At 42.0% G+C, this 51981-nt stretch overlaps 2 protein-coding genes across 5 annotated transcripts; one reads left to right on the top strand and one right to left on the bottom strand.

Annotated features, from left to right (window-relative positions):
• Positions 1-529: 529 nt before the first annotated feature.
• LOC5505808 lies at positions 530-36239 on the bottom strand. Its single transcript, XM_048734412.1, has 4 exons — positions 35714-36239; positions 10756-10864; positions 4700-4822; positions 530-3946 (listed from the first exon to the last, which is right to left on the bottom strand). Exons 1-4 carry the CDS (start codon positions 36101-36103, stop codon positions 3324-3326), a joined length of 1245 nt encoding a protein of 414 aa, XP_048590369.1. The 5' UTR covers positions 36104-36239; the 3' UTR covers positions 530-3323.
• LOC5505807 (sushi, von Willebrand factor type A, EGF and pentraxin domain-containing protein 1) lies at positions 33656-49209 on the top strand. 4 transcript variants are annotated; one of them, XM_032374154.2, is made up of 8 exons: positions 33656-34026; positions 34412-34558; positions 45081-45325; positions 45426-45507; positions 46105-46233; positions 47313-47432; positions 47785-48049; positions 48216-49209. In XM_032374154.2, the coding sequence occupies exons 2-8, from the start codon at positions 34516-34518 to the stop codon at positions 48592-48594; spliced, it is 1263 nt and encodes a 420-aa protein (XP_032230045.2). In that variant the 5' UTR covers positions 33656-34026; positions 34412-34515; the 3' UTR covers positions 48595-49209. The 4 variants fall into 4 exon arrangements, with proteins under 4 accessions (XP_032230045.2, XP_032230043.2, XP_032230044.2 ...); XM_032374152.2 differs by lacking the exons at positions 33656-34026; positions 34412-34558 and adding exons at positions 42702-42864; positions 44042-44083; XM_032374155.2 differs by lacking the exons at positions 33656-34026; positions 34412-34558 and adding exons at positions 43808-43956; positions 44042-44083.
• Positions 49210-51981: the final 2772 nt, after the last annotated feature.

Raw genomic sequence — 51981 nt, 5'->3', positions numbered from 1 at the left:
ACTCGGGTTATCTAAAATATAGACGTTTATAGGGGTTTTCCTGCGACTTGGGAAATAAAACACAGTAACCTAACATGATGGAAACGTGTCTTGTTGTCCAAGCTTGGTGAAAAACCATGTAGAGAAGCATAGAAATAGATAACTACGAGTTTGGTTGTTGAATGGAAACGGCACAAATCCAGCTTAAAATACGAAAACTTGGAAATAATAAGATGAAGCGGTGCTCTCTTCGGTGAGGACTATGTGCTTATGTGTTTTCAAAGCTATCTTTGTCAACTTGCAGTGATTAAAGTGCGGGGAAAAGGCGAAGAGAAAGCCGAATTCGCTGTTTACGCCTTACTTCTAACTTCAATTTTTATCGGCAAACGTCAAGATTTACAGCAAAAATACAAACGACAGTCTCATTCTTATATGTAATTGAAGTAACCTAGCTAATATCAAACACAAGTTTAATGGTAGGACTTGTAAGTGGTTTGTTTGCTTCTTGTTTTTCGTTTCTACGTAGTCAATTTTACGTGTTTTTCTACAATTTGAGTCACAACTCTACACTAAAAGCGGCCGGGCAAAGAAATCAGGGCTAGCACTTTCTGCGCTGAAAATGCTTATTTGCTTGTCCAGATTCGCAGAAAAATATCTCAAACCAATCTTTTTTGGCGTCGATTGCCGACTTTATGTGGGACAGCATGGCTGTTATTGCACCATCTTTTACCTGGTTGGTTATTCGTGCGCGCGTGATTGACATGTCGGATCTATGAATGAAGTCTAGTTGTGAATGACGATGACTTGCGCGAGAGCTTGCGAAAAGGGGGCTGAGCTATCACTTTGATAGCGCGCGTTCGTGTTTAAAGACGAGTGTGTGCATTTTTCTTGTTTAATTCAATATTGAAGACACAACGGTACCCTGAAGTACAAGTCTATGAAGTACTCTATACGCGAGGACCAGACAGCGATCCTTGAGGTATCCAACACATGAAAGGAAATCAATATAAAAAAAATTAAAAGGAACGGGAAGACATAGGATACGTTCAAAAAAATAAACCAACCAAAAGAGCGGGGATTTGGGAAATCACCGAGCTGGTCTCGTCCCAGTTACAAAATAGACAATGACGTCAAGGCACCTCTAAGAAATTAATGATTGAGCAGCTTGGAAACTAGCTACGCATGCGCAACATGCACAAAATGCAGGCTACTTAAACAAATGTCTCTATAAAATGCACAAATTTCTCTATAAAATACACGCTATTTCAACAAATGTCTCTATGAAATGCACGCTACTTCAACAAATGTATTAACAAAATGCACGCTGCTTCAACAAATGTCTCTATAAAATGCACGCTACTTTAACAAATGTCTCTATAAAATGCACGCTAATTCAACAAATGTCTCTATAAAATGCACGCTTCTTCAACAAATGTCTTTATAAAATGCACGCTACTCAAAGAAATGTCTGTATAAAATGCATGCTAATTCAACAAATGTCTCTATAAAATGCACGCTACTTCAACAAATGTCTGTATAAAATGCATGCTAATTCAACAAATGTCTCTATAAAATGCACGCTACTTCAACAAATGTCTCTATAAAATGCACGCTAATTCAACAAATGTCTCTATAAATTGAAAAAAAAAACAACACAAAGCAAATTTTTTAGCGCTTATGAAAAAGGATTATTTGCATAGCAGGACGGCCGCTGCCATTTCTGTGTTTGTCTTAGCGTAAGTTTCTACTCAAAAGGTCAGGTGGTTTGTATTGCAATTCGCCTAGGAGGTCAACAAAGCGTGCAACAAACTCGCCTACTGAAAATCAATTAAAAACAAAAGCTGAATTATTCTTATATATACAACCTGCACAAAAACAATTTCAACCTGTCTTGTAACATTATGTCAGCTACGGGATCCCCGCATTCTAATGCATGCATAAAGCATAGGGGTGTCTAACCAGGACGGGGAGACATCCACAAAAACGGGGTAGATCGTCAGTAAAATATATTTAAGCCCTAAGGGATAAGAATCTGCGTGTGGTCAACAGCAATTCTTACCCCTAAGTGATAGCATATTGGGGTGTACAAGCAATTTTTAGCCCTAAGAGATAGCACTGTCGTTAATTGTGGACAATCTTAAATGACAATATTTTATAGGGAGTCGACCCGGAGGGCGTCTATAATGACAATCTTTTATAGGAAGTCGATCCGGTGGGTCGTCTATACTGACAATCTTTTATAGGAAGTCGACCCGGGGGGCGTCTATTTGTCCCCTTCAAGTGAAAGGATTTGTTAATCTGAAGCCTTATCTGCACTGCTTAATAAGACGTACTGTGCTGTGATCCCACGCAGTCTACTAAAAGTAAAAGCTAAGAGACACTAAAAGTAGACAAGTTTCTTCTCCCTAATACAGGTCGCTTCACTAGTTTTGTGAGACGGGCCGCCATTTAACGAACCCCGTATGATCTACAGTTCTCAATGAATAAATGTATAACCTTTGATACAAGTAGTTCAAATGCCTAGTTTGCCATGGTTACAAATGGCCTGGCGGTTTGGCTTCCCATAAGAATTTTTTGCCCGGATATGTTGTCATGGTCACCATTGCTCAAGGAAGCTAGGTTGCCATAGTTACCATTGGTCAGGAAACCTAGGTTGCCATAGTTACCGTTGGTAAGGGAGCCTTGGTTAAATAGGGGATGGAAATAGTTGAACATGACCGATGCACACCATGAAGTTGCAAGATGATTTCACGCCCTGCGGTAGCTCAAAGCTTGACAAGAAACGCCCCTTACATCGCAATAGAAGATTGCAAACCCACCAGTAAAGGATGGAGGTGATGGTTGTAGAACCGACCAGACAACGGAAATCTCACCTGCCACAGGTCGGACTGTAGATATGTCTGCAATCTCTGGTGATCATCATCATAATACTGATAGTGGTCAGAGAAATACATGATGATGTTGGTCTCAGTGATGATAATGATGATGATGATGATGATGATTATGGTGATGAATGTTTCGATTAGGAAATGATATGATGGCATTGCTGCAATTGTGATGATGGTGATGATGATGATGTCAGTGGTAATGATGATGATGATAAAGATAATGATGATGATGATGCTGATAATGATGATTATGATGCTGATAATAATGATGATGGTGATCATGATTATGATTATGATGATGGAAACTACGAAGATGAGGACCACGATTATGGTGGTGATGATTGTGGCGACGGTTACGATTTTACAATGACATTATGATGAAGATTGAGTGTTGATGCTGATGGTGATAAACATTATGATAATTATAGTGATTGGTCTTAAAAATGAAAAGTATCACTAAAGCACCCACAAATTGAGAGAATAGTTTGTAGCCGTACCAACAGAGTTCGACCCAAAGTCAGCTTCAGGATCAAAGATAAAGCTTCCATAATTATCTTCTGTAAACCCGATCCCATGATCCGCCCGGTCGCACGCACTTCCCCCTCCTCCTCCGATCATCATCACAGCTGCATCTCCACTGTCATACTGACACCAGAACCCGATCTTGTTTCTAGACTGGACAGTTCCGTCACAGGAGGCCTGCTCGAAGCCATTAGTGCTCGCGTACAGGCCCCCATACGTCACGGTGCAGCTGTGTCTGCACTGGTCACTCACCCAGGAGTCGGTGCCGTCGCGTCGTGTGTTGCCGAAGCTCATCAGTAGCCCCCTCATCGTCTTCCCGCCCAGACAGTCCCCGATGGTGACCAGTAGGGGGGTATGGGTGGGGTCATCACTTCGAGTCACCTTGACCTTGGTACCAGGCATCGTCCAGAATAGCGGGGAGATCATGTCGCTGTTGGCTGCTGGGTTCTGCTCATCGCCGATTGCAGAAAGCTGATCGAACCACAACATGCCATCGTCACGCATCCAGTTTTTGGAGTCAGCATTGGAGAAGCGAGCAACAAGGGACCATGTTCTTACTACATATGAGAAAAAAATGTTGTTATGTGATTGAATAATTAAAAGATATAAAGCGATAGGAATAAATGAAAATGAAGATGATGATGATGGTAATGATGATGATGATGCTGATGGAAGTAATAACGATGATTATTTACATTGTGCTTACATACTATGTCGATTCTGATTGGCTATGGGCGCGCTTTCAATTTGAGAATAACGCAATTTGAGGATCTTCATTAATCAGCTAGCTGAGAAGTGAACTATCAGCCAGCAGATTAGCAATCTATCTTTGCCCTAGGGCGCGAAGATTCAATTGTTGGAAGTGGCGGCCTTTGTGCAAATCGGTAATAGATTTTGTTTTCGGGAAAGTGTGTTTAACTGAGTCCCATCAGCTAATTCATTAGGTGTTTATGATGATGATGATTTTGATTGTGACGATATTGATGATGGTGGTGATTGTGATGATGATAACGATTATTATGATGCGAAAAAATGATTGAAGCGGTCTTTATGGTATGTAATGTCATAATAAGAATTTGCCAAGCTAGAAAAACGATGGTTGTGGTGATTTTGATAGTGATGGTGATGGAGATGTTTATGTTGATAGTGATGTTGGTAGTGATGATGATGATGATGGTGACGGTAGGTGGTGATGGTGGTGATGATGATGTTGATAGTGATTGTGGTGATGATGATGATGATGATGATGTTGATAGTGATTGTGGTGGTGATGATGATGATTATTATTATTATGTTGTTTTCTCACTTACCACAAGTCTTTCCGTCGCCAATGAAACCGTTAGCGCATGTGCAGATGTACGATCCAGCTACATTGGTACAGTAGGCATTGCTATGGCAACCATGATACATCGTGCTGCACTCATCAATATCAACTGCAATATTTACATATTTCATTATTACAGGCAACCTTAAAAGTGCAAAATCCGCTAAAACTGAATGTGGAGAAAATTTCACGCTTGCTAGATTAAGAAATAAAAATAAACAGCATCAGTATAAAAATGGTGGTAACTTTATAAGAACGCGTGCTCTGATTGGTTTGCTATCTCGCTGTTGGACAACGCAAAAACTAAATGATGAGAAAATTGAACGTTTAGTGGAATTTTCTACTGTCTGGAGCGACATGCACCAACATGCAGCTGATTACAGTACATGTAGTGAATAACATCCGCACACCTCAGAAAGCAGCGCCACAAGATATATTCACTGAATATCAGGATTTTTTCCAAGGTCTCGGATGTTTGCCAGGCGAATACAATCTAGAGGTTGATAAAGAGGTCTAGCCTGTAAAGCATACGCCACGACGAGTAGCAATACCCTTGAAAGCAGAGCTGAAAGCACACATTGAAGATCTCGAGAATGTGGAAGTCTTAAAGAAAGTCACAGAACCAACGGATTGGATAAGCAGTCAAGTTGTCGTACGGAAGGGTTCGAAGCTTCGCCTGTGTATTTATCCCAAGGACTTAAACAAAGCTATGAAGCGATCACACTAACTGATGCCGACCAATAAAGATATCTTACCTGAATTAGCGAAGGCAAAAGTGTTGCAGATGCTAAGAATGGTTTTTGGCAAGTAAAACTGGACGAAGACAGCATCTTGACGACCTTCTGGACACCATTCGGGAGATACCGATGGTTGCAAGAGGACATCCTCATCACAAGACGAGGGAAGACAGAAGAACAAGCACTTCGAGATCATGACACCAATTCATAGATCCGACATGTCAATCACGCGCGCACGAATAGCCAATCAGGAAAGAGATGATGCAATAACAGCCATGTGGTCCCACAAATGTCCCACAAACAGTCGGCAATCGACGGCAAAAAGATTGGTTTGAGATATGTTTCTGCTAATCTGGACAAGCAAAATAAGCATCTTCCGGTCAGCGTAGAAAGTTCTAGTCCTGTTTTCTTTGACCGGCCACTTTTAGTGTAGAGTTGGGACTCAAATTGCAGAAAAACACGTAAAACTTCTGGGAAGAAACGAAAAACAAAAAGCAAACAAACCTACAAGAACAGTGTAAGTCCTACCATTAAACATGTGTTTGATATTATCCTAGATTACTTCAATTACATATAAGAATGATGAGACTGTCGTTTGTATTATTGCTGTAAACCTTGACATTTATCGATAAAACTTGTAGTTTAAAGTCAGGCGTAAACTGCGAATTCGGCATTCTCTTCTACTTTTCCCTGCACTTAAATCAAGAATCGCACTTAAAAAAAGTTGAAAAAATTGCTTTGAAAGCAGATAAACACATAATACCTACCGAAGAAAGCACCGCTTTATCTTATCATTTCCAAGTTTTCGTATTTCTAGCTGGATTCGGGTCGTTTCCATTCAACAACCAAACTTATAGTTATCTATTTCTATGCTTCTATACAAGTTTTTCACCAAGCTTGGACAACAAATCAATTTCTATCATGTTAGGTGACCGTCTTTTATTTCCCAAGTCGAAGGACAACCCCTATAAACGTCTATATTTAAGATAAACCGGAGCAGGATTCACAGACCTCATCCGACATGTTGTACAATTTGTGGGACTATTGTGGGACATTTGGGTTGCACTTCGCTGGCTTCTATTTGCTGCTTTCTGATTGGTTATTCGTGCGCTCGTCGGATCTATGAATCTAGTTGCTTTACTGGAGAGGGCAAGACAGTAAACCTGAAGCTTAATTAAAAAAAGCTCAAGCTCAGACTGCCAGAGGTCCCCTACATAGGTCACCTCCTCACCCCCGGAGGCGTAAAACCAGATCCCGAGAAAGTCCGTGCAGTACAGGAAATGCCACGTCCAGATGGGAAAAGCAAAGCTGAGAAAATAAAGGCTGTCCAACGGTTCCTCGGGATTGTAAACTACTTAGCAAAGTTTGTACAGCATCTCGCACACGAGAGTGAGCAACTAAGACGTCTCACAGACAAGGAAGCAGAGTGGGCGTGGGAACATCACCACCAAGACGCGTTTGAGAGGATCAAGAATCTAGTAGCAAATCACCCGGTCTTACGATACTACTAGTAAGCCAGTCACTATTCAGTGTGACAGCAGCGAAACTGGTCTTGGAGCCGCCTGCAGGATTATCAGCCTGTGGAATTCGCATCGAGAACACTGACTCCAACAGAGCGCCGCTATGCTCAGATCGAAAAAGAGTGCCTGGCGATAGTTTTCGCGTGTGAAAGGTTTAACCAGTACATCTATGGAAGAGAATCGGTGCAGGTAGAGAGTGACCACAAACTTCTGGAAGCAATCTTCCCCAAGCCGTTGACTTCAGCTCCAAAGCGTTTAGAGGGCATGCTGCTGCGTCTGCAGAAGTTCAACTTAGATGTACGTTATAAGAAAGGTGTAGAGATGTACCTAGCAGACACATTTGCACCATTGCCGGAGGTCGGTCCAACCAAGAACAGTCTAAGACCAGAACACGAAGACGTCTGCCGGCTAGACCTAGAGCAAGTTGATCCAACCGAATTTCTCAGAGTATCAGACGACGGGCTCAAGAGGATTAAGAAGGAAACGGAGTGTGATTAGAAGTTGCAACATCTAAAAGAAACAGTGCTGCAGGGTTGGCCTGAGACAAAACAATAAGCAGATCCGAGAGTTGCTGAATATTGGACAAACCCTGATGAAATAAGCGTCTATAATGGAGTGCTGTACAAGGGAGAGAGAGCTATTGTCCCGTCTTCCCTACAGAAAACACTCATGTCTCGCGTCCATGCAAGTCATCAAGGGGAGCAAGCATGTCTCCGAAGAGTGAGGGATGCTTTGTTTTGGCCTGGGATGAGCCAACAGATCAGAGATCTCGTAAGCAGCTGTAGCCTCTGCGCAGATCACGCGCCAGCTCAAGCCAAGGAACCATTGATGACACCAGAGCTTCCCAAACGCCCCTGGAGTATCATTGCGCAAGCCCTCTACACTCTCAACGGAATGGATTTTCTAATAACAGTGGATTCTTACAGTGGATTCTGGGAAGTTGACGAGCTAACCCAAGCTACAGCTGCCAATGTCATACACAAGACTAAACAGCACTTCGCACGTTACGGAATTCCAGACAGGGTCTACAGCGATAATGGTCCACAGTTTGCTAATGCAGAGTACACCCCGTTTGCCTCCAATTGGAAGTTCTAACACCAAACATCGTCACCATACCACAGCCAGTCCAACGGGCTGATAGAAGCAGCTGTTAAATCCGCAAAAAATATGCAAAAGAAGGCGAATAAATCGGATCGAGACGTTTGGATAAGTTTTCTGGACCACAGGAATACGCCAACCGAAGGTATGGATAGCAGCCCAGTCCAAAGATTGATGTCAAAGAGAACGAAGACAACTCTGCCGCTAGCACAACATCTACTCGAACCGGAGCTTCAACAAGATGTAACAGAAAAGGCGAAGAAACATTTTGACCGGGGTTCAAAAGAACTACCCGAGCTAAACATCGGCGAACCTGTCAGAATGACCAGTCTCCCAAAAGAAACCAAGAAATGGAAGAAAGGGGTTTGCTTTGGCAAAGTGGCCCCCAGATCATACCTAGTCGATATTGATGGCTCCATATATCGTAGGAACAGGAAGTTTATACGCAATGCGAAGGATCATGCAGAGGAGTTAGTAAAGGAGAGCCTGCCGATGCAGCCAGTGACCCAGCTTTCGTTGAGAACGACAAGGAGCGGAAGGATCGTTAAGCCTCCAGTCAGGCTAGACTTGTAGAACACGGACCCTGTCCAAAACGTTGAATACTTAGTTAAAACCAGTTAAATCAAAGAGACTCCAGATAATGTTATAAACTGGAACGTTACGCTTGTTGTTAGGTACAATTGTAGTCATGTTTAGTTATGTTTTTTTTTTCTAAAAAAAGTCTGGTTTGCCTGTGGTTTGACCTCTGTTACCAGACGCTCTAGTCTCCTCGTCACCGTTTCGGCACAGATCGCTCGTCCCGGCGTGTATATCACAGTATCCGTTTTGTCGCTGCCCCTTTCCGCTATCCAGGCCCGTAATGTCGACTGAACTTGATTGAACCTGGCTCAACTGAGCGATTTGATTTCTACATTTGCACCGCCACTCGCTTTTTCGATTTTCTTTGCATCGATGTTTTTGACAATCGAATCGCCGAAAATCAGAACTCTCTTCTTTGCTTTGATTTCATTTGCGGCTTGAAATCGTTTTCTCTGGTTTTCTTTAGAGTCCATTAGTTGTCTGTCTATCTGCGGAGAGCCTGCATGATCTCGCACGATTTCTGTCTGTGTCGGAGTTCCTGGAGTTTCTTGATCGCGGTGATCACTACCATTTTCGGTCATTTCTGCCTGTTTGTGTTGAAATATCATGGTTGTTGTGTGACGCTTCTTCGACAGTGATTTGCATATTTTGCTGACTTTTGGCGGAAAACTTAAAAATATATCTTAAGTCATTTATGTCTGCTTTATGCTTCTCATTCTCTTCGTCGTAGCATCTAGAGCAACTGCCTCTTTGACTATCCAGCGAAGTTTCAGACAAAATTGGGGGTTTCACGATCGTTTGAACTTGAATTTTTTTTTGTTCGGCTCTGGACTCGTGAACATCGCTTAACTCTATTATTTCTTGCTCTAGAACGGGATCCTTGGATACAAGCGCTAATCCACTTTGATCTTGAGACTTTGCTCTTGTTATGATAGGCATTCCTCTAAGCTTAATAACCCATTTGGATTAAAAATTATAGCGAATATACGGAGCGGAGTTTGACACGTGAGACCGCTCTACTGTTTTAACAGGTATTTTAACAGGTATTAAAATACCTTATATAATGCCTCATGTTCGTTAGTCTGCTATCGTTTTACTGTTGTACCCAAATATTTCCCAGGAAACTAGTTTCCATTCCCTCCCCAGATTTTTGTATCGCTAAGTATAAAGCCTTTATCACGTGTCCAAAGAAGGACATCCGATTTATCAACATGCCTATTGAATATTGATGGGTGTTTTAAAGCGAAAGAAGATGTCTCAACGATGAAATTCTGTAAGATAACGACATGTCAATATACGAAATTACTATAGTCTTCAAACATAAATGTTGGTCAAAATTCTATTATTTTTTTGTAATGGTTATAAGCATTGTGTGGAAATACGAGCGAACATAAAACATTCAAAAAGACAGAATATTCAAAATTGTCAGAAGTGCTTCGCGCTTCAGTCAGATCCTTCTAAGGGCAACACATACAACAGTGAGATCCTTATGAGGATAACACATACCACAGTGAGATCCTCATAAGGGCAACACATACCACAGAGAGATCCTTATAAGGGCAACACACCACAGAGAGATCCTTATAAGGGCAACACATACCACAGGGAGATCCTCATGAGGGCAACACATACCACAGGGAGATTCTTAAAAGGGCAACACATACCACAGTGAGATCCTCATAAGGGCAACACACCACAGAGAGATCCTTATAAGGGCAACACATACCACAGGGAGATCCTTAAAAGGGCAACACATACCACAGTGAGATCCTCATAAGGGCAACACATACCACAGTGAGATCCTCATAAGGGCAACACATACCACAGAGAGGTCCTCATAAGGGCAACACATACAACAGAGAGATCCTTATAAGGGCAACACATACCACAGAGAGATCCTTATAAGGGCAACACATACAACAGAGAGATCCTTATAAGGGCAACACATACCACAGAGAGATCCTTATAAGGACAACACATACCACAGAAATCCTCATAAGGACAACACATACCACAGAGAGATCCTTATAAGGGCAACACATACCACAGAGAGATCCTTATAAGGACAACAGATACCACAGGGAGATCCTCATAAGGGCAACACATACCACAGAGAGATCCGTTAAACCCTGGACCGCATGTGCAGGAGAAGTCCCCCGATTCGTAGTTTGGGATGCAAGTACCGTTGATACCACAGGGAACCCGTTCGCATTCCGTCTGAAAAACAAGGTATGACGTTTTACATTTCTGTGACTACGACTAACACTATGGCCAAGTAGCGAGATTTGTACAGACTCTTTTTGTTTGCTTGCTGATTGGCTATTCGTGCGTCTTTGTAAACTTTCTTGTGAGGTTCTCTTCAGCTGAACAATTAAATTACACGCCCTCAATGAGGGGAATTCTTCCTAGTCATCATTTTGAAAAAGAATTTATTCGTAACTTTTAGTATTTTGTTTGGGGAAATGCGAGTATTACTTTAGCACTCGCCTTTCTCGATTAATTAGTTACAACTGACAAGTAAGCAGAATCTGAAAGATAGGAAGATTCTGCAAAGTAGGGAGAATACTGCATGTTTTTATATATTGGTTTTTTACTTGACTTTAGCCGAAGAGCTTACTACGTTTGAAGAAAATATTTTTTAGCGGAGCCAGCGCAGTCGTAGGCAGCACAATTTGCAATAACTTCGTAAAAAGACTCACCAGTATAAAAAAAAAACCACATTAAAAAACTTTAGCGCTATACGATAATTCTACCTAGTTTTATAAAACCCAAACAAATACAGTAAAATCTAGAATAATTAAGCTTCTTGTGTTTTTTTTATTTTTCCCTCACGGGAAGCATGCGTCCGTTACATTTCGCGCGCTTTTCCAAACTCGCGGTCCCTCGTACACACATAGAAATATTCGCTCGCCAAAGATACCGTCAAACCTTCAAACATTCAAAATATTTTAGGTGGGTAAATGGAAGACTAGAATGAAAAAGAACGGACAAAGGAGAACACTACATTTTCTCTAAACCTTGTCGAACTGGTATAAAATCCGACGAGCTGTTGCCCATCATTCGGAAATGAACGGCACATTGAATCCTCAGAGCCGTAGCAGGCCACGTAAGATGGGAGGGGGGGGGGGGGCACAATACAGAAACATTAAGAAAATATTAGGGGGCACAGCCACGCCCCTATTGGTCATTTCCTTATAGAGTCCTTATAATTTTGGACAATGTTGGGGGGAAGGGGGGGCACATGTCCCCAGTGTCATGTTGATGCCACATTTGTAATAACGGCCACATTTGTAATAAGGTAGGCCACATTTGTAATAACAGCCACATTTGTAATAACCTGCCACATTTGTAATAACCTGCCACATTTGTAATAAGGTAGGCCACATTTGTAATAACCTGACACATTTAGGCCACATTTGTAATAACCTGCCACATTTGTAATAACCTGCCACATTTGTAATAACCTGCCACATTTGTTATTACGGCCACATTTGTAATATATAGATTTAGGCACTGCCTAAAAGCGGAGCCAGTTTTATTACCCTTTTTTAATATTGGGAATCTTTGGGCAGTTTAGGGGTATGACCACCTGAAGAATAGAGCTTCTAGACAAGAATTTCTTTTAAGAATAAAAAAGAGATCCATAATAATAACATTCACCTCAGTCTATATGCTTTAAAAAGACTAAAGTGCTGTATGCTTAATCCACCCTCCCCACTTTTTCATACATGTAACTTGTTTGAAATGCACGGTCCAAGCTTGATTTTTTTTATCTCATCTATTTCTCCCACCGTAATGAAATGCTGGACCTCCTCCCAATCAACACTTCTTTTGCAGCTTAACAAAAAAAATATTGCTGATATTTTACTTTTGTTTGTTAACAGTGCTCTGTGTAGCTTCATTTGATAGACAACTGATACTGAACAGATATTTCCTATTTTACATTTCTATAATCAAATAATCTAACATATATGTGCCTTGCCATGTACAGCATTACTCGTTTTTTTTTTGTTGAGTACAGCTTTGAAGATCAAGAGACTTCAGCAGATGTTTGCGGCAAGAGAGCCCAACATTTTGCACCCAAAAATACCTATGATGAAAATTTTCAGCCATTTTTTAAACACAGTACAGGTACCAAATTGCTGGAAGATGCAACTACAAATCTTTGTGAATACAAATATTTCAATTCACTATTCTTTTCCTACTCCAGTCTAACAGCACAGTTATATCATTCTTAAATGTTAACCTCCCAGTTATCCGATTTGACAGCATCCATTAAGAGGTGGGTTGGCTCCTCTTAAAATAGTCAGATGGGGTTGTTTGTCCTATCTTAAGGGTATGAAATTATGCTAACTGCTTTTCCTTAGGGAGTATTCAAAATGCTTAGAGACAGAAATTGCCTGACCACACCTAATGTGCTACCTTATGGGGGTAGGAATTACCGACCAAACCCAAAGTGTTATCCCTTAGGGTTGAGATCGATCATCCCCTTCTGTTTTTATGGGATTCTTTTTAGGTAAATGGGAATGGTAAACAGCAATTTTACTCAATAGCAGATATGGCGAAGACGCAGAAATGCAGGTTCTGAATAAACTTGAATGTATCTAATTAATAATATCTTAAATGCACAAAAGGTGCTGAATGGCGAATCAAATTATTGCTACTCATAAGTAACTTGAATCCCACAAAAGAATGAAAAGAGCATAGCACTTGGGACAACCCCCACCCCTTTAAAAGGAAAAAGAAATCACAGTTTTGTTTATTTTAAATTCTAAAATTTTAGGGCAATATCAACCAAACATATTTTTCCCAGGGGAAGAATGCAGATTGATTGAAAAGAAAAAAACATATTTTAAAGGGAAGAAAGGAAAGCTAAATATTTTGCTAAAATATGCTGCTCATCATCCATGTCTTCTTACAGTCTCACATCATGGCTTTTGGGTATTAACAGTTCACCTGAATCAGAAAAAAATCGTTCGTCGTTATTTCAATTTTCTAATTTTCTTAAAACATGAGAACAAACGTAGAGAAAAACAAATAATTAGATTAGTATCCTTACCAAACAGACAACAGATCAATATTGGCTTTAAGTATATGAGAAAGAAAGAGAAAAATTCATTTTGACTTTTTTGTGTATTTAACATGAAATTTAGGACAAAAACAGCATAGACAGGAGATGAATTCTCAATTTAAAAATAAGCTTAATGATAAATAGTTTTACTAACACAACTGTGTATACATGAGTCATCAAGGTCGTTCTTAACTGAGCTAGATAGGTAGATAAGTTTTGATTTGTAGATGTATTTATCTTATTTGAGGAAAAGTCTCTTTTACGATTATAACAGAACTGGGAAGCCGTTTTAGTGCGCGCCAAAATAGGATCCAATCAGCGTTCAAGAAATTGATCTCTCAGCCAATTAAAAACACAGTGTAAGCAAGATGATTGAATAGTGACACCGAGAAAATCAGAGAAGTTGTAAAACGACGAAAATCGTTTTGTTTGAGGATTATTATCAGAAATATTTGCAAACAAAAAGAATTACACTTAAAAGGAATATGACAAGAATTACGTTTTGATTCATTTATTCTATTCACACTATTTTGAATTGCAATTTTCGTCCGGAACTCACCTTGACTGTCCATGTTGTTTGCCTTGTGGTGTTCGCTCGTTTAGGAGAGCAATTCCGTATTTTAGCTATCATAAATAAAGCTTTTCTTTTTTGATTTTTGCTCTGTGACATCATAATGAGAATAGTAGTGCAGAGCCTCGACAATTCCCTGATAAATGCTGCTGGTTTTGTAGCGTTTTCCTTAAACTATAAAGTTTTCAACCATCGCACCAGGTGAAGAAGTTGAGCCGATATTCCGAGCTTGTAAGAACAAAGCAGTTCCTACAAAGCAGTAGACAGATGTATCCTTCAAATTCTTATTTTCATATGGCCATTTGACTGGATAATTAGTTGCATTTTCTCTATTAAACACTTTTTACGTCAATTCTTCCCTGCCAGCTTGTGTACCGTTGATCGTTTGATGTCGAAAGTCAGAATAGGCTTAGTCCCCCCCCTGCTTTCCAAGCCCCCCCACCCCCCAGTTCCTGTCGGAGCCAGTCTGTCATTGGTTTAGAGCGATCAATCAATTAGCTGGCCTGGTCGCATGAGCTGGTCACGTGAGTGGTACAGCCAGCTGACAGAGTGTGACATGACGTCATTGACCAAAAATTTTGAGTCGCCTAGTTTATGACCAATTTCTATACCTATGGAGCTCCGTGCGCGGCCTGCGGCCGCGCTGGCTCCGCTAATAAGGTAGGCCACATTTGTAATAACCTGCCATATTTGATATAACTGCCACATTTGTAATAAGGTAGGCCCCATTTAAAATAAACTATCCGATATCTCATGAAAGAAACATCGTATGACATCCAAACTTGGTAGGTGTCACGTGTCATGGGGGGTGCAACCAGATGGTCACGTGATATGTGACGTCATCCATGACATCATTTAAAAATAAGAAATATAAACATTAATATAAGATATGTCATGATAGACACATCGTCAGGCTGTCAAACATGCAAGATGTCATGCGAGTGTCAATAAGGTAAGACAGAATGGTCACGTGATGTATGACGTCTTCGACGACGACAACGAAGTGGACAGAGTGTGAATAAACAAACAACGATCCCGAATGAACAAGGATAAAATACGGGATTCAAGCTCATATTGGAAACTGCAAAATTGTGGGTCTAGCTGCATTAAGCAAAGACTAAAAATGATTTCTTTAATGATTAACGGATCAATAAGCAGCCAAAATCACAATTTCTATCCGGTGGAAAATTTCTATTAGTCATTAGAGTTATTAACTTAATCATTATTAACTTATAGAGTTTATCAGATTGAATTTTAAAATAATATTAAGTCCCTATAGCTTTCATCCAAACCCTCCCGAATAAGAAGCATATTTAGTGGTTATAATTCATAGAATGCAAATGTTGATGGCTGTATTCTTCATAGCGGAGCCAGCATGGCCGCAGGCCGCGCGCGAAGCTCCATAGGTATAGAGAAATGGTATATAACTATGCGACTTAGTTGTTTTGGTCATTGCGCGGGTACCCTATGGTGTCACCTGCCCGCCTGCCCGTGGAGCCAGCACAATTTGCAATAACTTAGCAAAACGCCACCTCAGTGAAATAATTATACAAAAATATATTTTAGCACTATCCGAGAATGCTACTTACTTAATAAAACCCCGAAAGTTGCATCAAAACTTACAATTATTTAGTTTTTAGTGTTTTTGTATTTACACTCACGGGAACCCTGCGTCTAATTTTTCCCGCGTTATGCTCTTCTAACTCGCGCCCGACACCGTGAATTGATAAAGTTTTTGCATTATTTTCGTCGTGGCTAAAGCCAAGAAAGAAATTCGACACATCTTAACACGTTTATAATAAACAGACGTACAAACGATGGATGGGTTTGGAAAAAGAAGGTAAGTAAGACCTCAATTTTATAAACTTCGTCGGAGCTATGAAAAACTCTTGTGTTGAGATATTTCTAGCACTCAAACAGTTAACATTATTCCATAAAAAGGATAGAAATTGTGCGATTGATTGTTCGTAAACAAACGTCGCGTTTGTTTTAGAAAATGTTGTTTATATTTCTTTTCTTTTAATTTATTTTTCATCATATTTAAGTTCTGTCAGCTCTTTTATGAAAGATATCGAGCGAGGAACGCAACATAATTAGCAGCTTGTAAAAATGTTACAAATATTTAGTTCGTCAAACTTTTTAAACACATTCTAATGGATATGTAGACAGCAAAATAATCAAAAAATACCACCTTTTGTTTCTTTCTCGATGCTTTTATCATCAAGTTACAATAATTATTTTTAATATGACTTTTTGGAGTCATTTTTTGGGGAGGAACCCATTCAGAAGTAAGTAAAGTGAAAACGCCGCTACGTTTGACAGATATTGCTACAAAGCCGTCTGCCTACGGCAAAACGTCAAAACAAGATGAAGTGAGAAAAATATTTGTTGCATTTTTATTAAGTTAAGTCAGTGAAACTTAATAAGATTTTGTTATATGCCAAATTTCATGATTATTTTTCGACGAAAGTCTACGGATTCAAACAGATGAATGAATTTGTGATTCAGAGAGCGCGCAATTATCAAGTAAACAATTGCTAAAATGCTCTTCATAGATCCACATAATTAAAGATGGCTTTGCTAAATACGATAAATTCTTATTTTAATTTTATAAGCATTGGAAATATATGGGAGAAGTTACAAAAATCGTTCCTGAAGTTTGTGTCCAGAATTAGAGCAAATCAGTGACACATACTTTTCGAGCACGGCGCCCTAAACTTGTGTATATAAATTATAAGTATTTTATTAGGTTAAGGTCCAATCTTGGTATTGGCAAGATATCAAAAGTGTTATTTTGATTGCTAAAAAGTTATGGTGCTAAATGCAAAAACCGTCCGTAATTGGGGCAACACACTGTACTTTGTAAATAACAATTTTGGGTGAAAAGAGACAAAACTAAAAAATAGTTGACTTTTTTTGGAAAAAGAAAACAAGGTTCAGGCAAGAGAGCGTAAGATAAGAGAGGGACACTTTGGTATTACCCGCGCGCCATGTCGATTCCGAATCTGGCTATTTTTAGTAACCACCACCCCACACATGCGCGTATTTTTACACTCTACCCCCGCGCTTTGGCATTTACATCTTGTTGTTTGCCGCTGTTTTGTGACTTGAAGCCGAAAAAACCATCATATTTGCAAAAATACCATCTAAAATTTCATTATAGCATCAAGGATACGGGCAGTTGCGGTTTATTAAGGGGAGGAAGTACTTCGAGGATTGCAAGATTTAGAAAACGAGACTTCATTCAAAATCAAGAGCGCAAAACCTCGTGCTTCAAACACCGTTTTCGCTCTAACTTGCTGCTTTTTTGTGGTTTCTCAACATTCATTATCTTCCTAATGGTCAAACAAAATCTGTAAGTTAGATATAATATTGATTTTTGTGAATATTCCGGTGAATTGAGAAGGAATCCAAGATAAATACATTTCATAAAACTATCCTTGTAGCGAGGGAATGCATTTTTGTGATGATCAAAGCGAGCAAGCCGAAGTGTCTGAGCTTTTGTAATAGTGAGAAAATAAAGAGGAAGATATTACTTTACTTCTTTGATGTTGTTATTATTATATGTTATTTTATTATGTTGTTATTATACAAGCTGGAGTCGAGATTTGAATCAAACGCGGTATCACAGCCATTTTATTGCTTGTCGGTTTTTTCTTTTATTTTCACTTCGCCGCTCAGACAAACAAAACAGTCAAACTATTCAGGGATTTAGCTTTCTGTAAGTATATTTGCCAATATTGCTTACTTAAGTTAGATTTGTTTTGTTCTTCAGAGGTTTTTTACATGATCTCTTTTCATTCCTTTCGAGTTGGCAAAACCCGCGGGGGAGTAGGACAAAAGTAGTAAAGATAGTATGCATATCGGGTGGATTCCAGTCCCCCGGCCGCGCGGTCGTGGCGCGTTCTGATTGGTTGTTGAAATAGGCGTGCTGTGATTGGTTGGAATAGATCGGGCGGAAGTGACGTCACGGGTGGACTTTGGACTGGGGTGTTTTGGACTTTGGACTTTAGAGGGGGAGGGGTGGTGGATGGTGATTGGTGGGATTTGATCGGGCGGAAGTGACGTCATAGGTGAGGGTATTATTATGGGATACCCTAAAAAGAATATATAAGATAAAAATTTTGAAGCGAAGAACATTGGTGCTTTGTTTGTTGATGATGAAGTGTTTTTGTGACGTAGAGGTCAAAAAAGTAGGGTCTGCCTTAAAATGCGGTACTCCTGTGGATTTTTCAAAAGGTCAGATTGGGTGTGGCTTTTATTTCAATCCCGACGAGGCTGAGGCAGTGCGAGAGGCTGTCGAGGAGGGAGTTAACGTTACCGATTTTCCACTGTGTGAGCATAACCTCATTTGCCGTGTCTGAGTGAGCCGCGGACGTGTGTATTTTGCGTGTGACGTGAGACCTCCAAACAAGAAATGCGACCGGTTCGTGTGGGCGGAGCCTCCGAAGGAAGCAAAGAAGACGAAGGCAGTGCCACTATGGACGCCACCCTCCAAGAAAAAGAAGGTCAAGGGCAAGGGCAAAGGCAAGAAGCTCCCTACAACTTGCGTAAACGTGAGCGTTCCCGTTCCCCCACCCAAAGAAGAATACGTGGAGGAGGAGGATGTGGAGGAGGAGGAGATGCCGGATGTAGTGGAAGTGACACCGATGGCGAAGAAGCCGAGAAAGTAGTTGTCGTCGAGAGTGACACTAGCGATGAGGAAGAGGAGGAGGAGGAAGAAGAGACCATGGAATCTTATAACGAACTTGACGAGCCTCAGGCGACTTACGATGTGATTGATACGTATAACGTCATGCATGTCGTGGGTCATTATGTGGAGGCGTTGATTCTAGACCTGATGGCTGAGTGGGATCCCTTGGTGCACCGTGACCATGAGCTGTGGAAGAAGGCTTTTTATAAGGCCAGAGCCACCCTGAATGGTTGTATTGAATTGATATGGGAGGAGATGAAAAACCTGAGTGATAGACTTGGGCTTGCTGTGCAAGGTCATTGGAAATCCTACATTCAAGATTTGTTGGACTGTCTAACCCCCGTGGATATTTTAAAGATGCTCCAGAAAGGGGAATTGCCTGGCTTGTTGCGAGTGAGAGAGGAACAAGTTTGGGGTGTGACCAGAGACATTGCGCGTCAAATTGCAGAGGAAACCCCTTCACCCGGCACCCCTCTTTCTTAAAAAGAGACATTGGCTTGTTTTATAAACGTTTTATTAACTATTTGTATTTTTTACAAAAATGTTTTAAATAAAATAAAATGTTCTTTAAAAAAGTGTCCGTCATCTTCTTTGCCCAGTACTAAAGTTTATGGTTCCAGTGTCCCGGTGTGGGGGTGCCACCATCCACTCATCTATGCCCCACCTGTCTCGGTAGTTTATTATAGGTCCAACGTTATCATCTTCATCATCATCATTAATCACGATCACTGGTGGGGTGGGGTATGCTCTAGTTTGTTGTTCTCTTCCTTTTCGGCAATGGGGACACGTGGGTAACAGTCCTCGGTATTCTTGTACCTTGTACCAATCGTTTAGGCACCGGTGGTGCATTGGCTGCTTGCAGCAATTAATTGTCTCCATTACTTCTTCCTCTTCTTCTTTACAAATCAAGCATTCCATTTTATTTTATTTTATTATTAGTTTGAATTTTTTTATTGCTTTGTCGTTTTTGAGTCTTGCTCTGACTGTGAAGTGATCCCGGCTCGTCGTCGTCTTTTATAGACCTTCGAGTAGGTCACGTGTGTCGATGAGATCATCGGGAACGCTTCTGATTGGCTCAGGGATGTATTGACCAATCAGAGGCTTGGAAAACGGAAGACGTCATACCGATGATATCATGGCTTATTTTTTACCCCACCCCTCCCCCTCTCTTTTATGCTTTTTGTTATTAAGGGTTAAAAGGGTATTTTTAAAAATAAAAAATAAAAATAATGGTCACGGTACCCCTGTGTATCGGAAGACGTCATGCCAATGATGTCATGGTGTATTTTTTATACCCACCCCACCCCTCTCTATTTTGCTTTTTGTCATAAATGTGATTATAAACAGTGTACCATGTGTATCGATGAGAACCTCGGGAACGCCCCTGATTGGGTTAAGTAGTTTTATTTGTCCAATGAGAGGGTAGAAAAAAGGTTAAACATGGAAAAGGATTGGTTTATTAGAAAAAAGTATTTTTAGCTGACTACAATTCAAGCTTTTTGATTGGATAAGAATTCTATAAAAGAATTCTTATCCACTCGCATTTCAGTTGGTCCTTGACGAACTTCGCCATGGCTTATGATGATGATGATGGTAATGATGAGTGGCTTACCCAATTGTTAGAAGTGTTGCCTGATCCCGAAGAAGAAGAAGAAGAAGAGAGTGGACGACTTCCTCCTGATTTTTTTCACGATGATCTCGCTGACTTACCTCAATTTAGCTCTTTTGACGAATTGTTTGACTATTATTGTACCCCAGAGGGGGAGGGGGAGGAGATTTCGTTTGAAGATCCTTTTTTGAATGAACCTGGGCCTTCTGGGTTGCAACAACAAGGTCGTGGGAAGAAACGCTCTTATGATAGTGATGGTGATGATGAGGACGAGGAGGAGGAGGAGGAGAAGGACGATGTTACGTATGATTTACGTCAAATGACTACTCGACATTCTACCAAAATGCGTACTGACTGTACCGATTACGAACTGTCGGTCGATTTGCCCACACGTGGTACTATCCAGGAAGCGTTGGAGGATGTGGAGCGGGTGCTAGACCGGGTCCTCGACGACACGCTACGCGGCGTGCAAAAGCACGATTACGCGCGCCTTACTCTCGATGCCCCTGCTCTCAAGAACCCCATTGCGTTGCCGCTGACGACGATTCGATGTGCTTGATCATCTTTGATTTCGAGGCCATGCCTCTGGAAGCCAAGCACACTGTGAATTTTGTCGGGGTGCAAAAACTGTGTGAGACCTGCAAGGGATGGTCTATGGATCGCCTGGAGTGCAAGACGTGTGGACTTCGCAAACGCAGCTTTACTACGGTACAAGCGTTTTGCGACTGGCTGTTCGATGGGAGTAATGCTGACTACTCGTGTTTGGCTCACAATTTTAAAGGCTACGATTCCTATTTCATCCTCAAATACCTTTTCACGAATGGCTTTAAACCCGAAGTGATTTTCACCGGAGGAAAGGTGATGTACCTGAACATCAAGTCGTTGCGGATCGACATGAAGTGCACCCTGAACTTTCTGCAGATGCCTTTGAGCAAGCTCCCCAAAGCTTTTGGGTTTGATAACGTGATCCAAAAGGGAACGTTTCCTCATTTTTTCAACACCCCCGAGCACCAAGACTACGTGGGACCCATGCCCGACTTGAGTTATTACGACCTTCAAGTGATGAAAGAAGACGATGCCCGCGCCCTACGTGCCTGGCACCAAGCCGAAGTGGCTCGTGGTGCCGTGTTTAACTTGCAAGAGGACCTCGCTTCGTACTGCCATCAGGACGTTGAGGTGCTCAAGAGAGCGGTACTCGCTTCCGATGAGCTCATCATGGCCGCTGCAGGTCTTCACCCGTTCCAGGTGGCCATCACCATAGCCTCGTTGTCCAGCCGTATCCTGCGCACCAAGTTTCTGGAGGAGAAGACTATTGGAGTGATACCCACGCGCGGGTACCGTGGCCACGACGTGCAATCTCTGAAAGCGTTGCAGTGGCTGAAGTACACCGAACATCGCGAGGGAGAAGGGGTGTTTATTCAGCATGCCGGGAACCGTGGCGAAGTGCGCTTGGCAGGCCGGATCAAGGTGGGCGGGTACGCCGAGTCTACCAACACGGTGTACCAGTACCATGGGTGTTTCTACCACGTGTTTTCTGCCTCACACCGTCAACCCTTTGACGAACACCACGATGCAAGAGCTTCGCGAGCACACGCGTGCGGTGGAGTTGCGTCTCAAGGCCCAAGGCTACAACTACGAGGAGGTGTTGGAGTGCCAGTTTGACGTGCAACTCAACACGCAGCGTGAACTGCGAGCTCTAGTGGGGGATGTCGAGCACGGAAAACCACTCGAAGCTCGTGATGCTTTTTTCGGAGGAAGGACCAACGCGATTCGGCTGCATTGCGAAGCCGACGTGGAGCAGGGTGAAGAGATTCACTACTATGATTTTACGTCGTTGTACCCGTGGATCAATGCCATGTGCGAGTACCCCGTGGGGCACCCCGACGCCATCCTCACCGAGAAGTTCGAAGAAGATCTTCACGCGTACAAGGGACTGATGAAGCTACGTGTTTTACCGCCACGCGACCTGTTCTTCTCCGTCCTCCCTGTCCGCGTCAACGACAAGTTGATGTTCCCCCTGTGTCACCTGTGTGCCCAAGAGGGGGAGCAAGGCTCGTGCACGCATTCGGACGAGGAACGGGCGTTCACGGGAACGTGGGCCCACCCCGAGATTTACAAAGCTCTCGAGAAAGGCTACCGCGTGATCCGTGTGTACGAGGTGTGGCATTGGGAGCGCTGGGCGCGGTTGTTTGAAGAGTACATCAAGACCTTCTTGAAGTACACCACGCAACAGGGTCATTCCACCTGTAAAGTGAAGGACCTTCACATCAACCTTCGCACGGCCGATATCGTGAACCTGGCCAGTATGTTGGAACTCTTGCGCGTTGATAGCGCGGTGGCGGAAGAGCGTCACGTGACTCTCCCTTACACCATCCAGCGCAATGTGCACGACAGAACTCTACACACGGTGCCGGCACACAAGACATTTCGTGTCGTGTACAACAAACGCGTGCGACGGGTAATGTTGTTGTTTTGTATATAAATAAGGTGAGGGGTGGTAGGGAAGGGATCACTTGTAGCATGGGTTGCTTTGGTGCGGATCCTCTTTAACCGCGTTTCGATTGTCGTACGGTGTGGGAACGTTTACGGTGTCTCTTTGCGTGTTGCGGGGGACGCATCGAAATTCATGCCTCGCAACTCGATGGCGCCCCAGCCCCACCCCCTCCCACGCCCACCATCGTCCGTGCGCGAAAAAAAAAGAGTATGAAGAAGAAGACGACAATGACTCCGAAGACGATCGATCGTCTTCTCCGCCTCATTTATTACGATCCGAATCATCCGGCAGCCTTGGGGGGAGTGGACAAATTAGTCCGAGCGGTACGTTCCAAAGGAGTGCGTCGTGCCCAAGTGACTTCGTGGCTTCGGAGCCAGTCCACCTACACGCTCCATAAACCGTACCGTCGTCGCTACCCACGCCAACGGGTGGTGGTGAATGGTATGGACGAACAGTGGCAAGCGGATCTGTGTGACATGCAGGCGTTACGCTCGTACAACGACGGGTACAACTACTTACTCACCGTGATTGACGTGTTGAGCAAGTACGCGTGGGTGGTCCCTCTCAAGGACAAGACGGGCAAGCGGCTCGTCGAGGCGTTTGAGTCAATTTTCGAGGGTGGCCGTCAGCCAGAAAAACTTCAAACGGACGATGGCACCTAGTTCAAGAATCGAATCTTCCAGGCGTTTCTCAAATCCAAAGGGATCCAGCACTTTTCCACGCAAAGTGAATTGAAAGCTTCTGTGGTCGAACGATTCAATCGCACTCTCAAGACCTGGATTTGGCGTTGGTTTACGCACAAGGAGACACGCCGTTACGTGGACATGTTACCGCAATTGGTGCACAATTACAATCACTCGTACCATCGTAGCATCCGACGTGCTCCTGCGGACGTGGTCACGTACGACGATGCTCAGGAGGTGTGGGCCATCTTGTACGGGAAGAAAAGACCGGGGGACCCAGAAAAGATGAAGAAGAGGGCCCCACCCAAATTTAACGTGGGGGATAGGGTGCGGATCAGTAAAGTGAAACACGTCTTTGCCAAAGTGTACATTCCCAATTGGACCGAAGAAGTGTTTACGGTGGGTCAGCGGTACAACAACACGACTCAGAAGAACTACGCGTACCGGCTTCGCGAGTACGAAGGATCGTGGTAACAGGGTCGGTTTTACGAGCCCGAACTACAACACGTCAGTCTCGACGAGCAACGGGATCTGTTCCGCATCGAACGGGTGATCAGGACGCGAGGGAAGGGACGGTACGAAGAGTATTTCGTGCAATGGCGTGGGTGGCCTGACAAGTACAACAGTTGGGTGTCAGCCCAACAAATGCATAAAATCTTATGATCCACGTGACCGGGGTCCAGTTGTTTCGTGCACCATGACAGACCAACATCATTTCCACGTGACGTTACCCAGCAATGCCTTGGAGGGAGCTCTTCCGGGCAACACCCGGAATTTTACCATACGCACGACAAAGACACTGGATTTGCGTGATGGAGACTGGAAAGTCGGTTTGATGTCCCTGATCTATCCCAACACGTGGCTCAGTTTTGCCCTTCACGAACACATTTTCTGGATATGGGTCAAGGTGCCGAAAAAAGCATGGCTACGCGAGAATCAAAACAACCCAAATGCCGTCGCTGATGAAAGCAATATTGTCCACGAATGGTACGAGATCAAGTTGGATGATTTCGTGAGGCCTGAATGGGAAGAAGGGTATTGATCGCTTCAACGAATCTCGTGCGGCCACGCTGAGGCACCTGGGGCAAACCGTGAAGGATGCTACCGTGGCGTTAAACGAAAAAAATAAAACAGTGACCATCGTGTTGGCCTACGAGGTACAGCTCATCATCGCCATGCGCGTGGGCCGCGCCTTGGGTTTTGAGCGATTTAATGCTTTGGGATTTTATTTGGCCACAAAACTACAGACTGAAGATCCTACTAAATGGCCGCCGAGGTACGAGGATTCGACGCATTTTTCTCATCTATGGGTGGTATTGAGCTACGACGAATCCACCCCACCCCCTCGTGATGGTACTGCCAAGCCAGCTAATCAACCGTTCGTCTCGCAACCCTACTCACCCGTCGACACGAGCAAAGCCCCTTTTCAGGACATGTACGTGTACACGAATGTCACCGATGGTAATCTGATACTGGGAAGTCAGAATCACAATCTCTTGCGGGTGTTGACCCCTGGAGGAAAACCCGGGGAAGCTGTGGAACGGAATTTTAAGGTTACTTTTTATTTCCTAGCACGTCTCCAAGTTATCGAAAGATCCAGGTGTATATAACGGACGATGCTGGTCCCCCCATATCATTTCAATCAGGCGGTGTGGTGGCAACATTACACTTTCGTCGAGCACGATTTGCATAACAAAATGACCTCAAGAACAAAAGCCTTTTGCGTGACCTTAGCCAGCAATGCTGAGGAAGGAACGTTACCAGTCAATACAAGTGGTGATTTCACCATACGTCCCAAAGAGGCGATCGACGTGCGTGATGGAGCATGGGAAATGGCCTTAACGTCAATCGTGTACCCCTCGTACTGGGACACGCTGGACGAGACGGATCACGTGATCTGGTTGATGTGCCGCTATGTGCTTCCTGAAACCTTGACCTTATTTGAGTTCAGTGGTTCGAAAGTGCCCACGGGAGAGATTCAATTTCGTTGGTACAAGATAGACTTGCCTAAATTCAAGCTGAATGACACCTGGGAGACGATCACGGAACACATCAAGACGGCGGTGACCGCGTTTAACGATTCCCGTGCAAGGATTAGACGTGGCATAAGGCAAGATCATCTGGATTTGGAGTTTGTTTTCGTCCAAGTGATAAACTAACCACTATAGGTGTGGGACAATCAAATAGGGTGTTGATCCGACCCGAGTTTGGTATCATCCTTGGTTTCGACAAGTCAAACGCTTAACAAGGTCGATTTGGACCACCGAATAAACTCATCCCACTGTCGACCATCTATCCACCTGATTATCCCCGGAAGACTGGAGGTTGGAGTGATCCTCTATCAAGGTGGCTGGTATTTGATTATTATAATTATTCAAATCGTACACCAGTGCTGGGGTATGACTCCAAGCCAAACCCAAAACCCCACGAGAATCATCCTCCATTCCAAAACATGTACGTGTACTCAAATCTCACGGATGGCAATCTGGTGCTGGGAAGCGAGGTGCGCAATGTACTGGGAGTGATGGCTAACGAAGGCGTTCCTGGAGGTGGAGCGGTGGAACGAAGTTTTGAAAACCCAATCTATCTCCCTGTGCGTACGCATCTCATCGACCGAATTCATCTCTACATAAAGGACGATACGGGAAGAACGGTGCCATTTGAGGAAGGAGGTAGCGTCAAAGCAACATTACAATTTCTCCGCGTGGCACGATAATTTGACCGTTATTGTCGTCAAGGTAACGCCATCATGGTTAAAGAAATTAACGATGCCCTCAGTAAGTGGGCACAAGCACCTTGGGGCCCTACCGTTCTATCGTATCTTTCCCCCCCAAAAAAAACAGAGTGGATCTGGATTGGGTGGTCCAGCCTTCCGCGGCTACCCCATCTCTCCGCAGTTGGGGTATGGTGCAGGAAGTGGACCTGCCTTCCGCGGTTACGCCATCTCGCCGCAACGGGGGTATGGACCGGCCTTTCGCGGGTACGCCATCTCACCTCGGCAACGAGGGTCTGGGTATACCATACCTCTTGGAATCTACGTCCCTCCTCGTTCTCGACAAAGCGGTCGTGAAAGGAAAAAGACCGGGCTGTTAAGATCAGAGTTCCACCCAAGACGGTCCCCATTGCTGCAACTGCTGTCCAACACACCCGACGTCCACGTCGTCGTCGTAGAGTTGTTCCAACGGCACGTGCACGCAGTCCTGACATCTATGATTGAAAAAATATAGATCCACTCCATCACTTTTCCTACTTCAGTTGGTAATCGGACTTGTTACGAAGAAGAGCTCTTCTCCTCCTCCTCCTCGTCGTCCTCCTCCTCCTCCACGATGAGTGTTCTTACAGGATCAGCCCAGGTCGTTAATCCTGGAATGGATTTGTTCTCCGTACCCCCTACAGATGTCTCTGTAGCCAATGGGCGTTACATTCCCTACACCCCTTTCGACAAGGGGGACAAACACCTTGAATGGGTCATTCCTAATAGCGAGAGTTACATCGATCTCCAGAAAACACACCTACGCCTCGTGGTTAAGATCACAAAAGGGGATAACTCTTCTCTTGGTGCTGGGGATAGAGTAGGGTTTGTTTCCCTGCATTCGATGATCAAGCAAGTCACCATCCATCTTAATGGTAAAATCGTTACGTTACAATCGGACTCGTACGCGTTTCGCGCCTTCATCGGGACACTCCTCAACTACCCGGCAGAGGCTCAAAATTCCTACTTGCAATGTGCACTCTGGGACAAAGATACCGCTGGACAACATGACACTACAGCAGTCGCAAGTTCCGGTTCTGGCATCGCCACCAACAAAGGATTGATGCGTCGTGCCGCGTATACGGCAGAAAGCAAATTGATGGGTTCGTCGGGGCCTCTCTTCTGCGACCTATTCCATTCTGACCGATACTTGGTGAACAACATGGAAACAAAGATCAGACTGGAACTTCACGAACCCAAGTTCTGCCTCATGTCAGGATCAACGACACCTGCTGAAAAATACAAAGTTGAGTCAGCCCTCCTACGTCTGTACCACGTCACACCCTCCGACAGCGTCAGGTTATCCCATGCGAAGATCATGCATTCTCCCTCCTCCCCCAAGATGAGCATGTATCCACTAACGTCAGCAGTCGTGAAAACTCGGCAGATCCTCAGCGGTGTACGCTCCTTCGAAGCCACGAACCTATTCAATGGACTCGTTCCAAAAAGAATGATCTTTGGAATCGTCGAGGATGGAGCATACAACGGAGATTACACCAAGAACCCCTTCAATTTCCAGCTGGATGCCAAACTGACCGACATCAAGGTGACCGTGGACGGTGAAGAGACCCCTTACAACGCGCTCAGTAGGGTGGATGGCAAAGGAGTGGATTTGTACCACATGCTGTTTGACAATGTGTGCGGCACGTTTCGCGGCGGTGGGCTGAACGTTAGCAGGGAGGAGTTCGAAAAAGGCTAAGGACTACTGGTCTACGATTTCACAGGCGCTAGAAACGCGGCGTCGGAGTACTACCACCCTCAATATAAAGGCACGGTAAACCTCGCGCTCTCATTCAATGCTGCCACCACCACGGTGATGTCCGTCGTCATCTACGGAGAGTTTAACAACAATATGGAAATTGACCCCTTACGTAATGTGATCTACGACATCCAAGGTTGAAAAAATGGATGACGGTTGGGGAAGAACAAGACTGATGGAGTTTGACGCCATGAGAACCGAAGAGTTGGAAGCCATGGCCCGTAGTGGCCCCTACATAGAATCTGTGTTTGAAGGTGTGTTCCCCTCGGATCGTCTACCCACCATCATTCCAGAGGATGGAAACGGTGACGCCGCCTACATTGTGAATGTGGACCCTAGCGACAAACCGGGAAGCCATTGGTTGGCCGTGTACTTTACGCCAGACCACTGCGAATGGTGGGACAGTTTTGGGTTTCCTCCAAGTGCGTACGGACGCGCCATGACCAATTTCTGTGCTCTACGACCACCACCCGTCGTAACGAACCAACGACAACTTCAAGCATTAGACTCGGCTGTATGTGGACAATACTGTCTGTACTTTTTATGGCAGCGTGTTCACAACAAGTCCTTGCAAGACATTACCGCAATGTTTACCCCACACACCCATTGGAACGATCAAGTGGTGTGCTCGTTTGTACACGACACGTTCCACGTGAGAGCTTTATCACGACAACAACGGCGACGACGTACGCCGTATTGTCCTTGGCGTCAGCACCATTTAATCCATTATCTCACTAGCATCACCTTCTTCGTTGGGGAGCCTTGCTCCTACTCCACGCACGTCCACTCCTAGAAGTCGTTCAACCCCAAGAAGCCGTTCAAGAAGTCGTACCCGTACCCCCTCAACGCCCTCAACACCCTCCACCACCTCGAGTCGAGCCTCTTCCCGCGGTAGGGCAAGAGGTGGTGCCAAAACCACCAAGACCACAAAAAAGTGTACTACCCGCAAGAGTCGTGGCCAAAACGGGGACACCACCACCAAGACCAAATGCATCACCACCCGGCGCGTCTCTGGTAACGGAGGGCAACGATGTGGAAGGATACAACCACCCATCCTCTCAGATATTCTCGGTCCACGAAACATAGCAACAAGTTGGGCACGCAGAGTCATGGGACCGGAATGGAACGTCAGTGGACTAAGACCATCCACCTGGAATTATTTTGATAAAAAATCGGATCAAACATACCAACGAGGTCGTGGACAAGCGTCTAAAGGAAGAACACGCTGGGTATGACGAAAAAAAAACTATAAATAGCAAACGCCACCGACACGTCAGTTCATTTCACCATGTCTACCCGCATGAGAAGGAACGCGCATTTTCTACAGGTGCATTCAAATTCCAGAGGACAAACACGTCAGCGCCTCTTGGCTAATGCTACACCGGAACAAGTCAATGCTTTAAGCGAAATTGCTAAAAACCTTCTCAAGGGAAACCTCAATGTTCCACGCACCCACCAGAAAAGACTAAAACCCAACTTGGTCCGATTACGTACCCTGGCCAACAAGAGAATAGCCAATGGAACACGAAAACGTGCAATAACAAGCCAGCGTGGTGGTTATCTCACAGCCCTCTTACTAGGGGCTCTAGCAGCCACAGCAGCCACACCCGTCTTGAAAAAGCCATCGACAAAATCTGAAAAAAAACTATAAATAGTAGGGTACCCTTATACCCTCACCACAGTCACGCTCAACCGCGGTCACCATGAGTACGCAAAAAGGAGGAGCACACGCATGGCCATGATCCCCGAATACATGGTCAAGATGATGATGGTGCAAAATAACGTCAACACAGCCCCGCAATACCGTGCCATGGCAAGACTGGATGGTGAAATGCGCTCCATCTTGGAAAATACGTCCTTACCGTTAGACGTAAAAGTAAGGCGCTACGAGTAAGTGTTAAGCCAATATCTGAAATGGATGGACCAAGTCAAACATACACGAGCGCCAAGACCAGTGGTTAGACCCGCTACAACCCTCCCATCCCTTCCATCACCACCTTCTCAAGCCGAAAAACCACTTCTTCCCTCACCACCCACGGGTACACCCGCCTTAGTCCCCTCCCGCAGAGACATCCGAAAAGGAAAACGACGGCGGCGCCTACCCATGATTACCGATAAGACGCCAAAAAGCGCACGTGAAGAGAAACACGTCAATTGGGACCCCTTTCTCCCAGACATCAAATCACTACCGCAAGACCAACACCCTGGAGAAACCACCCCTTGGGAACCTTTTTAAAAAAACGACCTTTTGTTGTGCAACATTCTCTCTCTTTAATAACAATAAAACGTTTTTTTACAAAAAAAACCCTAACGTGGTGTTCCTATGTTCTTTTTTACACAGTAGTTTCAAAATGGTGTGAAGGTCTACTATACCCTCGTTGTTTTTTCTTAAGCCACTTGGCAAGCACATAGACTTCGGCTCTAGGGCAATGCACGGGGGTGGGGTCAGGTTGGTAAAAGTGATACCCACAAGTCTTTGCGCTAATGTCCCATAAAAAGTCCATATGAGGCGTGATGGAGTCATAATAGACCCATAACTCTTCGTATTTGGGGCAACCAAACCGTTCCAAATTCACGGAAGGTATACCAAGCTCTTGCAGCACCTTGCGCTCACAGTCGCCTCCCTTGTACGCCACGATCCCGCCTTGACCATAGAGCTGGTACAACCCCTGGACGACACGGTTCAGATCCGTGTGTGGGACGCTCGATCCTGGTGTAAGGTCAAAGTTCATTTTCATGTGTTGACTAGTGTAACGAGCGCATCTCTGTTCACCGGCCGAGAGTTGGTTAAATGCGATAGGGAAGGAGAAATGTTTACCCACCACTTCGTCGCCGTGGTGGCAAAACGCTGCTTCCTTGCACCAAAACTCCTTATTCACTCTAAAGCCATCCAAATCAAGAATACCCTTGATATTGTGAAGAACGCCTTGCATGGCAGGACCATCAGGCGATGCACCAGCAGCAGCATCATAGTTCACTCTGCCTCCACTTCCCTCTTTTTCGGTATCATCATTTCCCTCATCCACTCCGACACTTCCCAACATAACAAAAAATGGGAAATGCGAAAGCTCACGAAAAAACCAAACCCAAACGAACACCCTCGGGTAAAAGAAACAAAAGCTTCCTTCCACATCGGTGACTATAGAATAAACAAAAGCGAAACCTCGCTATTGATACACTCTCAGACTTTGCTAGGAACCAATCAGAAACCTAGACTCGGAAAGAACCAATCACAGACCACCATCGTGGCGCGAAAACATTTTAAACCATTCAGAGACCAGCACCACGAATTTCAACCAATAGAAAGCGAACCTTACCATGACGTCATCCTTTTCGAACAGTATAAAGTCAGAACACCAGCTCACACACTCTCACAAGTCACCATGACCAACAACATGGCTGACCATATGACTTGTATCATCTGTTGTGAAGGAGATGACGAACTCATGCAACTACTCCCCTGCTGTAAGCAACCCTGTCATCACCCCTGTTTGTGGAAATGGGTACACGCTCACCTAACACCACGGTCTACCTGCCCCCACTGTCGAAAAGGACTTTACCTATACTACCAAGAAGTGATCCTGTGGATAGCCAGTGATTTCACCCCCAAGAACGCCAATCTCCCCGCTGACCAAATTGTCCTCGAAGAAAAACGAAAGGCTCAATCGGCCATAAACCGTTACAAACAATTTGTGAACATTTACCCCGCTCACCTCAAGGACCCCCTCCACATTGGGGTACTGTGTGAACAATGCAAACACAAAGCTACCCTTAAGACCCTCCGCGAGAACAGACACGACATGGAACTCCCCATCTTACCCCCCCAGCGTCCCGTCTTGACCACACCAAACGATGACCAAAATATAACCCAGTATGGAACCTGGCTGTGGCTACACATCGACACCGGTAAAAGATCTATTCACAATCACGATTACCGTTGGGAAATCGAAAACGTCATTCCACCCCCATCCCCTGAAGGCCACGTGAAACGAGAAACCCACGAATCGAATCGCCACGAGTACATGCGTCGACTACGAGAATCAATCTCGCGTCAAAGCACTCTCCCCCCACTAGACTACACCCAAGCCTATCGACGAGCCTTCATTGCCTGGGCCCACCACGTGCAGAGGAGAGAGTGGAACTGGGAAAGCGACGCTCAGTACGATGTCAACCAACGCCCACCGCCACCACCCCTAGGACACAAACTACGAACTATCTACGAACGTTCCCCTCTCGATTGGAATCCTTTTGATCATACCCGTCGTCGTCGTTATCACCGCGCTCCCTCCTACCACGACTACGACTACGTAAGTGACGAAAGCGATGATTGGGTTCCTTTTGATGGTCGTCGAAACATCAACAACAACAACTACGAGAGTGACGATGACGATAGCGATACGAACATGGTCTCTGATCTCGATGATACTACTAATGACGACGACGAAAGCAGTGAAGAATTCAATCGAGACATCCCCACACCACCACCACCTCCTCTTCCAGTCATCCAACTCAACCCTCCACCAGCCCGACCCTTAGAACGGACTCTCGATGATTGCTACAGAACCCTAATAAGAGCTCTGGAACAAGTACTCCCACTGGTAACAAGCAATCCCCTCTCGGTCAACATCTCCGAACGCATCCTGAACGTCATACGAAGAATGAACCTACGACGACTGGACGGCATGCAAACGGGTTCACTGGCCTCACGCGTCTTTGCTTCTCTACAATCCTTTGCCTACTTCCGGTACATGTTGCGGCACAGAGAAGAACTGCACACTTGTGTACAAGCCTCTGAAGCCGAGAACAACAGGCGCAACCCATCGCAACCACCCCCCTCCCAAGATCAAACCACAGGTAACCCACCACCACCCCAAGAACAGTCGGCCACAGGTAACCCAACACCTTCACCCAACAATGACCTAAGGCTTATCATCCATGTAAAAGGCCGACGCGAACTCGAAATACCTGCCATTGACTTTTCAAACATTCTATGGGAACGCTAAGGACATTACGCTAGATACTTGATAAATAACGTTCTTTTTATGGACCCTTGTAGCCATGTTGTTTTAATAAAAATAGAGTTTACTCTAAATATGGTGTGGACTAATCACTTCCGCCCGATCAAATCCCACCAATCACCATCCACCACCCCTCCCCCTCTAAAGTCCAAAGTCCAAAACACCCCAGTCCAAAGTCCACCCGTGACGTCACTTCCAACCAATCACAGCACGCCATTTTCAATCAGAACGCGCCACGACCGCGCGGCCGGGGGACTGGAATCCACCCGATATGCATACTATCTTTACTACTGACAAAATAAAAGGAGCAAATCCTCACGCGCAGTGGTGGGGTGGTGGTTACTAAAAATAGCCAGATTCGGATCGACATGGCGCGCGGGTAATACCAAGGTGTCCCTCTCTTATCTTACGCTCTCTTGGTTCAGGTTATTATTGATCTGCAAGAAAACCCGGGAGAGTTGGTGGTTGATTTCACAAATTTGAAAAGCTCATTACATCAATACTGTACACAATCAAAATTAACATTTAAACAGAGAGGGGCTGCTCCATGCACGGACTCAATTTCCAAAGGTGGAGTTGAATTGCAAAATTTTCGTAACTCGGAGTTTCAGGGCGAGCACGCTGCGAGAATGGAGATCACTGACAGCGAAGAAGAGTGACTAATTTTTATTACGCCAAATATCTATTTTCAAGAACTGTAATGCCGACGACAATGAACAAGCGGAACGAGTGAGTAAACGCCTCAAATAGCCACACCACAGCCTAGTTTTGCTGGTGGAATAATTTTCCAAAATTGCTGAATTGTTGAATTTCGAAGGTTACAAATAAAAATTTTGTTTTCATTACAATTAAATCGGTGCATTGATAATATTCAATCGTTTTTATTTCAAATCTGTGGCGAAAAAGTGTTTTTTTTGCTCATTTCTTCTAAAGGTTTAACATGATGGTCCTTCATTAGTATCAACGGTTAATATATTGTTTTTAACCTACTCCTCCTCATTAGAATTCTAGTTATTAACCTCATTCATATTTAATGAGTTCATATTAAGCCCCAAATTTTCCCTGCTGATATATCAAGCCCTCCCCGTTCTTTAAGATTGTAAATTATTCATAGGTGAAATAAAGGACTTGCAAGAACAATGGAAAAGGTGCCAACTGACATTCCCCAATGCCATCGCCGCTTGACACCTTGATTACTATACGATCTAGGGGGTTCAAATGGAGGGCGCTTATTGGTCGAGTGGCAGAGATCATTTTCTGAGTGAGTATTATTCTTTTTCCCAAAAAATATGCAAAACCATTGCAGAAGTAGAGGTTCAAGACGTAAATTTTAGTTACCCAATTTAAAAAAAAAACTATTTCGGGGCAAAAAAGGGCTAAAATTGCTTTTAACATTTTTTCAAACCATATCTTTTGATGAAATTCACCGCGGTGATCCCTGTTCCTAATTCCTCAGTTTCTAATGTTTAGTCAAAAAGAAATATAAATATGTCTTCAAAAAAATCAGCTAGAATCATTTTGGAAGCATTCCGGACATCGTTTCTGTATGGTTAACTATTCACGGCCTTTTTTTAATTTTAGAGTAATAGTTTAATATCTTGTCTGATTTCTAGTTTGTTTAACACTTGCGATTTTATATGTAATGCTCCAGCCAGTAGCTCTAAGCCAAGAGCTTGGCTAGAAACAGAAACTGGACTTGAAGTGTCCGGGATGTAATTAGCAGAAGGAAAGGGGATTCTTTCGTTTTTAAAAAAATTCATAGAGATTTGCAACAATCATTTTAGACCGATTTCCTAAAATAAATAAATCCCCTACTTTCGGCTGATTTTACCTAGATCCGGGTCACATTTTTTTTAGTTGTCCGGTTTCTGATAGAAAGATTGCGATAATTATGAAACGCGCTTATTCAGTTTCCACAACTGACCACGTCACCTAGTTCCTACTCCAGAAATAAAATTGCTCGTACTTTGTTATGTTAGTACAAACAGATCTAAATTCCTATCCCCTGAATTTTGATAGCTTTTAAATGCGTCAAAGCAATGATGATTCACATAAAAACAGTCTAATTCCGCTAAATCAAACAATATCGCTTGCTGACCTAATTCCAGACGTAATCCTTAATTCTTCATAGAAAATAGGTAATTTCTTTGTTTTTTGAACAATTACCATTAGCAATTGAGTAGGAAACATCAAGTTTTAGGAACCAGGAGTACTGCGGTGTGAAATCCAGCAAAATGATTGTGCTATTTATTCAGTAAGATAAAATAAAACATCTCAAAATGTAGGCAAAATAGTTTATTTTACTCCATCCTACTAGCTGTATTTTTTTCAAAACTTTTAAAAAAGCTGGAACATCAGTGGATTGATTGAATTAAAGCTTACTCAGCGAGACAAATAGCAATTCTCGAGTACTCACAAATAGATTGAAATGATGATGCGTTGTGCTGTTTCGGTAGTTGCTCTGGTTCCTGAAGCGATCCCCATCAAGGACTTCGCAGTCGAATTTACCGCTCGTGTTGGATAACATCTTAATGTTGAAGGATAACCCAGCGAGGTTCCGCAGACAATGTTTAGCGCAATCGGAGACGTTTGCGACAGAAAACAGTTCTTTTGGAATGATATCCAGATATTTCTTTTCGTTGTATCGGAATCGCGCATAAGACCAGCTTCCGATTGTGAAGTTTCTTCGCAGAGCAATTGCTTCTTGCTTTTCGGCTTTACTGATGAGAAATCCGCTGGAGAGAAGAATCAAAAGGATCCCGAGCATTTGCGAGGGGTGCGGTTTTCTCTGCAATGTGAAGACCATAGCTTCAATGCGTTAGGCCAAGCCTGGCCTGAACGGTGACTACGGTGGTTTGTTTAGGGTCTCTTCATTTGGAAGTTGGCAAGGATAACAAATAAACAAAGACGAGATCTTAAAGTAAATAAATAAAAAATGAAGTGAAAGCTTGATATTCCAAAAAAAAGAACAGATAAATAATTAATAAACTACGACAACAGAGGCGGTCTGACTAATTGATACGATTTATTCTTGCACTAAACACGGTTACACGGCTGGACCTAGGGAGTTCTAGAAGAAAAACAAAACAAATCACTGGTACTAGAAAATCACCCGACTTTCTGGCTTTTAGCGGAAAGTTTATTTTTGGCTTAATTGAATCATTTCGTCGCCTTCGGGCATGGCGGCGAAAGTCATTTCAAAACAAAAATATAGGGAAAGTATTAGGGGGGGGCATGGAAAATTTTGTTCCTTCTGAAGGGGCGGGGACACTAATTTTATCCCTTACTTTTATCATAATCACCCACGGGATAATAAATGAACTTTCCCTAAGAGAGCCGTGGGCCTCGAGATGTATATCGCTTATTGCCTCGGTTCTCGGTAATTAACTCTTACATAGGTCAAGGAAACAAGATTGTCGATATGAAATTGATGTCATAAACATCAAATTAGATTTGATAGATACTGTTATGACGTCATCGACAACAGCCGTGTATTCGAAGCAAACTCCGCTTTTAGGCAGTGTCTAAATCTTTACATGACATAATTACATTTGTTGGTAACTATTATTACATTTGTGGGTAACTGTTATTACATTTGTGGGCTCTACAGGTCCTTCTCAAGGTGGTCCTAACTTTCAAAGTCAGCCTATGTTTGGGTATAGGGGTGCCGCTGGGGGTTTTGAAACCTGACCCTGTTTAGGACAAAAATTCTGAAAAAAACATACCTTGTTTAGAACAACACTCTCAATTTTAGGACCCTGTTTAGGACAAATAAACATGACACACTTAATTGATTTATAACTTCTTTGTTGGGTTAAAACACACCCTTAAGACATGTTTCATCAAGCGTTTAACTCCAATTACTTAGTTTAGAAAACTGCTTGTTTTTATTGTTAGTTTTATTCAAACTTAATTTTAATACTTCTTCACCAGGTACTTTATACCTTCACTGAACTGACAATGCCTCTGTTAAACTTAGAGACACAATCACGGAGCGTTTTAGTTGTTCTGCCGGAGTTAGGCAAGAATGTATGATGAGTCCGACACTCTTTAATCTTAGGTGGGGATGCATGTTTCAAGAGATATATCAGGCACAATTATATTTAACGTTGACCTCCCAGCTTGCGACTTTGTGAAGGAAACTTGAGGCACGCGACGCGCAACAATATCCCTGCAGGACAATACTTTCTCGCGGCAGTCTTTTATCCAAAAGTCGATCGAAGAACCAAGCACCCGGTAAGCAATACAGCGCACACACAGACTCGTACGTGTCGGGGTTGGACGTGAACGTAAGAATTTGATCAGCTCATTCAGTGACTCAAACCGCAGGAACTTGCTCTCTGTGATCAGCAGCTCAGGGTGGAGGTCCTTGAACAACAACACTGGGTTTAAAGTCCGACTTGAGTGACAATGAATTGAATGATAGTATTTGTTAACTATATGCCAAATATTTGTTATCTATATGCCAAGTATTTGGTAACTATATACTAAGAACGTGTTAACTATATGCCAAATATTAGTTAACTATATGTCAAGTACTTGTTAACTATATGTCAAGTACTTGTTAACTATATGTCAAGTACTTGTTAACTATATGCCAAGTACTTGTTAACTATATGCCAAGTATTTGTTAACTATATGTCAAGTACTTGTTAACTATATGTCAAGTACTTGTTAACTATATGTCAAGTACTTGTTAACTATATGTCAAGTACTTGTTAACTATATGTCAAGTACTTGTTAACTATATGTCAAGTACTTGTTAACTATATGCCAAGTACTTGTTAACTATATGTCAAGTACTTGTTAACTATATGTCAAGTACTTGTTAACTATATGTCAAGTACTTGTTTACTATATGTCAAGTACTTGTTAACTATATGCCAAGTACGTGTTAACTATATGTCAAGTACTTATTAACTATATGTCAAGTACTTGTTAACTATATGTCAAGTACTTGTTAACTATATGTCAAGTACTTGTTAACTATACGCCAAGTACTTGTTAACTATATGTCAAGTACTTGTTAACTATATGTCAAGTACTTGTTAACTATATGTCAAGTACTTGTTAACTATATGTCAAGTACTTGTTAACTATATGTCAAGTACTTGTTAACTATATGTCAAGTACTTGTTAATTATATGTCAAGTACTTGTTAACTATATGTCAAGTACTTGTTAACTATATGCCAAGTATTTGTTAACTATATGTCAAGTACTTGTTAACTATATGTCAAGTACTTGTTAACTATATGTCAAGTACTTGTTAACTATATGTCAAGTACTTGTTAACTATATGTCAAGTACTTGTTAACTATATGTCAAGTACTTGTTAACTATATGCCAAGTATTTGTTAACTATATGTCAAGTATTTGTTAACTATATGCCAATTATTTGTTAAATATATGTCAAGTACTTGTTAACTATATGTCAAGTACTTGTTAACTATATGCCAAATACTTGTTAACTATATGCCAAATATTTGTTAAATATATGTCAAGTACTTGTTAACTATATGTCAAGTACTTGTTAACTATATGCCAAATACTTGTTAACTACATGCCAAGTATTTGTTAACTACATGTCAAGTACTTGTTAACTATATGCCAAGTATTTGTTAACTATATGCCAAGTATTTGTCAACTATATGCCAAATATTTGTTAAGTATATGTCAAGTACTTGTTAACTATATGTCAAGTACTTGTTAACTATATGCCAAATACTTGTTAACTATATGTCAATTATTTGTTAACAACATGTCAAGTACTTGTTAACTATATGTCAAGTACTTGTTAACTATATGTCAAGTACTTGTTAATTATATGTCAAGTACTTGTTAACTATATGTCAAGTACTTGTTAACTATATGTCAAGTACTTGTTAACTATATGTCAAGTACGTGTTAACTATATGTCAAGTACTTGTTAACTATATGTCAAGTACTTGTTAACTATATGTCAAGTACTTGTTAACTATATGCCAAGTACTTGTTAACTATATGTCAAGTACTTGTTAACTATATGTCAAGTACTTGTTAACTATATGTCAAGTACTTGTTAACTATCTGTCAAGTACTTGTTAACTATATGTCAAGTACTTGTTAACTATATGCCAAGTACTTGTTAACTATATGCCAAGTACTTTTTAACTATATGTCAAGTACTTGTTAACTATATGCCAAGTACTTTTTAACTATATGTCAAGTACTTGTCAACTATATGTCAAGTACTTGTTAACTATATGTCAAGTACTTGTTAACTATATGTCAAGTACTTGTTAACTATATGTCAAGTACTTGTTAACTATATGTCAAGTACTTGTTAACTATATGTCAAGTACTTGTTAACTATATGTCAAGTACTTGTTAACTATATGCCAAGTACTTTTTACCTATATGTCAAGTACTTGTTAACTATATGCCAAGTACTTTTTAACTATATGTCAAGTACTTGTCAACTATATGTCAAGTACTTGTTAACTATATGTCAAGTACTTGTTAACTATATGTCAAGTACTTGTTAACTATATGTCAAGTACTTGTTAACTATATGTCAAGTACTTGTTAACTATATGTCAAGTACTTGTTAACTATATGTCAAGTACTTGTTAACTATATGCCAAGTACCTGTTAACTATATGTCAAGTACTTGTTAACTATATGTCAAGTACTTGTTAACTATATGTCAAGTATTTGTTAACTATATGTCAAGTACTTGTTAACTATATGTCAAGTACTTGTTAACTATATGTCAAGTATTTGTTAACTATATGTCAAGTACTTGTTAACTATATGCCAAGCACTTGTTAACTATATGCCAAGTACTTGTTAACTATATGTCAAGTACTTGTTAACTATATGTCAAGTACTTGTTAACTATATGCCAAGTACTTGTTAACTATATGTCAAGTACTTGTTAACTATATGTCAAGTACGTGTTAACTATATGTCAAGTACTTGTTAACTATATGTCAAGTACTTGTTAAATATATGTCAAGTATTTGTTAACTATATGTCAAGTACTTGTTAACTATATGCCAAGCACTTGTTAACTATATGTCAAGTACTTGTTAACTATATGTCAAGTACTTGTTAACTATATGCCAAGTACTTGTTAACTATATGTTCTCACTCTGATCATGAGTTGTGCTTGTTTCTGAGCCTCCTTGTCTTCGGGTGTCGAGTGTTCGCAGGCTCGGGATTCAACAAATCTTTAGTTACGATTTGTCTGGTACATGTCACAAAATCGCGAAAAACCTGCCCTATTTGCTACCGGTCTCAGCCGCGCTTTCCTGGTTTCGCGTGAGCGCGGCTTTTCTTGTCTTCACTTGATGATACTAAAATAAAAGCACGCGAAATACTCAATGAAATGGATGATTCCCCTTTTAGAAGGTAGAAAAATGATTCGAAATATATTTCTTAAAAATCACAAAGTGAAGAATATATTATTAGACAAAAAAAAAACACACAAATGTTTACAAAGAATCTCGAACAGTTTATTCAATCACACGCATGCAAGTTGCCGCTTAAACATAACTTTACACTTTTCAGATATCAAGAATTGCTTTACAATGAACCTACATTATTTATAGAATGGAAAATGGAAAGAAGGATCCCGAAAATTTTACCGGAAATATCGGACGGAGAATAAGACAAAGCACTAAACAAAGTTTTCGTAGCGATGCGACCACGATGTCCGTCAATGTAAAGTCGCTTCAGTTCACTTGTTTCTTTTCAAGCCTAGAAAGCTCTGAGCGATGCGTTCAAGATGTCCGTCAAAGGAAATTTGTCAATGTAAAGTCGCTTCAGTTCACTTGTTTCTTTTCAAGCCTAGAAAGGTCTGAGCGATGCGTTCAAGATGTCCGTCAAAGGAAAGTTGTCAATGTAAAGTCGCTTCAGTTCACTTGCTTTTCTTTTCAAGCCTAGAAAGCTCTGAGCACGCACTCTTTGTCATATCGAGGATGGAGTGACTGCTGGCGTTTAATCTGGTCTTTCAGCTTTCCAAAAGTTTCTGATATCGGCTGCTTCTCGCCGCTTTTTTTTCAAACGTGACAAACTCAACGCTCAGGTCACGAGACAAGAGTCTCGCCTACGGCTCGTGACTTTCAAGTTTTTATCAATTCTCCCAACATCCCCCGCGTGTCTGTAAAAACCTAGACAGACACGGGAGATGCGTTTTATTGCTTATATTAAATTCCTTGGTCATATCAGTGAGATATTAAAACCAAAGAGAAAGGCTCATAAAATAATCAGAGCCTCCCTCCTCCCTCTTGTGGCTAAAATGTTTTGCCCTCCCCCCTCAATATCTTCCCTTTTCCATCTCATCAGCCATAGAGCAACACCACTGGCCACCAGGCTCTCGATCAAGTCCCCGCCAAACATGTTGCAGCTGATGAATTCTTTAAATGAGAACTGACTATCAACTCAAGGCTAGAGCTATATATCAGAGAAACCCATGTATGTTGAAGCTATTGAGACATTGCAACGTTTGTTTGGCGTTTTGGAGATATCCCATTCGTTATGATCATAGTGAAATAATTTGATAGCGGTATGGCCTTTAAGTCGGCTTATTTAAAAGTTTTAAGAACGTGTATTTACACATACTTTTAAGTTTAAAAACTGTTCAGAAAACTTAACAAAGCAAAAAAAAAAATTCGTAAGTCTTGTTCCAAGATAATTTTCGTTATTTTTATTTTAAACTTGAAAAAAATGTTGTTTGTTTTCGATGTCTATCTAATGCAAGCTTGAAACATATTTTCTTGGGTCTGTCGTGTTTGATAACACTAATGGCTCGATAGCCCCATTGATATCTGTTAACATATGATTTAGCTCGCTAATCATCCCTAGTAAACAGCGATGATTAATGACTCTTCAAGTTGGCGCGCCATAGAAAGGCTTCAGGGCATGATTAACAATACAAACAGACCGTTGTGTTATTGTCCTCAATTAAAGAAGTGAATTTTTTTTCAAAGAGACGCTATTTAAGTCTTTGAATTTCAAGTAACTCTTTGCAAGAAATTGAAACCCTTCAGTTGTTCTTGTATAGTTTTCCTCGGAAATCAGCATTTCAAAACATCACTAGTATTGGATATTTTGCAAAGCAGGGAGAAACCATTTTCATGTTTATTGCTGAATGTATGTCTCAAATTGCTCAATGTCGTAGATATTGAAAGACTCACAAAACCTCAAAAGTGATATAATGACCTAAAAGTGCTTTAGAATGTCAAAATGATGCTGAAAATTCTGAGCCCCTATCTTCTTAAGGCGACTTCATGTATTTCTTTGAAAAAGTGACAAATGTTATCATCATATATGTCCTTTATTATTAGAACTTATTATATAGGTCCTTTAGTCATCATGCATTAACATTTAATGGCACATATCTCGTTAAAATATTAGTAGACTCAGTCAACCTGTTTTGATAATAACTTAGCTTCTGAAGGCGCATCTCTGTGAGGAGTGAGACCCGAGTAGAAAAACGTCTTTAAGATGAAGGGAACTTACAAAAACTTTCTCCTTTTATTCGTTGCTTTGCTCTACATCGCTTCAACATATAAAGTCAGAGGTAGGATTTTATTATCAATTTCCACTTTTGACCGGATTATTTTATGTAATTTTTACTCACAAAACGTTGTTATCAAGGAAAGAATTGACCGCTTTTTTTCATTTCACCTCGATAAGCCTTACTCAAGGCATAAATAGATCGGAGTAAATCAGGTGTAAATAGCGTGGCTTTTTAGCTTTTTTTTAAAGGAATAAAACAATCAATAACGAGGAAAAATTTTTGGGGAAAAATAAAGTTTATTTACAAATTCTCAAATAAACCTAACAAGGAAACAACTGCCAAAAGTCTGTTTGGAGAATAAAAAGAATTCCGTATCGAAGAAAGGATTGTCGAAGATGTCGACTTTACAAGGATATTAACCATTTTCTAAGACGAAATCTATTTCTATTTTGCTCCGAATTTGATGAATCTTGACACAGATCTAAGTTCGTGTAAGAAAGAGATGCTATATTATGGATTTAGTATGAAACGTAGTTTAAAATCTTATTTTGGTTGGATTTGCATGCAAAGAGAAAAAGAATAAATGTTCTAATGTTTTAAGTGGAATACGAAATTTACTTTGGCTTTATTGAACACAAACAGATACACCCATATAACTTATTTTCAATATCTTATATTAGTCGAAATTCGCAAACTCACTCGGCTATGTGAACAAAGCCCGCTGCGAAAAAATATCCAAAACTGCCCACGGGCAATATCGTAGGATTCCATCCCGCTCCACAGCCATTCAGAGCGCGCGTTCAATCGTAGCCATACAATAATAGAAAATATAGAGCAAACTAAAAAGAGTAATAGAAATAGTGAAAATTAATAACAAGTTTGTGTTTCCAGCCAAGCTTGTTTTTCTATGCCCTTTTATTTCCAAACAAACAAATACCAGTTTTATAGACATATAAGCGCATGACATTCAAATTTACCACAAATGGTATTGGCGAATAGCTGTGTACTTGAATAGATATTTTTTTCTGTTGATATTGACTAATTATCGAACGACTCGCTTCACTTAGGTCATTTTAGTACGCCCAACTGTGCCGTCTTCGCCAAGTTTGAGTAGCATATATAAGTTATTTATCAGCTGGGTCTTCGGCCTCGGTCAGTATTTTCAAGACCTCGGTCGCGGTATTTGACGATACGGACCGACCCTTAGCTGGGAAATAACATATTTTTTCCTCAATAGAATTTTCAACTTTGTTTACTTCCGGGCTCACGTTGGCCCGAGGCGAGGTTTCGCTTCTGACTTTCGTCGATGTTTGTGAAGATTTTTCTTCGCTTATGATCATTCAATACACTCCATTTTGTATTTCTACACAACGCTTTTAATCCTCCGGAAATACAGAACCTCCAACAAAGACATTCTCTGAGTTTTGACTAGCAATTTTGTAAAATAATTTTGTCTAAATTGATAGGTCGTTCTCAACTAGAATTGATCGTAGAATGTCTTCTTTCGCTTTAAATACTCCACAGACGATGAGATATATTCAATAAAGAACTTCTCTTGAATTTGGATACGTTAAGCTAGTCATGCAAGTAAATTTCTAGAGTGTTTTGTCGTTTTTCTTCGCATGAACAGACGATTTGCTGCTTTTTCTACACCAAATAAACTTTCAGCAAACTTGAAATTGTCGCGCGCGTTGCAAAATCATTATGGCGGGAAATTGTGAAACAAAGGGAGTTTGAAGCCGATGTTCCTTAAAGTCAATGGTTTTAGATAAAATGACAAATAAAATGCTGTTTTAGTGTGAAGATCTATAATCTATAATCTCGGGAGTAAAAATCAAGTTTTCGATGATCATTTTACAAATCAACTTACAATTTAGCTATCAATAATGTGAATTTTTTTTCATTTATATAGTGCTTTGCAAAAATTGGGGAGTTTTTTATGTTCTCACATAGTGCACTTGCAAAGGAAATATATGCGATTTCTTTGTTTTTTCTATCCGATAGAGCTCGCCAGAGGGCGACAAAAAACATAAAATCTTTCCATGAAAATAAGTCCTTTCTGACATAAAAGCTTTCTTGCTGATTCGTAAGTGGCTTTTTGTTTTTGTTATTTTCCCGAAAGTTGCGCGAAAGTTTACCACCCAAAAAGTCATGTGACTTTGCCACCCCAAACGTCACGTGAGTGTGCACCCAAAAAGTCACGTGATTTCTCGGTGCAATTCGCCTGTCATTTGTTTCCCTGTCAACAAGACTCACTCTTAACACTCTTTCACTAGGCTCTGGCTGCAAAATGATGGGACTCACAGATCGCTTTCCCGGCATGCAGCTGGAGAATCACGTCACAGCGAACTTCACAGACGTCACCGAAATGACGTGCTCGATTAAATGCTTTTTGATTGACATGTGTCAGTCTTATAACTATAACGAGACAACACGATTCTGCCAAGCGAGTAACTCGACTCGTTTTCAGCACATCATTGACTTTCACAACAAGTCGGGAGTCACTTACGTTGGAACTAAGGTACACGTTCGTTAGTTGTTTACTGATACTTGTGTGAAAGCGGAGTCCAAAATTTGAAGAACTTGCTGTATATATATTAACTGCTTCTTATGTCATTCAGAACAAATGCGTCCCAGGTGCGTGCCCATCTGACAAAATTTGCCGCCCTGACTTTACATCTGACTCTTTTAGATGTATCGACGGTAAGAGCAATACAGGCAAATCCACACTGATTGTCAACATCACCACACTATTGGCAGGATGGGGGAGGGATGTTTTAAGTCAGGGCACCTTACAATTCCAAAGCCCCTTTCAGAATAAAAAGTGCCCCCCCTCCAAAAAAAAAAATAAGCCCCTAGGATTGAAAAAAAACTAAAACTAAAAACAAGAACATTTCTGCCCCCTTAGGGTATTTAAGACTACTTCCCTCCTCCTCCGGGTATTTAATTACTACTTTCCTGGTTGAGCTGTTTAATTAAATTTTTTTCTGTAAAAAAAATGTGGAAGCAAAGTTATCTGACTTGGCTAAACAAATATTTCCACCTTAGTTTTCGGTTCTGTAAAAAAATATGAAACCCAATTGGTAGCAAAAAAAAAGGAAAATCTACAGCTACATTACAGACACATAAGGCGATTTTTTCTTATTTTGCTTGTTTTTTAAGCTTTTGCAATGGAGTTTTTGCGTACAGAAATTTACTCCCTTGTAGGCAAGCCGACGTGTATGGTTCAGATAAAGACCGTCGTTCTCTTGTCGACAACATCAACGGTTCTGTATCGATTATTCTGTTATCGTTTTGTAGTGAATGCAAAGGAACCCTGCGCTGAGGCGCCTTGTCAGAATGAGGGGCTGTGTGCCAATTTACCGGACTACAGTGACTATACGTGCACCTGCAAGAAAGAATTCACAGGAAAGAACTGCGAAAAAGAAAGTAAGACAATAATTCGCAGAATATAAAGGCACATCAATCAGTCAATAGATATAAAAGAATGTGCAATTTCAAAACCTCATAGGTGCGACCATTTGTCACTGGATGTAACCTTGATGACTTTCCGTCTCCACTAACCCTATTCGGACCGGGGGAAAGGCTTTTGGGGCCCTAAAGCATCTTTGAGCTGTAAAAATGTTTGAACTAGTAAGGCTAGAGCATTGAAATTTGATGACTTTTCCTAAAATTTATTTTTGGGAAATATATTTTAATAATTACTTAAATTAAGAGTCCATTCGCGAACTTATGCTATATTATAGGTACCATGCCAATCAATGCCGTCACAGATGTCATATTTTGTTGTCACAGAAACAGTGCGTACTGTTGATACCTATCTCTTTTTAAAATGTTTGCAGCAATAGCTTTCCGATTCCATTAATTAATTAATTCGATTAATTAAGATTTTATTAATCCCCCCTATACGACCAATAACTAATGTTCAAGTATTTGGCGCCAAGTGGTCGCTTTTCAATACATGTTGTCTCTTACGAGAGCTTCGCCTGTATATTGTTCCATTTAGGTTCCCTTAACCCTCTCAGAGGGGTCAGATGCTACTCTGCGTGTTTTGCGTTAGAAAAGGGTTAGGCAGACTGTCTAAATGATCCCGATTTTGCGAGAATTTTCCGATCCTCGTTGCAAACTTGTTCGGGATCAGAAAATCCCATATAGGGCAATTCCATATTATTTTCTAAAAGTATACAGCCCATCTGTTTGTCACTTCAATTTCTGTAGAGACCAATTAGCAAAGCTTGTGAAAATGTTTTTTGCATCTTTTATCTTCCCTTGCAATGTTTAATGCCATCGAGATTCTATAAAACCTGGACATGAGCGATTTACTGAGCCTCAGCTAGAGAGAAAGGGGGTCGGGATAAAAATCACGGCCATCGACGTAAAGTCACGATTTGTGAAGTCTGTAAAATGGACACTCTGGTTAGGCTAAGCTTTTTTGGGTCATTAAAGCTCCCTTTGTCTCAAATGTTAGTTTGTGTGATTATCTAGCATTCTGGCCTATTCTTCCCTAGTGACGGCCTGCGACTCCCAACCCTGCGCTAATGGCGGCGCTTGCAAGGCTACCGCTGAACAGCCAGGATATATATGCGCCTGTCTGAGCGGATTTGAAGGAGACGCTTGTCAAAACAAAGGTAAATATAATACGGAACAAGCGGATAATATGGGTATTTGGATTAGCAAATGTTCAGCTCTCAATCTTCTGTAAACCATGTGCCAAACTTACTTATCGGTGATAAGATTGACTTGGCTAGCGTCGTTACCCTTGATAAGTGGATCTTTTAAACACGATGATGGTTTCTTCAACTAAAAGAAAACAAAAGTTTCGGTAGCTCAAATATGTCTTGAATTACAATGATTCATTGATGGTTTTATGTCAAACATTTGGACATACCTTTTTCTCCGACAAGTTTAGGCAACCCCTCGGCAAATCCTGATAACGCGCCTATTGCGATTGTTGCTAATTCTACTATGATTTATTTTCAGTACGAACTGGACATAACTGCTCATTGCACTTTCTCAATAAAAGTATCTCCAACTACATCGAATTGAAATCACCGATTTCAAGTCCTCTGCAGCAATACACCATTTCCCTGTGGTTCAAGATCTCTTTGACAGTCGACAATGGACAAATTTTTTTGACGTTTTTATTTATCTCAAATGAAAAGGGTCAGGCTTTTGCATTAATGTTCGGAAAATCGACGTTCGGCAAGTTGATGGGTTTTGGCGGCGGCGAAATCTTGAACTCAGAGTAAGTATGGAGATGTAAGACGATCAACAAAACTAATGATATGACACTTTATGCGATCAAACAACCGAACTGTCCCAGGTGGCTGACTCCGGTCACCACCTTTGTCTGACCGAGACAGTAACTCATCGCCTTAGCATAACCTTGATAGATAAATGATTGATTGCAGGAAATTACCCTCTACCATGGATTTTGATGGAAATTGGCAACACCTCACTCTGACATATGACAGCAAAGCAAGCGTGTTGTACAGGAATGGTGCTGTTGATATAAAGACATTGTCCGCTAGTGACCTGCCAATCATCAGCGGAGGGAACATAACTATTGGCCGAAACCCGCGCGACCATCGTTCTTCATTAATTGACCACATCGCCGGCCTTAACATCTACGATGTGGTGCTAGACCAGAGTGCTATTGAGCAGCTGTTCAACGGCGGGTGCGCTGCTACAGGAATAATCAGTCAGGCACCCCTCGTCTCCTGGTATAACATCACAGCCAGGCCTCCACAGGGAGCCATACAGGTCGACTGCGCAATTGACTGTGCTTAGTACATATTTCTGAGTCAGTACTGTTACGAAGCTAGTTTTAGTTATTTGTAGTCCTTAGCGGAAACATAGAGTTAGCCTTGTAGTCTCGTCTGCAAAGATGTTTTTGTAGGAAATTTCCCTACGTCAGCTCTATCATATTAATCAATATTTGTGAAAGCCTCAGCTCAGAGGAATTCCCACGGCACTCCAAAACGTTTCTTCCTCGCTTTCCCAAATTTATTTAACTAAAGCACACCCTTATCAAACAGGATATAATTAGCCGAGTGCAACCGTGAGAACCATCCCGACCCGAGGGCCTGCATGCTCTATGTCGCCGATCATGACTCCTCAAATATGACTTCTCAATCATCACTCATATAAAGAAGTGTCATCAGTGATCGCAGATCCCATGTGAGGCTCATGGTTTTAGTACTTTAAGTACGGCTAGCGTTAGGTTCAGGATGATCATAGTCTAGTTCCTTCATAAGATTATGACGTAATAACCCATATCTCGGAACACAGATCTATGTATCACAATGCTGGAAAGTTGCAATATCTTTGCAATATTATGAGTATTAGCACTAGCTAAATTTTGTTGACAATATATGTAATATTAAAGTAGTTTCGGAACACATATCTCGGAGCACAGATCTCTGGAGTTGATGTAGATGGTGTTTTCATAATCTGACACCTTATCCGCCCTGTTTATTTTACGTAGAAGGGAGGTTGTTCTTTTTATATGCTATACACGAAGCGGCTTGTTCTTTTTATACGCTCTACACGAAGCGGCTTGTTCTTTTTATACGCTCTACACGGAGCGGCTTGTTCTTTTTATATGCTCTACACGAAGCGGCTTGTTCTTTTTATATGCTCTACACGGAGCGGCTTGTTTTTATTTATATGCTCTACACGAAGCGGCTTGTTCTTTTTATATGCTCTACACGGAGCGGCTTGTTTTTATTTATATGCTCTACACGAAGCGGCTTGTTCTTTTTATATGCTCTACACGAAGCGGCTTGTTCTTTTTATATGCTCTACACGAAGCGGCTTGTTCTTTTTATATGCTCTACACGAAGCGGCTTGTTCTTTTTATATGCTCTACACGGAGCGTCTCGTTCTTTTTATATGCTCTACACGGAGCAGCTTGTTCTTTTTATATGTTCTACACGGAGCGGCTTGTTCTTTTTATATGCTCTACACGAAGCGGCTTGTTTTTTTTATATGCTCTACACGGAGCGGCTTGTTCTTTTTATATACTCTACACGGAGCAGCTTGTTCTTTTTATATGTTCTATACGGAGCGGCTTGTTCTTTTTATATGCTCTACACGAAGCGGCTTGTTCTTTTTATATGCTCTACACGGAGCAGCTTGTTCTTTTTATATGTTCTACGCGGAGCGGCTTGTTCTTTTTACATGCTCTACACGGAGCGTCTCGTTCTTTTTATATGCTCTACACGGAGCAGCTTGTTCTTTTTATATGTTCTACACGGAGCGGCTTGTTCTTTTTATATGCTCTACACGAAGCGGCTTGTTCTTTTTACGGTCCAAAAGGGCAAATTGTTATTTTTTGCAAACGTGCGTGCCGCAGAAGTATATTTTGTTAACTCCTTTTATCACTTGATGGGTTAAATATGTTTACAAGTTTTCTTTGATTAAAAGGGCAATAATTATTTTTGGCATCGGGCGAAGTTCAACCGCATTGAATCTCTCTTCTACTTTTTCTCCGACCCGAAACATTACCGTCGACGCGCGGCTATTTCTTAGACTAATCTCGTGAAATGTTTTATTTTGGTCTTTTAGGTCTAGTAGGGGCGTTACAAAATAATTGGTTCAACAGTCGGTTAGGTACTGGACAGTCAACTTGTGGCCACATATTGTTATTACAAACAGCTCCAGGTTTTCTCTTCCTCGGGTGCTGCAAAATATATAGAGATATTTTCCCGATTCCACATCATTTACCAATAATGCTTTTCTAAAGACTTATGGTAACCTGGTTTAATGACTAATGAATCACTTTGAGGTTTCTAATCTTTTCTAATATTGATTACTCAGCTTCCCTTAATAACCTCTAAGTCACAAAAATACATATCATTCGCCTAACAACCACAAAATAATGAAACTAAAGAACCAATTAGTTCTCATTGATTATTTTTCTAACCGCTGGTACGATTATTTGCTTCTAAGGAAATGTCTAGCGTGACAATAACATATGAGCTTTGTCCTCTCCAAAGTCAGCTAACGCAGCTAGTTCCCAAAGCATTTTCAACATTCTCAAGTGTTTACGTCTTGCGCTGTCGTATTATCTTCCTCACCGCTTTGCAGGCGATCTTACGATACAACATCGGACAGCGGTCAGCGCACATTTGCTCGTACTGTGCAGGCTTGATGACGTCACTACTCATAATCTCGGTGGGTATGCCGTTATCCTCCAGCATGGCCAGGTCAGTGTTCTTTACACCCACATGGACAAGAGTGATCTCCTCTAGGTCAGGTCTATCAGCAAGCGCATGCGTAGAAGATACGTAGGTAAGAGTGCCGATTTGATCTCCGGGGTTTACCTTATTTATGTTTGTGTGAACCGGAAGCTCTTCATACAGTACATTACCTATGTCATATCCGGTATTGCTTAAAGAAGCTGCGACTACAAAAGGGCCTGGTACGAGAATCTCGCTGGACGGATGACGTAGTTTGTTGTGGTGGTGCGGGTTGGTTATTTTGAGCAGCCTCGCCAGCTCTCTCATCTCAGATGAGCTGAAAATCTTGTAATCCTCGTGCAACAAAAGGTCTCCCTTTAATAACTCTGGCTGCTTGAGAACTGGGCCTAGTGTCGTCACAGGTTGGTTGAGTATTTGATGACGCAACTCATAAGACGTATCCCATGATGCAACTGAAGCCTTCTTCTCGTTGTGACTGATGGGTAGAGGCGGAAACATTGTTCTCTTGCGAGCCGTAAACACCGTCTTATCGTGCTGGTTCACCAGTTGATGGACCGACTCTACTATTGTGAACTTTTTCATCCTTTTCTCGTATTGTACGGCGTCTGTAATCTGATACCTTGCTCTGACCGTATCCCCGGGGTATAGGGGCGTGTGTAAGACGTTGTCATAGCAACCGAGATGTACTATTGCCGAGTAACTGTAGTGATTGACAGCCAGGCTGAGTGCAATGGTGTTAACGAGGGCAAATGGAGCGGGTATTGTGCGCATGCCTAACTGTCTGGCGTATTCCACGCTGTTTGACACGTGGTCGAAGTTTAGGAATGACGCATTCCAAAGGGCAATCCAGGCCTCGGTCAGGGTCACATGATGCATCGACTCCTCCGAGTGTCCAATCACGACTCGATCCCGTAGCCCGCGGGATGTTATACGCCCCTTTTGAAATGACTTGTCACGTGATGGATTGCCTTTA

Source organism: Nematostella vectensis, chromosome 11 (genome assembly GCF_932526225.1).
Source record: "Nematostella vectensis chromosome 11, jaNemVect1.1, whole genome shotgun sequence".
In the NCBI taxonomy this organism is placed as follows: domain Eukaryota; kingdom Metazoa; phylum Cnidaria; class Anthozoa; order Actiniaria; family Edwardsiidae; genus Nematostella; species Nematostella vectensis.
Note: the sequence above shows the minus strand (reverse complement) of the source record. Positions and strands in the feature narration are given on the sequence as shown.

Bases quoted from the DNA above. Each gene is read 5' to 3' on its own strand.
- LOC5505807 (XM_032374152.2), top strand. From the start codon at position 42,789: ATGAAGGGAACTTACAAAAACTTTCTCCTTTTATTCGTTGCTTTGCTC. The intron at 44,084-45,080 runs GCGAGGTTTCGC...CTCTTTCACTAG, and splicing joins CGGGCTCACGTTGGCCCGAG to GCTCTGGCTGCAAAATGATG. The intron at 46,234-47,312 runs GTAAGACAATAA...ATTCTTCCCTAG, and splicing joins AAAGAACTGCGAAAAAGAAA to TGACGGCCTGCGACTCCCAA.
- LOC5505808 (XM_048734412.1), bottom strand. From the start codon at position 36,103: ATGGTCTTCACATTGCAGAGAAAACCGCACCCCTCGCAAATGCTCGGG. The intron at 10,865-35,713 runs GTGAGTACTCGA...CTTGTTTTTCAG, and splicing joins ATCATCATTTCAATCTATTT to ACGGAATGCGAACGGGTTCC. The intron at 3,947-4,699 runs GTAAGTGAGAAA...TCTCATATGTAG, and splicing joins TGGCGACGGAAAGACTTGTG to TAAGAACATGGTCCCTTGTT.